This window comes from Lycium barbarum, chromosome 5, assembly GCF_019175385.1.
Source record: "Lycium barbarum isolate Lr01 chromosome 5, ASM1917538v2, whole genome shotgun sequence".
NCBI classification, from domain to species: Eukaryota; Viridiplantae; Streptophyta; class Magnoliopsida; order Solanales; family Solanaceae; genus Lycium; species Lycium barbarum.
In genome coordinates, this window is record NC_083341.1 from 52,782,846 (window position 1) to 52,854,934 (window position 72,089).

The window sequence follows — 72,089 nt, forward strand, 5'->3', positions numbered from 1 at the left end:
TTTACCCCTAGCCTTTCCTCAATATTTCCATGAACCACCTTGTGAATTTCCCTTTTTACCCCTAGCCTTCCTTAATATTTCCATACCAATAATATCCGGAAGTAACTTATGTGTTAAAAAAGATCAAAAATATAGTCTTACCCTTAGCTTATCGCGATTATCTGGAAATGTCCGATTGTACGAAATATGGGATATAACAGAAAATTTTGAAAATGAAAAAACAACAAGAGAGCAGCCGCCTTTTTATATTCACGCCACTTTGCGTTGATTGTGCGACCTCACATTATGTTGGCAGTCTAGCACACTCTTCGCAAGTGGCCTTACCTGACGTGGTCCCTTCTTGCAGATGCGGACAAGTATGTGGCCGCATACTAGAAGTGCGAGATCGAATAAGGTCTGCCAACTTGCCATTTTTGCCTTACTCATTGCCTCTTTTTGGGCTGGAGTGTGCGGCCGCCAACTCATGATACGGTCTCTCATATAGGCCGCAACTCCAGCCAACTTTGTTTTATCAATTTTCTTTCTTATGTTTCAACCACCTCTCCTTGCAACCTTGTTTCCTGCACACTTAGCACCCAAAGAAAAACAAAAGAGTTAAAAACTTAGGTTGCCTCCTAAGAAGTGTTTGATTTTACGTCGCGGCACGACAGTGTTATCCCCTTTAAGAGTCATTAAGGTAGGCGACCTCAAGTGTTTTTTCTTCATTAGGTAAACTAAGGTAGTGCTTCACCCTTTGCCCATTCACTTTGAAATGCTCTCCATCCGGGGCAATAAGCACAATAGCTCCATGTGGGAACACTTGTGCTACCTCAAAAGGCCCGGACCACTTAGAGTTCAATTTACCCAGAAACAATCGGAGCCTTGAATTAAACAACAACACCCAATCCCCGGGGCTAAACTATCTTTGCAAGATCTTTTTATCGTGAAAGTGCTTCATGCGGGCCTTATAGATGGAGGAGCTCACGTAGGCTCAAAATCGGAATTCATGTAACTCATTTACTCTATCCATCCTTGGTTGCGAAGTGTCACCCCATTAAAGGTTCAATCTTTTCAAAGCCCACAACTCTTTATGTTCAAGTTCCACCGGAAGGTGACAAGATTTACCAAACACCAATTGATAAGGAGACATGCCAATTGGTGTCTTGTATGTCGTCCGGTAAGCCCATAGAGCATCATCCATCCTCCTTCACTAATCGGTCCTATTGGCATTGACAGTTTTGGAAAGGATGCTCATAATCTCCCGATTCGACACTTCCACTTGACTACTCGTTTGGGGGTGATAAGGGGTGGCAACTCTATGTTTTACTCCATACTTCTCAAGAAGTGCCTTGAATAATCGATTGCAAAAATGACTACCACCATCACTAATGATAGCCCTTGGAGTCCCAAACCTTGTAAAGATGTGCTTCTTCAAGAACGCGGTGACACACTTTCCTTCATTGTTAGGAATCGCAACGGCCTCCACCCATTTAGACACATAATCCACCGCCACAAGGATATATTTGTTATTATAGGAACTCACAAAAGGACCCAAGAAATCGAACCCCCAAGCATCAAACAACTCTACCTCAAGAATCGGCGTTATTGGGAATTCATGCCTTCTTGAGATGCTACCATGGCGTTGACATTGTTAACAAGCTATCACAAAGTCATAAGCATTTTGGTGGATGGTAGGCCAGTAAAAACCTCTTTGAAGAACTTGGCCGCCTTTATTGAACTACTATGGTGTCCACCAACCGGAGATGAGTGTTACGCTTCAATGATGGGCATCATTTCTACTTCGGGTTATCGGCACAAACCCAGAATAGATATGGCTCATCCCAATAGAACTTCCGGACGTCACTCAAGAACTTCTTCTTTTGGTGAAAGTTCAAATCCTCGGGCATAATGTCACTAGCTTGATAGTTTACAAAGTCGGAATACCATGGAATCATATCATATGACCCCGTCATCACTTGTTCATGCGGGAACGATTCATTTATTTCAAGACCATCCAATGGACACCCACCCTCTTCAAGGCGAGACAAATGGTCCGCTACTTGATTTTCACAACTTTTTCGATCTTTGACTTCAAAGTCAAATTCTTGCAAAAGAAGGACCCAACGTATCAACCTCGGTTTAGCATCTTTCTTTGTCATGAGGTAACGTAAAGCCGGATGGTTGGTGTGAACAATCACATGGGTTCCCAACAAGTAAGCACGGAACTTCTTGAAAGCAAACACAATAGCAAGCAACTCTTTCTTGGTGACTGTGTAATTCATTTGGGCACCATTTAGAATCTTGCTTGCATAGTAAATCGGGTGGAAGATCTTTTCCCGCTTTTGACCAAGAACGGCCCCCATGGAAAATCCACTTGCATCGCACATCAACTCAAAGGGTTGAGACCAATCCGGTGCAATGATGATAGGAGCCGATGTGAGTCTTTCTTTTAAGCCCTCAAATGCCTTCACGCACGCATCATCAAATACAAACTTTAACTCCTTCTCCACCAACTTGCATAGAGGGTTGGCTATTTTTGAGAAGTCTTTGATGAACCTTCTATAAAAACTAGCATGCCCAAGGAAGCCACGAACACCTTTTACGGAGATTGAGGAAGGAAGCTTGACAATAGCCTTAATTTTACCTTGGTCAACCTCAAGCCCCTTCTCTGAAATTTTGCGCCCCAAGACAATCCCTTCTCTCACCATGAAGTGACACTTCTCCCAATTTAGAACCAAGTTTGTCTCTTCACATCTTTGCAATACTTGGGCAAGATTCTCCGAGCATTTATCAAATGAGTCCCCTACCACGGAATAGTCGTCCATGAAGATTTCAATGGACTCCACAACCATGTCGGAGAAAATAGACATCATGCAACGTTGAAATGTTACGGGTGCATTACATAGCCCAAAGGGAATTCTCTTAAAAGCAAAGGTCCCATAAGACAAGTGAAAGTGGTTTTCTCTTGCTTCTCGGGGGCAATGGTGATTTTGTTGTACCCGGAATAGCCATTAAGGAAGCAATAATAATCCCTTCCCGGAAGCCTATCAAGCATTTGATCCATGAATGGCAATGGAAGGTGGTCCTTTTTTGTCCACTTGTTCAACTTTCGATAATCCATGCAAACCCGCCATCCGGTGACCGTGCAAGTGAGAATCAATTCATTTTTATCATTTGAAACCACGGTGATTCCACCCTTTTTGGGCACGCATTGAACCAGACTAACCCAAGAGCTATCCAATATAGGGTACACAACACCGGCATCTAACCACTTGATCATTTCGATCTTCACAACCTCTTGCATAGGAGGGTTCAAGCTCCTTTGATATTCAATACTTGGCTCACATTCTTCATCAAGTTGAATTTTATGAGTACAAATACTGGACGGAATCCCTTGGATATTCGCAATACACCAACCAATAGCTTTTTTATATCTTCTCAAGATTACTAATGACCTTTTTTGTTGTTCATCCGTCAACCGGGTGGAAATAATCACGGGCAATGTGTTTTTAGGACCAAGTAATTCATACCGCAAATGTGAAGGAAGAGGTTTGAGTTCCAAGAAAAGGGGCTCAATAATGAAGGCTTTGCGGGAGGAGTTGCACGGTTTTCTAAACCAAGATCAAGCTTCTTTGGATTGTAATGGTATGACCCCAACCCAATCAATGCATTAACCGTCTCCTTGAACTCTTCATCGTCTTCCCCCTCATAGTTCATTATCACCGCCGCTAGCATATCACCCACATGCTCATGCTCAATGGTTTTATCCATGGCTTTATCAATTGTATCAATAACTAACACAACACTCATATCCACCAGTTGTTTCATTGACTTGCAAATATGGAAAGTGACTTCTTCATTATTCATTCTAAATTTTAGGTCACCCCTCTCCACATCTACAAGAGCACGCCCCGTGTCCAAGAAAGGTCTCCCCAAGATTATAGGCACCTCAAAATCAACTTCACAATCCAAGATCACAAAATCGGCCAGAAAAATGAATCGATCAACCCTCACAAGCACATCATATAGGATACCAACCGGTCTCTTCACGGTTCTATCAGCCATTAGTAATCTCATTGTTATGGATCGGGGAGTGCCCAACCCCAATTTGTTGAAAATAGCAAACGGCATCAAGTTAATGCTTGCTCCAATATACATAGTGCTTTGCCAAATTTATACATTCCAATTATGCAAGGGATTGTTAAAGCTCCCGGATCCTCTTTCTTTTGAACCAAGGCCTTTGTCACAATAGAGTTACAACGTTGTGTAACTCCCATCGTTTCAAAACTAGAATGCCTCCTTTTGGTTACAAGATCTTTAATGAATTTGGCATAACCTGGCATTTGCTCAAGTGCTTCCACTAAGGGAATGTTAATTGAAAGCCCTTTCAATCTCTCTATAAACTTGAGAAATTTTCCATCATCCGCTTTCTTTGCCAATCGTTGAGGAAATGTAGGAGAAGGCTTTGGAACGGGTGGTGAAGCATTTGGCACCTCCTCTACCGCTTCCTTCACTTTTGGAGCTTCATCAATTTCTGAACCGCCTTCCACAATAATGGGCTTTTCAAGACTAGCCCGCTTCTTCTTTGGAGTCACTTCTTCCTCAACAACGATGGGTTCTTCAATGATTTTCTCATCCTCAACCACCACATCATATTTCACCAATGCCTCATCCCCAAGTGTTTTTGCCACTCCTAGTAGTGATTGCATTGCATTTATGATCTCCATCAGTCCTTGGATTTGAAACTGTATCACTAGGGAGTGTGCCATTTTGCCGTTGGTTGAGGATAGCCGATATTTGGCCAAGTTGAGACTCCAATTGTTTAATGGAGGTGGAGTGATAACTTACAACTTGCCCCATTGATTTCACTTCATCTCTCATCTCTTTGCAAAAGGTATTGGTGGATTCCACTTTCTTCAACACTCTTGACAACATATCTTCTATTTTTGAACTAGGGGGGTCGCTAGTAGGTGGTCAACTAGAGTTTTGTTGATTTTCCTTTGGAGGGACATATGGATTTGAACTCCGATGATTGTTGTAGTTGTTTTTGTAACCCCCATGGTTGTTGTGGCGATTATCTCTCAAACTCGAGTTACCTTGATCCTTGTTCCAACCTTGATTCCCTTGACCTTGCCGCCAAGATCTTTGATTAGGACCTTGGTAGTTTAGCTGGGAACCCTCCCTTTGATTGTTGATATAACTTGCCTCCTCATCATACATTTGGAAGCATTGCTTATCTGGAGAACCCCCTTCACAAGATCCTAACGCATTCACCGCTTTGCTTCCACCACCCATGACATGTTTTGTAAGGAGATCCATTTGGGTGATAAGTTTTGCCATGGACTCATCTCTTTTTTCCTCCTTATTGATCATCTCACGAGTGAGCACATTTTTGGAGGAACTTCCTCCACTTACTTCCAACTCCCTAGTATGCCACGCTTCATTAGTCTCGGTCAATTTATCCAACAATTCACAAACTGTGGCATAAGAATTATCCATAATAGATCCTTCCGCAATGTTGTTCGCCACGAATTTGTTGACCGAGTCCAAAGAACTATAAAAAGTTTATAGAATCACACTATCGGGCAACCCATGCTTGGGACAGCTTTTAACTTTCTATTTAAAACGAATCCAAGTTTCATGGAGAGCCTCATTAAGAAGTTGACGAAAGTTGTTGATTTCGTCACGGAGTTGCAACATCCGGGATGCAGGGAAGAACTTCTTGAGGAATACTTCTGTTACACCTTGCAAATTTCATGTCGTCGCATAGTGAATGAACCAATGCGAGCTTGAGGGTAACAGGAATTTCTTAAGACTATGAGATGAATATTTGGTAGTCTTAGAATGCGTACGTTAAGATCTTGAAGCTATATGAATTGATGGAATAAGGATTGATAAGGATAAGTGGAGTATAAATGAAGTTTAGGAAAGGTTTCGTAAATTAATGCTTTAAGAATTGTTTGGCAAGGCCTTGAGGGCGAGTTATAGAGATGTTTAGATCATTAATGAAGTATTAAACAAGTGTTAAGAAGATTGTATAAGGATTGGAGATTAAACGAAACGACGAGAACAACTTCGGAAAAACTGTGAGTTACACGACCATGTTATACGGCCCGTGGAATGTTATACGGACCATATAATGGTCCGTATAACCCAACAGCAACTATGTGTTCCATGGTGGTGAACCACGAACACTTATACGGCCCGTGAAATGTTATACGGACCGTATAAGTGGTCCGTATAAGTCCCGACGGGCTGAGTTATTCCAAAGTATTTAAATGTGATCCCACTTCATTTTATTCATTCTCCTCACTTCACCACTTCTCTCCAAGCTTCTAGAGAGTTCCATACACACTTCATATACAAGAATTCAAAGGAAAGCTAAGATCAATATCAAGAATTCAAGTGAATCAAGTGCAAGAAGCTCACTAGGGTTCCCCCAAGTCCAAAATTCTCCTGGGAGTGAAGTTAGGGTTTTCTCCGAGTAAAGTATTGCCAACCAAAACCTATTCCAATGCATTCAAAGGTGAGTTTCATGATTTCTCCATGTTGTTTAAAGTATGGAAAGATTGAAACACTTGGATTTTGGAAGAAAATGGAAAATGGATTACAAAAGATAAGATTAGTGACAATTGTGAATAGTAGATTAATATGAATTATGAATCTTGATATGTTGAGATTGTAATCACGTTATGAATGATGTTAGGAGTATGAGAGAAACATTAGATGAGAATGAATTTAACGTTGTAGTATGATTATGACTATAGATGAACATGAGAGTAAATTGTGGGAATTGAATAATGATGATGATATTAGGAAGGTTATTATTGACGTTGGGAGTGGAAATATGATATGGGGAAAGTAGTAGAAACAAAGGAAATGCTGCCCAATTTTCTTTAGCTTTAGTAAGCACGTTTAAGTAATTGATTGGCTAATGTTCATGCGACTTCTCTTGAAGGTGGAAACGTGGGCATTGATGGAGACCAAGCAAGCGATAGATTAGTTAAACGTAAAAGGTATGTGAGGCTAGTCCTTTTTTTTAATGGCATGAATCCGATGACATGATTCTTCTTTCTTCCCCATGAATCTTCTACATTCCGGAAAAACTAATAGCCTATGTCCATGAATAGCCATATGAGATGAGAGATATATTATGAGTACCATAAAGTGAATGATGTCGTATATTGTATACACTCACCTTATATATTATTTACTTCAAGGTGAGGCAGAGTACCATAGAGTGAATGATGTCGTATATTGTATACACTCACCTTATATATTATTTCCTTCAAGGTGAGGCAGAATACCCTAAAGATAATGATGTCATTTATTGAATACACTCACTTTGTATATTATTTCCTTCAAGGTGAGGCAGAATACCATAAAGTTAGTGATGCCATTTATTGTATACACTCACCTTATATACTATTTCCTTCAAGGTGAGGCAGAATACTTATAAATGTTCCATAATGGAATCGGGGGTTCACGACCTTAGGTCACCTCGATAAAGTATAGCTATATTTGAGTTATTTTACATGCATTATGATGAGTATATGTGGATGATATTACACCGTGCCTATATGGACGGGCAGATACCCCACTGCAGTGGGCAGCTTATACCCCCGACGTGGGAGGCCTGGACGCAGGCTAATTATTATCACACCGTACCTATATGGATGGGCAGCTTGTGCACTTATACATTTCTGCATACATGACATGATGACGATTGTGAAGTAAGCCAGCATGCATTATTTCTTTATGATGGACAGTCAGTTACAGTTGCTCCTTACTTGATGTTTCATGTATATCGTTGACATGTTATTATTACTTATGCCTCTCATACTCAGTACAATGTTTGTACTGTCATCCATTTTCTTTGGACGCTGTGTTCATGCCCACAGGTAGACAGGGAGGTGATCTTGATCCAGACTCGTAGGAGCCAGTAGCTGATTTGAGAGCACTCCATTATTCCGAAGGTTCCTTTGATTATTGTTTTGTGTACATATGTATATCTTGGGCACGACGAGGTCCTGTTCCGTCCCTATGTTTAGCACTCTAGTAGAGGCTCGTAGATACGCAGTGTGGGTTATATGGTCTCACGAAGTTGCTATTGTACATATATATATATATAGGCTTATGTATATAAAAGTATTTATGTTTCCAAATGAAAAATGATTTTCTTATTATATGAGTATGATGAGTAGTAGAACGAGTGGTGCTCGGTGGTTAGCCACGGGTACCCGTCACGGCCCCTAGTCGGGTCGTGACAAAAGTGGTATCAGAGCAGTTCAGTCCTAGGAAGTGTCTACGAGCCGTGTGTAGTAAAGTTTTGTTTGTGGTGTGTTGCGCGTCACGCTAATAAACAGGAGGCTATAGGCCATTTAGGAAAAATCACCATCTTTCATCTCAAGAAATCGTGCGATAGAGCTGTGTTATAAGATTTTCCCCTCTTAATAGTGTGTTATGATTTCAGAAATGCCGCCAAAAGGGAAAGTTACAGCCATCCAAACGGGCAAGACTACAATGAAAAGGCGGGTGGAAAGAGAGCCGTCAATGAATGTAGAAGAGGGCGAGTCATATAACGAGGCCCCATCTAATGCTTCCTCCACCCCGCCCAATGTGGAAGAACAAGGAGGAGCTTCAGCTCCAATTCCTCCACCGGTTGCTTCGAGTCAACAAGTGACCGAGGCCATTCATCTACTGACACAGTTAGTTGCCACCCAGGCACAACGGCAGAATGTGAGTTCAAGTGATAGGGCAGCTAGTACCAGAGCCCGTGACTTTATGAGCTTAAATCCTCCGGAGTTTTTTGGGTCAAAGCCGGATGAAGACCCGGAAGGTTTTACTGATGAGATGCTAAGAACATTGAGAATTATCCATGCCTCCGAGACTGAATCGGTGGAGTTGGCATCTTATAAACTCCGAGATGTGGCGGTATTGTGGTACAATAATTGGCTAGCATCAAGAAAATAAGATGCACCTCCTCCTGTGTGGCAAGAATTTGTAAATGTTTTCATCCGCCATTATTTGCAGCCCGAGGTCCATCGAGCTAGAGCGGATAGGTTTTTAAATTTAAAGTAAGGAAATATAAGTGTCCAGGAATATAGCCTTCAATTTAATTCGTTGGCTAGATATGCCCCGACTATGGTGACCAATATGGGAGACAGGGTACATAGGTTTGTGAGTGGCTTGGGGCCATATTTGTTCAAGGATTGTTTGACGGCTTCATTGCAAGATGGGATGGATATTTCCCGAATACAAGCCCATGCCCAGAACTTAGAGGGACGACAACAACCACAAAGGGGTGATCGTGATATTGATAGGAGGCAAAGTAAGAGGGCCAGATCTATGGGGGCAGGCAGTGATTATAGAGGAGGATCAAGGCAGACACATTCTAGATACTCAGGCCAGTCAGTGACTAGTGCGCCTCCTTGAATTACGGGTAGGAGATTCAATCGCTCCTTTCGTTCAGGACAGGTTCAGAGTCCAAGGGCCTCAGATTCTCAGTTTAGGGGAGATTATAGTCAGAGAAGACCCCAGAACCGCGATGCAGCCAGTGTGGTAGATTGCATTCCGGACAGTGTCGTCAAGGTTCAGATGCTTGCTATGCCTGTGGCCAGGTTGGGCACATGATGCGAGATTGCCCGTCGATGAGTGGTAGAGTTGGGGTTCAGCCCATAGGATCAGTGGCTGGTTCATCTTCAGTGCGCCCGGTAAGGCAGACTCCCCAAATTCTGGCAGGTCGAGGTAGAGGCAGAGGGGGAGCATCTACTTCAGGTGCCACTCAGCCCCGTGTGTATGCTTTAGCCGGACGACAGGATCTTGAATCCTCCCAAGATGTGGTTACAGGTACATTATCTGTGTTTTCCCATGATGTGTATGCATTGATAGATCCGAGTTCTACCTTGTCTTATATTACACCGTATGTTGCTGGTCGTATTGGGGTGAAACCTGAGCCAATCAAACCTTTTGAGGTATCTACTCCGGTTGGTGATCCCGTGATAGCTAGATAGGTGTATAAAAATTGTGTACTTGTGATATGCAATCGCCAGACCAAAGTTGATTTAATTGAGCTAGAAATGTTAGATTTCGATGTGATTATGGGTGTGGATTGGTTGGCCTCATGTTATGCTAATGTTGATTGTCGGATGAAGATAGTTCGATTTCAATTTTCGGGAGAGCCCGTGCTTGAATGGAAGGGTAATGCAGCATCTCCGAAAGGTATGTTTATTTCCTACCTTAAGGCATGGAAGATGATAGCTAAGGGCTACATTTATCACTTAGTCCAAGTACATGACACCGAAGCAAAGTCGCCAACTTTCCAATCTGTTCCGATAGTGAATGAATTTCCGGATGTATTTCCAGATGAACTTCCAGGCCTTCCTCCAGAAAGAGAGATTGATTTCGCCATTGATGTGTTGCCGCACACCAAGCCTATTTCTATTCCTCCGTATCGAATGGCTCCGGCAGAATTGAGAGAGCTAAAGGCATAGTTGAAAGATTTGCTTGAGAAGGGGTTTATTAGGCCCAGTTCATCACCGTGGGGAGCACCAGTCTTGTTCGTGAGAAAGAAAGACGGTTCCCTACGAATGTGCATCGATTATAGGCAATTGAACAAGGTGACGATAAAGAACAAATATCCTCTCCCAAGGATTGATGATTTGTTTGATCAACTACAGGGTGCCAAGTGGTTTTCTAAAATAGACTTGAGGTCGGGCTATTATCAAGTGAGAGTTAGAGAAGAAGATATTCCCAAAACAGCCGTCAGAACGAGATATGGCCATTATGAATTCCGGGTGATGTCGTTTGGATTGACTAATGCTCCGGCAGTGTTCATGAATTTGATGAATAATGTATTCAGGCCACTCTTGAATTTATTAGTAATAGTATTCATTGAGAATATTCTGGTATACTCTCGCACAGAATCAGAACATGCAGATTATTTACGTATTGTTCTTGGAATTCTTCGAACCCGAGAATTATATGCAAAATTTTCAAAGTGCAAGTTTTGGCTGAATTCTGTGACATTTCTAGGCCATGTTATTTCAGATGATAGTATTCGAGTCGATACTCAGAAAATTGAAGTTGTGAAAACTTGGCCAAGGCCTATGACGCCTACGGAAGTCCGTAGTTTTCTGGGATTGGCAGGCTACTATAGAAGGTTCGTAGAGGAATTTTCCTCTATTTCAGCCCCATTGACGAAGCTAACCCAGAAGTCAGCTAAATTTCAATGGAATGATGCTTGTGAACGCAGCTTCCAAGAGTTGAAGGACTTATTAACCTCAACTCCAGTCTTAACACTTCCAGAAGGGTCAGATGGTTATGTGGTGTACTGTGATGCTTTCTGGCGTTAGGTTAGGATGTGTGTTAATGCAGCACGGTAGAGTCATTGCTCATGCTTCGAGACAGCTGCGGAAACATGAAAAGAACTAGCCAACTCATGACCTCGAATTAGCTGTAGTTATTCATGCATTAAAGATGTGGGGACATTACTTATATGGTGTGCATGTTGATATCTATACAGATCACAAGAGTCTTCAGTACATTTTCAAACAGAAGGAGTTGAATCTTCGGCAGAGGCGGTGGTTAGAGTTATTGAAAGATTACGATGTGAATATTTTGTACCACCCCGGAAAAACAAATGTAGTAGCCGATGCGCTTAGCCGCCGATCAATGGCCAGTCTATGCGAAGTTCCTCCGGAAAGGAAAGGATTAATTCATGAGCTCCACCAATTAGCTAACCTTGGAGTACGTGTAATTGATTCGGGTAATGCAGGAATTGATATAAATGATCCCACAGTTTCGTCCCTGAATGTAGAAGTGAAAGAGCGTCAGTATGAAGATCCTCACTTGTGCCATTACAGAGACATATCTCATGGAAAAGAGAAGTCCCCATTTGAAGTTTCCATGGATGGAATTCTTAGATACCGAGGCAGACTATGTGTTCCGAATGTCGCAGAATTGCGCCGTCGAATTCTAGAAGAAGCCCATTACTCTCGGTATTCTATTCACTCAGGTGCAACCAAGAAGTATCATGATCTCAAGTCGATATATTGGTGGGATGGCATGAAGAGGGACATAGCCGAATTTGTAGTCCAATGTCCGAATTGCCAACAAGTGAAAGTCGAACATCAGAAGCCAGGAAGATTATTGCAAGCAATGGAAATCCCTACTTGGAAGTGGGAAGTGATTAACATGAATTTTATTGTGGGGTTACCTCGTTCCCGAGGCAAGTATGATTCCATATGGGTGATCGTGGATAGACTCACGAAAGCAGCTCATTTTCTTCCAGTCAAAACCACATATTCAGCAGATGATTATGCAAGGTTGTATCTTAAAGAAATTGTGCGACTCTATGGTATACCAATATCCATTATCATAGATAGAGGAGCGCAATTTACAGCCAAGTTCTGGAAATCCTTCCAAGAAGGTCTAGGTACTCAAGTGAAGCTTAGCACGGCATTTCATCCGCAGAGTGATGGGCAAGCCGAACGTACTATTCAAACCTTGGAGGATATGCTACGAGCATGTATACTCGATTTTGGTGGTAGCTGGGATGACCACTTACCCCTTATTGAGTTTGCATACAACAATAGCTATAATTCCAGTATCCAAATGGTTCCGTATGAAGCTTTATATAGAAGGAAGTGTAGATCCCCTATTGGACGGTTTGAAATAGGAGAAGTACAGTTAATAGGCCCTGAATTGGTTCAGCAAGCGGTAGAAAAGGTCAAGGTGATCCGAGACCGATTGTTGACAGCCCAAAGTCGCCAAAAATCTTATGCAAACAACCGTCGGCGAGACTTGAAATTTCAGGTTAATGAGTGGGTATTTTTAAAGGTGTCGCCAATGAAAGGGGTGATGAGATTTGGCAAGAAAGGAAAGTTAAGTCCTCGATACATTGGACCTTATAAGATTATCCGCAAGGTGGGTCATGTAGCTTACGAGTTGGACTTACTTTCAGAGCTTGAATCAGTCCATCCAGTCTTTCATGTCTCGATGCTCCGCAAGTGTGTTGGAGATCCTACGAGAATTGTCCCAATAGATGATGCTCAGGTGACAAAAAAGCTAGCATATGAAGAAGAGCCCATTGCCATCTTAGACAGGCAAGTATGAAGACTTCGAAATAAGGAAGTAGCTTCAGTTAAAGTCTTGTGGAGAAATAACAACCAAGAAAAAATGACTTGGGAAGCGGAAGAGAAAATGAAATCCACATACCCACACTTATTTCAGCCTCCAGAAGGGATCCACGACAAAACACCAAGATCATGAGGTATGTACGCTTTCTTTTCATGCATATAGGTCGTGTGTGACCGATTTGTATTACTATTGTGTTGTGGCCCTGTGAGGCAATGCTATTATGGGTTGTTGTGACAGGATGGTAGTGCCATATTACAGGGGAAACTCTGGCAAAATTTTCGTAGAATTCCCGAGTGTTTAACATCCGAGGACGAATGTTCCAAAAGGGGGGGAGAATGTTACACCTTGCAAATTTCATGTCGTCGCATAGTGAATGAACCAATGCGAGCATGAGGGTAACAGGAAGTTCTTAAGAATATGAGACGAATATTTGGTGGTCTTAGAAAGCGTACGTTAAGATCTTGAAGCTATATGAATTGATGGAATAAGGATTGATAAGGATAAGTGGAGTATAAGTGAGGTTTAGGAAAAGTTTCGTAAATTAATGCGTTAAGAATTGTTTGGCAAGGCCTTGAGGGCGAGTTATGGGGATGTTTATATCATTAATGAAGTATTAAACAAGTGTTAAGAAGGTTGTATAAGGATTGGAGATCAAACGAAACGATGAGAACAACTTCGGAAAAACTGTGAGTTACACGACCATGTTATACGGCCTGTGGAATGTTATACAGACCGTCTAATGGTCCGTATAACCCAACAGCAACTATGTGTTCCATGGTGGTGAACCACGGACACTTATACGGCCCGTGAAATGTTATACGGACCGTATAAGTGGTCCATATAAGTCCCGACGGGCTGAGTTATTCCAAGTATTCAAATGTGATCCCACTTCATTTTATTCATTCTCCTCACTTCACCACTTCTCTCCAAGCTTCTAGAGGGTTCCATACACACTTCATATACAAGAATTCAAAGGAAAGCTAAGATCAATATCAAGAATTCAAGTGAATCAAGTGCAAGAAGCTCACTAGGGTTCCCCCAAGTCAAGAATTCTCCTGGGAGTGAAGTTAGGGTTTTCTCCAAGTAAAGTATTGCCAACCAAAACCCGTTCCTATGCATTCAAAGGTGAGTTTCATCATTTCTCCATGTTGTTTAAAGTATGGAAAGGTTGAAACACTTGGATTCTGGAAGAAAATGGAAAATGGATTACAAAAGATAAGATTAGTGACAATTGTGAATAGTAGATTAATATGAATCATGAATCTTGATATGTTGAGATTGTAATCACGTTATGAATGATGTTAGGAGTATGAGAGAAAAATTAGATGAGAATGAATGTAACGTTGTAGTATGATTATGACAATGGATGACCATGGGAGTAAATTGTGGGAATTGAATAATGATGATGATATTAGGAAGGTTATTATTGACGTTGGGAGTGGAAATATGATATGGGGAAAGCAGTAGAAACAAAGGAAATGCTGCCCAATTTTCTTTAGCTTTAGTAAGCACGTTTAAGTAATCGATTGGCTAATGTTCATGCGACTTCTCTTGAAGGTGTAAACGTGGGCATTGAAGGAGAACAAGCAAGCGATAGATTAGTTAAACGTAAAAGGTATGTGAGGCTAGTCCTTTCTTTCTATGGCATGAATCCGATGGCATGATTCTTCTTTCTTCCCCATGAATCTTCTACATTCCGGAAAAACTAATAGCCTATGTCCATGAATAGCCATATGAGATGAGAGATATATTATGAGTACCATAAAGTGAATGATGTCGTATATTGTATACACTCACCTTATATATTATTTCCTTCAAGGTGAGGCAGAGTACCATAGAGTGAATGATGTCGTATATTGTATACACTCACCTTATATATTATTTCCTTCAAGGTGAGGCAGAATACCCTAAAGATAATGATGTCATTTATTGAATACACTCACTTTGTATATTATTTCCTTCAAGGTGAGGCAGAATACCATAAAGTTAGTGATGCCATTTATTGTATACACTCACCTTATATACTATTTCCTTCAAGGTGAGGCAGAATACTTATAAATGTTCCATAATGGAATCGGGGGTTCACGACCTTAGGTTATCTCGATAAACTATAGCTATCTTTGGGTTATTTTACATGCATTATGATGAGTATATGTTGATGATATTACACCGTGCCTATATGGACGGGCAGACACACCACAGGAGTGGGCAGCTTATACCCCCGACGCGGGAGGCCTGGACACAGGTTAATTATTATCACACCGTACCTATATGGACAGGCAGCTTGTGCACTTATACATTTCTGCATACATGACATAACGACGATTATGAAGTAAGCCAGCATACATTATTTCTTTATGATGGACAGTCAGTTACAGTTGCTCCTTACTTAATGTTTCTTGTATATCATTGACATGTTATTATTACTTATGCCTCTCATACCCAGTACAATCTTTGTACTGACGTCCGTTTTCTTTGGACGCTGTGTTCATGCCCACAGGTAGACAGGGAGGTGATCTTGATCCAGACTCGTAGGAGCCAGTAGCTGATTTGAGAGCACTCCATTATTCCGGAGGTGCCTTTAATTATTCTTTTGTGTACATATGTATATCTTGGGCACGAAGAGGTCCTGTTCTGTCCCTATGTTTAACACTCTAGTAGAGGCTCGTAGATACGCAGTGTAGGTTATATGGTCTCACGAAGTTGCTATTGTGTATATATATATATTATCATTTTGATAGCCGAAAGGCTTATGTATATAAAAGTATTTATGTTTCCAAATGAAAAATTATTTTCTTATTATATGAGTATGATGAGTAGTAGAACGAGTGGTGCTTCGTGGTTAGCCACGGGTACCCGTCATGGCCCCTAGTCGGGTCGTGACAACTTCGATCAATTCCTCCCCAGTAGTGATGGACCCGGATGGAAGATCATTTAACCAACCCGTGGCTTCCCCCATTGGGGAGTACGGGAAGAGTCGTAGCTTGACTGCTTCAATTAAGATGCCCGGATGCACATTTGTAGAGCATACCCCAAGAAAGTTCTTAAGGTGCCTATTCGGGTCATCTTTAGGTAGACCGGCGAATAGGCCGTTAGTGTTGAGCAGGTGTAGCATGGTGTTGGTCACATGGAAACACGAGTTTCCAATTAGAGGCAGGGGTTGAATTGCGATTGCATCGCCTGCTCCCGCCGCCTCTACGACGACTGCAACTGGTGGATTTTGAATAGGATTACCATCCTTGGCCATATTGCCTGCACAACACAGAACAACAAAAGAAAATAAGAAGAGAAATAAAGACTAAAAGTAAAATTTAACACTAGTTAGTAAATTTCTAGACCGTATTCCCCGGCAACGACGCCAAAATTTGATACGCCCAAATTACACCTCTAAAATAGGAGTAAACGGTCGTTGTCAAATATAGAACCCAACAAGGTTGGGGTCGAATCCCACAGAGAATACAATGAAGAAATAAAATCGTACGCTTGACTAATAGCCAATATTTCGAGAGACGGGAATGTTTAAAGTGTTTGGTTTTAATATTTGTCATGATCATTTTTGAGAAATGTTTGGTTTTAAATTAACAATTACTAAAGGTACTAAGGTTGTGGTTCCAATGGAAAGTAATGCAACTGGGTATTAATCCAACTCCTTTATATGTGTAGATGTAATTAAATATGGGATACACAAGCTTATCAAAAGTTTCTCAACCAAATTGATAAAGATCATTACTAAGCTTTCTCAAGCCTTAGAATGTAGAAAATATGAACACCCATTTTATCTCAAGTAACTCTCTTATCTCTAACTCAAGTTATTAGATGAGGTTTATAAGCCTCAAATCCTTGCTATTTACTCTTTTCCTAACTTCCCCTTCTTTCTCAAGCAAAAGAGAAGTGACTAGGCACAAATAATGTTGTACACCATTAAATGGCATTAAAGAATGAAGAGTAAATAGAAAAACATCAATACACATAAATGGAAGTTGAATACAAAAACTCAATCACATAACTAATACACTTGGTCCCACAACCTTAGCTAAATGATTTAGCTACTCATAATCATTAAATAAAAAGTAGTAGCAAAGAGAATATTCGTGGAGCTTACAATAACGTTAATGGAGAAGATGACAAAAAGATGGAGAATCTTCTTTAAAAGCTTCCACAATAATAGTATTCAATGCTCCACTTTAGAGCTAAAAGACAATAGAAACTGAAAAGTAGGGAATATTCAATGTCCAACACAGCAACCAAGGACTAGTATTTATAGATGGGGGACAAAAAGTGAAAAACTGGCTTTTAATGCACTCGTGCAGGGCAAGTGTGTGGCCGCATACTGAGTGTGCGCCCGCATACTCTCTGTTGATCGCCGCATTTTTGTTGTCTCCCATGGGATTATGCGAGCGCCAAATTAGTTGGCGGAGCCGCATACTCTTTGCACTCTTGCTCAGTTCGCTCCACTCACTGGCTCGTGGAAGGATAAATATGCGACCGCACATCAAGTTTGTGGTCCTGCATATTCGTCGCATATTTGTGAAAACTGTGTTGCTCACTAGTTCTTCTGATGCCGAGTATGCGGACGCATGACAGACATGCGTCCGCATACTCATCGCATGTCAACATTTTTCTCTTTTTCTCATCATTTTGTCCTTTTTGCGTCCTTGACTCAAAAACCTGAAAACATGAAACAACCTAGTAGAAATACAGACAAACGCTTCAAAAGACTCCCAAAAAGAGATAAGTAGTGGTCATAAAAAGCCAAAAATACACAACTTATCAGGTCCTAAGGCATCCTTTTGGGTTTTGGGTCGTTGGTTGGAAGCTTGGTTTTGGGTTGGTTGGAGTTGACTTGGGTCAACACCCGATCAAGGCAACCTCTTTTTTGAAAATTCGAGTGCGTAAGGGAATTCGTAGCGTGATTTCTGATGAGTTAACATGTTTGATTTGTGTTCGTGGGGTTCCAAATGAGTTCTAGGTGTTGGACCGGACATAGTGAAAACAAAAAATTTCTAGTTTCTGGTGTGACAGCACCTGCGATATGCGACCGCACCTACGGGCCTGCCTTTACGGGTTTGGTCCGCAGATGCGAGATATGGTGGGCTTGGGGAGAGCCGCATATGCGTACGCTTTCTCACACCTGCGCGTTTGGGAGATTAAGTGGAGACCGCATGTCACAATCCAACCGGAGGGCCATGACGGGCACCCGGAGCTAACCTTCCGAGCACCACATACATACAACTCCTAGTCATAGCTGAGTGGGCCATAATGCTAACTCATATATACATAAGTTGTATGAGACACAAGCCCAAAACATAATATACATACATCATCAAACTAATCCCAAGTATACAAGCTGGACCAGACTGTCACATACATCTAACTGTATATATGGTCTACAAGCTTCTACTGGAGTACATGACATAACGTGGTCGGGACAGGGCCCCGTTATACCCATGCAAAGGCATATGCAATCATGCTGACTCACAAAGCAACTTTGCAGCAAGTGGACTGCCACGACACTGCCTACTGAGCTACTGAGAGATCTGTCAACCTGTATCTCAAGACCTGCGGGTATGAAAGGCAGCGCCCCTAATAAAAGGACGTCAGTACGAAAATGTACCGAGTATGTAAGACAAAAAATGTAACATAATAAACATATACTGCAAAGAAGAAGGATAAGAATCAACCTGGCATTTCTGACTTACCAATGCGAATCTAGCATGTATGTCTCTCTATTCTCTACTGTGCTTAACTACATCTATGTACAATACAGTGTCTCTGACCTACTTACCATCCTAGTCCTATCTGCCCAACTGATCAGTGATAACTGCCCGATCGACCATAGCACGGTGGTAACTACCCATCTGATTATCGCCTGATGGTAGAGCGCACTGCCCCATTGATCAGTGGTAACTGCCCAACCGGTCGTAGCTTGGTGGTAATAACTTCCTAACCAGTCGTAGCATGGTGGTAAATACATATCTACCCGACCAGTCGTAGTAGGTGGTAATAACTGCCCAACTGGCCATCGACCAGTGGTAAATATGAATGCATGTGTTGTGGAACGTGCAACCCAATCTAGATATGAAAGCATGTGTTGCAGAACGTTCAACCCGATCCGGATATAAAAGCATATGCACAATATCCCCTATGGGTACCCTTTATATACTTCTAGCGTTCGTTCTTTATCTACTAGTTTCTATGTAACCCTTAGTCTTATAAACGTACTTCTAAATTGTTAGAACACCTTCTGAATTGACCCAACCTTGACTACCTGACAAATACATCATGAGCTTTACTTTCTAATAGCATATGCCCTCTTACAGATCTTATAACTAACATAGTAACTCTTATACACCCGTGATGGTCACTACTTATCTGTTGATGCCTACATGATCACATAAGACTTATAAACACATTTTCGGGCCATTAAGACTTCTTCCTGATTAACTAATCCTTAATCAATTTCTAGATACATCATAATCCTTCCTTCTAACGTTAAGTACCTCATTAGAGAATCTTATAACTAGCATACTATTCATGTCTTACAACACACTCCTTGAGAACACATTTCTAAATTCATCGGAGTGACGTAAGGTCGTTGTACCTCCTATTATCAGTATGGAGCTATCATCATGAACATATCTCACCTTGAAGGAACAATAATCATAAGATGAGGTAAACATCAATGATATCATAAGAGAACATCAAGAATATAAGCTTCTAGCATTTCTATGAGAGGAATCATTTGTGAAAGTTCATAACAGTAGGATCATGTCTTAAGAAAGAAAGGGATAACCTTAACATACCTTGCTGCTTATTTAGCCACTCAAAGTCTACCTTCCGAGCCTGTAAATCTACATCCAAGATGATTCATGCAACAATCAGGCCATAAGAACATTTACATACTCAAACTTAGCTGGTTAATAAGTTAACGGAATTCAGACAGCATTTCCCCTATATTATCTACTCCGAACCAATTTCAAAACAGCTCCCCAAACATCAATAACAACATTAACAATAACATAATCAAGATACTACATGACAAACATATACAAATCCATCCAAGACTTCCTTCGAAAATTAGTCCATAAGCCAACAACATTAACATATCAACTACGACCTTTATACTATGTTTTCCTTCAGTTTAAACCATTAAAATCCTCCAAAAATAACTCAATATCAAATTCAAGATGAATAACATACGGTATACTTGAATAACTTTAGCCACACCAACTTTCTTCAAGACCAAACTCACCACAACATCAAGTAGAAGCAAGAACAATCACTTTTCATGAACTAGTTTAGTGTAATCTTGTTGAATTCTTGATCTAAGGGACTATAAATGTTTAAGAAATATTTATGGAGGTTTCTAGAACTCAAAGGAGTGTAGAATGATGATAAAATGAGGGGAATGGGGGTATTTATACCCCTTGAAGTCGATTCCACCACCTTCCAAATGGGTCCTGCGGAGAAGCCATCTGGCAGCCTATCTTGAAACGCCCATAACTTTCTACTCCGATGTCGTATCGATGAACGGTTTATTGAATTGGAAACTACACTCAATGAACATCAATTTATATTGTTTATGCATTCCATAACTCCTCAAATTCTCGGAGATATACCTCTCTCAATTTTGACCAGAATTCCTGTCCACAATTCTGCCAAGTTTTTTCAAAATTTCGACAAACTTAATTTTTTCGATTCGCTAGATCCCGAAACCTTTAGACACTTGCTTAGCACTTGTTAAAAGTATTCCTTAGCCTTATAATAGTTTTATGAACTCTCCGAGCTTACATTAGTTTGCTTATGACGCGAACGACGCAAAAATATTCGAGGTGTAACATCGCATCTGCAGCCTTTTCTCCGCAGGTGTGAACCTGCATCTGCTAGGAAAGGTCCGCAGAAGCGAAATTAACAGAGATCAGAAAATCGTTTTTATTTCCAAAAATGAACCTAGACTTCATAATTCATATTTTGGGTTGAGAGCTCTTGTGGAGGAGATTTCAAGTGTTTAGTCTTCAATTCTTCTTGGAGGTAAGTTTCTAAACTCGAAATTTCTATTTCCTACTAGTCTATCCTTTATTTAACCTTGTGATCATGTTGTGTTTGTGAAATTGGGGGGTTTAGCTCTAAATCCTAAGAGAGGGTTTTTCTTGAAATTGAGGATCAATTTTATGGATTTTTAATTGGGTCTTTTGGATTTAGACTTGTTACACCTCGGAAAATTTTCCGTTGATGCACAAGTGAATAGACTAGTGAAGAGTACGAGTATACGGTATTTTAATAAGTAAGAAATGACATTCGACGACCCTAGTTGAGATTTCAAAGATGTTTGAGAAAGGGGGAGAAAGTTGGCCAAGAGAAGGCAAGGCATACGATAGGTATCGGGAAGGAATTACGAGTAACGACATAACGAGGATCTAATGATGTCTTGGAGAAGAGTGATAACGTCCCTTAGATTGGCATTGAGGTGTTAAGCAAGTGCTAAGAAGGTTCCATAAGGATGGGAGATCAACGAGTCGACGAAAACGAGCTTCGGAATCACTGGGGATTATACGGCCAAACATACTGGCCGTATAAATTATACGGTCCGTATGTTGGGACAGTATAATCAGCCCAGAATGTCATACTTCTCTAGACCAAACATACGGCCCGTATGAAATGTACGGACCGTATGTTGGTCCGTATATCTGGTCGGGGACAGTTTTGTTCATTAAATAAGGGATTCAAGATTTATTTCATTTCATTCCTATATCACACCCCTTCTCTCTAAAACATCTCTCTACATTTATTCCACAAGAATTCAAGAGGTATTAGTGATCAACAACATAAACTAAGTGAATCAAGTGTAAGAAAACCCATTAAAGATCATTCAAGACAAGAAATCTCATTGGAGACGAACTAGGGTTTTTGCTCAAGTGAAGTATTACCAACCAAGGATTGTTCCTACAACATCTAAGGTAAGATTTATGGTATTTCTATGTTGTTTAAGGTATTTGAGAGTTGAAATACTTGGATTGTAGAAGAGTATAGAAAAATGGGTCATGAATGTGGAATAGTGACATTTTGAGTAATAGTTTGAATTGAGTCATGATTCTTGATGTGTTGTGATATAAATATGTTACAAATGATGTTGAGGACATGGGATAGGCAATGTATGTGAATGTACGTAGTCGTGTGCTATGACCATGGATATGGGTGAATGGAAGCGAAGTGAGAAATATAGATAATGTGGATGAATAGAAACTATTGTTATGATATTGTGAGTGTATTATTGACGATTGGGAGTTGATATATGATATGGAGGAATGTCGTATAAATAAAGGAGATGTTGTCCGATTTTCTCTAGTTTTAGTCGTGTATGCTAGCTATCGATTCTAATGATAGTATGACTTTAATGAAGGTAGAAACGTGAGCTTCGGAGGAGAACGTGCAAGTGGTAAATAGTTGAACGGGAAGGTATGTAAGGCTAACCCTTCTTACATAAGGCATGGTTCTTTGGCCAACCATCTAAATCTTCTATAAGACTATGATATCCTTCAAATGATTCTATCTTTCGAGCTATTGAGCTCACAATCCTCGATACGTATTACGATTGTACTAAGTTCCTCCGATGACGAGTAAGCCTATAAAGATAGATGTAATAAATGACGATAATAGTGATAATGATATTGATGACGACTATAATGGTAGTAGCGATGACGATAACGATGACGATGATGATAGTGATGATAATAGTAAAGATGCTTATGAGCTATTATGTATATGTATCTATGCATGGCTATTATGGAACCCCGAGCTTATAAGGCCGGGTAGAATGTGTATGTATGTTTATGTAACGCGCGCACACCACTGCAGTTGGGTACGGACAATACTGAGCCTTGGTAGGGTCAGGTATGTGTAACACTGAGCCTTGGTAGGGCCAGGTATGTGTAACACTGAGCCTTGGTTGGCCAGGTATGTATGACCACCGAGCCTAGCTATGGTCGGGTACGTGAAACACCGAACCTTCGTGGTCGGGTATGCTATGTAAATAATATGTGTATGAGTATGAATACGAATATGATACGATTACGAATAAGAATATGTTCATGATATGAATGTGAACAGGGGTATGTAAATGAGTATGGATATGAATATGGATATGGAAACGGATGTATGTACACAATCACGCACTCGAAATGGAAAGTTCCTATGTAAGGCAAGTAAGTGCTTATGACGATAATTCCACTATCTCCCATCTTATGCTAATTCTCATGTTGCTTATTATGCTTCTATATTGATATTGATCATGCTTTACATACTCAGTACATTCTTCGTACTGACGTCCTTTTGTTTGTGGACGCTGCGTCATACCCGCAGGTGCCCAGGGAGACGGACTTGATCCTTAGCTACATTCTCAGAGACTACGTAGCAGAGCTCCACCTCATTCGGAGTTATAGCTTTTGGGTACTTATTCTTTTGTGTACATAATTATAGGCATAACGGGGTCCTGTCCCGCCTATATGATATGACACATTCTCCTTAGAGGCTCGTAGACATGTGTATGTGGTTAGATGTGTTTGGCCTTGTCGGCCTATATTTTGGATTTCCTTTTGTTAGCCTTGTCGGCTTATGTACATTGATATGGGCATAGATGTCAATGATGATATAAAGGTACTGTTGTCCAATGAGACTAGTATGATTGATGAATAGAAATGTATGTTTAAATATGTGGCTCACCTAGATGTAAGTGTAAAGGTACGCTAAGGGGTGCCCGGGTGGGCTAGCACCGGGTGCCCGTCGCGGCCCCTAGTCGGGTCGTGACAAGACTAATAAGGCTTTGGGTGAACTAATTTGCTAATAAAATTCTAGTTTTGCCCTTATAGGCCTGGGGTCACTTTTTAAGGTCCTTTTTTTTGTATAAATTAGAAGTATCGCAATATGGGTATCCTTAGATTCGTATTCTAACGTAGAGTACTTATTTGATAGACTTCGATCGTTCAGAGGCTCTCCGCAAAAGGAAGGCGTTGGCTTGATTGTTCGTGACAATGGGGAAAACGTGATAGGCCTTTGGGCATGGTTGTGGTGATAACTTCACTGGCTTGGTATGGATGTTGTTATGTGGGCTTGTCACCATGTTTGCTACGAAGTTGTGATTATTGGTTGATTTATCTTGTCACTTCATATCTCACTTATCTCATGAAAAGGGAAGGATTATGTATTAATGACTTGAGTTGTGCTCACCATTCATGAGATGCGTCTATTGGTTCCATGATTTGTGATGTTGTATTATTTGATTCCATGCATTGACATACCATCCATTTACATACATGATTGGTTACGATGGTGAGAAAGTTATGATAACCTGTGTGGCAATTGAAAAGAATGATAGCCTGTGTGGCAAATGGAAAGAATGATAGCAAGTGGGGCAAAGGGTAACAATGATAGCATGTGCGGAAAATGGTAACAATGATAGCATGTGCGGCAAATGGTAACACAATGATAGCCTGTGTAGCAAATGATAACAATGATAGGCTGTGTGGTAAATGGTAACAATGATAGCCTGTGTGGCATTTGGTACATGGGCTTCGTGGGTCCCCCATGGGTGATGACTTTGAGGCATAGCCCTTAGCATGTGTGTACGAGAGTGGAGAGTTGGCATGTGTGGCCTTGTGTGGCACTGCATTACATTCATTCATTTACTCATGACTGCTTATTTGACGTTTGATATACTCATTCTGGACTTATACTTGAAGTAGGCTTTAGTGACTATACTTGATTGCCTTATCTGCGTACTTGTTGATTTCTTCATCTTATATGCGTTATCTAATCGTTGTAGGCCTATGATGCCTATGAGTACTAGTATTGTACTCATACTATCTTACTTGACTTTTTGTTGAGTGCAGAGTTTGATCCAGGACCTTGCTTGCGACCTCAAGAGTGATTCTGAGGCTTTCCATCAGCGAATCTTAGGGTGAGCCACTTGCCGGATCTGCAACCCTGGATCCCTTCCTATGATTATCTGTCTATTTTGTATTCCACAGACAGTTTCTATTTATGTATTTTGAGACTTGCATCCAGTATTTAAGATGTTGTATTAAATACTAGAAGCTCTTGTGTGCGTTCAGACTAAGTTTTGGGGTTGTAGTTATTTTAGTACTTCCGCATTTACTTATATATATGGTATGACTTGGTATATTTTTTGTCTTTATGTCTGTATGTCTTTCTTTTAAATGATGTGATTAAGGGAAAGGTTTACCCACCAGGGAGGAAAGTGTGGGTGCTCTAATGACTCGCAAATGGGTCGTAATAGAGGGTTGCCTACGTATCTTAGCGAAACGAGAATTAGGTGTGCATAGTTTGTTCAGATTTTTTTTTTTTTTAAGAAAAGGGTTGGTTTTGAAAGACTCATTCTTGTGTTGAACTCCCTTTTTTTAGCAAGACAGGCGTAAAAATCATAGAAACTCTTCTCTCTCTTTTGTTTCATTGGTTAGCCTAATACCGGTCAACAATCAGGAAAGTCTTCCAAATAATATTCCAAATAGCACATACAATGCACATGTTGGTTTGATAAAAGGGGTACCTGTCCTAGACGAACCTGGCCCCTGTGCTGAGTGTCACCAGGTCAAACACACATGATGCAAATAAAGCATAGCCTACTAGGGATAATATTGCTTGTGGTTTGTTCTGCTAGGTTTGACATCCTGAAGGAGAAAGTGTATAGACTGGCTTATCCGAGTGGACAACTCGAGCCGGGAAAGGTTCAGATTGCCGGTAGTAGAGCTTTTTCAGCTTCACTAATGGTCCAACCCCGCCTAACATATGTGACTAATAAACCTGAACCACGAGCATAATCGCACACAGGCTCATCTAGGACAGAATATTTTGTGGAGCGTAACCGCACACATAGTGCACAGTGGTGAATGTGTTCAGAGACTCAGAAGGGTGCGTGAGAGAAGACAGTTTACATATACAACCACATAATATCAAAGCGGTAAATAAGCGGAAAAGAACACATTAGGCCAACAAATAGAGAATATATCTGAGAAATAAAGCAAGCCATATACAAGTCAATCTATAAAGCTCGAATTCTGGCTATCATCAGCTGAGCTGCCAGAGATATCACACCCCACTTCATCCCGAAGGACAAACGAGTTTTATCATTAAAGGGTTTTTCCAATTAAAGTGACGTTTTGAGAAAAGATTATTTAATTTACAGAGTCATCACTTGAAATTGAGTTTTGGTGTTCCAAATCACCTTATGAATCCCTAATCAAAAGGAAATGACTTTATTTAATATTGGTCCGGTAAAATAAAAGATCGGGTAAGAAATTCTGTTGACCGGGGAAAAGTTATTAGGCATTCCCCAAGTCCCGTGGTTCTAGCACGGTCGCTTTTATTGACTATACTTGTCTAAAATTAATCTTGGATAAAGTGTGTTTGCCTTACTCGCTTAATTACCTAAAATTAGCTTAGAAATGTGACTTATATTATCGGCTTAGGAGCGTAACCGCACAAAACTTCTTTTAAATCAACTTCTTTTAAATCATTAAGAGTTAACTAAGGAGCGTATCCACACACATGGCTAAACTCAAATTGATTACACTTTTCTAACAATTTTGAGTTAAAAATGGAGTCGAGGAGGGTAACCCCACACGAGACTCTTTGGGATTTGTTGATTTGCGCTAGCCAAGCACCGTAACCACACACATGGCCAACCCATTTTATTAGAAAGTCAAGGAGCGTAACCGCACACATGACCCTTTACAGTGTTAATTAATGTTTAACCAAGGACCATAACCGAACACATGGTAAACATTTTAAGTGCACCTAAATGCGTCTACCGTTAAAAGGATTATTTGTCTCTTAAATCCGAGACGTTTATTTTTTATTATTTTCACTCTTTTTTTTTTCTTTTCGCAACAAGCCTTGAATTAGTCCGCAGCTCCTCTCGCTCCCTCGCATATTTAACTAATTAAAAATGGGTCTTAAAGTTCGGTCTAGGGTCAAAGCAATCATTTATTTTATCCCGAAGCCTGTAACTCGTTACAACATCCTATCCCTTTTTAAAATTTCTCATTCGATTAATTGTTGAAATAAAGTGCTCGTAAACATCAAAAGCCCTATAAAAATTCCCAGTGAATAAATGCAATTAAACAAATACCACACATCATTATTTAAAGGAACATTGACTAAAATATGACACTAGCTGATGAAATTGCTAGCAAATAGCAGTAAAGGAAAAAGAAACTTAAAATCCAGTTAAACGATGAGAAGATCCTAATGTCAACTCAAATTTCTCTGTTTCTCAGGATTAACATTCATGATGAATAGCTACAAAACTATTTAAACATCCAGTACTTAAAAGTAATTATTAACTCAACAGATTTAACACATCATAAGAAAGTTTAACGAAGCATACTCATTCAGATAAGAAAAGAAATACAGGTAAATAAATGAATGTTTAAGCCTCTTGCAACTTATTAAAGAGAAAACAGAATCAACAGAGAAGACCTTTGGTAAATCATTCTTCACAAGAAACAAACAGAACCAACAACTTTGATAAATCGTATTCATAGGCTTTATTAAATAGTCCTCATTTTAAAACAAATCCGAATGAAACATTGGACTCCAATCTCACAAAGCATCATTAAACAGAACATTTAGCTATGCTATGCTATGTTATGCATACCTGGAAACTAACAGAAATTCATAGTACATGACATTATTGCTCAAAAGTTGCTTATCAATTTCATTTAAGACATAAAATACGCATAATTAAATGAGAAGGAAATTTTTGCAGCAAAAAAAATATTCCCTCTGTTTGAATTTATGTGAACTTATTTATTTTTTAGTCCGTTCCAAAATGAATGGTCTTTTTCCTAATTTGGAAATAAATTTACTTTATGAAATGATTTACAGTCACACAAATATTCAAGACTTATTTTGAACCACAAGTTTTAAAAGTTATCACTCTTTCTTAAATGTCGTGCCCGGTTAAATGAGTTCACATAAATTGAAACGGAGGGAGTATAAAAGATGAACCTTTTGTCGCTCAAAATTTTCTTCCGAACTTTGATTTAAGAAAGAGTCCAGATACAGCTCCGAAGGAGACTGCTAGCCGAAAAAACCTCAATCGACGACCTCGATTCTATCTGAAAATGGTGGTTTCATGGTATTTTAGTGCTGGAATGCGGCTAATTCAGGTGGGTTTAGTGACCGGTGAGTATCTTTTATTTTTGACCTCCAAATCGTGCATGGGATGTGTGTCTATGCCATCCTTAATTTTGACCCTTTGTATGTAATCATTTTTGTCTCTTATGGGGAGGATGATTAGAGAAGATGAAGTCACACTAATCAGTAGGTGTGTGACTACTGATTAGTGTTCTACGTCTAGGCTGCTTCCAGAAGAAGGGTTCTTGCAGCTGTAGGTTCTTAGGAAAAATCTAATGGCTCTTGCGGGTCAAGTTTTGTGTGTAGGTTATTGTGTTTATATAATGTTTCTATTTTTGATCACTTTTTCTAAAATGTCTTTTGTATCATTAGGATATTCTTATCTACAAAATGAAACATGTCATGAATATGGATAGGATTGAATTTTTGACATGTGGCAACATGTCATTGGTTTCTCCTTTTTTTTTTCATTAAAGCGATAAATAAAATACTACGATAGATATATTAATCAACTATTTTTAAACTAAAAATGAGAAAACCTAAGTAATTATACTAAGGAAAAACTCAAAAGTAATTAACTAAATACTAGAAAAAAGAGAAACCTATTTTTGTAACTTTTCTTTCTTTTTTGCAAATGAAAACAAAACTTATATTCTAAAAATGACACTCTTTTTGTAGTTTTCAAATTCTCTGATAAAAACCTACTAAAAATGAAATAAGAAGGTCTAAAGTCAAGATTAAATCTAGAAAATATTTAGATGCTAAAAATGGCGAAAAAACTTTTGGTATGATAAAAAATTAGGTGTTTACAGACGAAAATTCCTACTTTTTCAGTGTTACCTTTATTTTAGAAGTATCGTACTTGGTACAAATACAGAAGAGTTGCTCAAACAAAAAAGGATTTAAAATATTATATTTAGTTGATTTTGAAGTCTTAAATATTAAGAAAATAATTAAATGATTTTTTCTAAATATTATGGATATAGTTAAATGACTATTGTCTCATGTGAAATCTATTTAAAAAAAAAAAAAAAACGACATTTTACTAAAGGACTACATATATACACATACACACACACACAAAAAAAAACATATACACACAAAAAAAAAAAAATGAGCACGGGCGCCGCCTTATTTCTATTATAGTCAGATCTCTCTACAATAACGTCCTTATATAACAACGTCTTACTATAACAACCAACTTTGTCTCGGAACAGATTTTTATGTTATATTTTACCTTTCTATAAGTAAAACTTTACCTATAACGGTAACAACTAACTTTATAACAGTACACTCTTTATAAAATTACCTTTTATAATAATTATCTTCTTTTTTGGTAATATAGTAATTAACCATCTTTATATAAATAAAATCATTAAGATTACCAATAATAAGTCTAGAAATTTGACTAAATATCTTGATATTTCAATACACTATTTATGATAAAAAAAAATTATAATCAAGGGCGGCTCAATCATGTTGGTGACCTAAAGCCAAAATATATTAAAAAGGCCTTAAACATATTTCGTAAACACACAAAAGAACCACCGCTAGATTTTTGGTCTAGTGGGTGCAGGAAGCGAGACTGAGATGGTTTGGGCATGTGAAGAGGAGAGACACAGATGCCCCAGTGCGGAGGTGTGAGAGGTTTGCCGTGGATGGTTTCAGAAGAGGTAGGGGTAGGCTAAAGAAGTATTGGGGAGAGTTGATTAGACATGACATGACGCAGTTACAGCTTACCGAGGACATGACCTTAGATAGGAGGGTATGAAGGACTCAGATTAAGGTAGAAGGCTAGTAGATAGTATCGTTTATCCTTTCATATTAGTAGTCGCATTATCGCGATATAATTTCTTGTGCTTTGATTTCTGCTACTATTTGTTATTTCTTGTACTTCGATTATCTTATTTTATCTGTGATAGCTACTGCCCCTTTGCAAATTGCTTCATCATGGCTTAGTCGCTTTCGTTATTTTCATTTCCATATCGCTTTGAATTTCTTAGCCTTTATGTGACCTCTTTTTATGCTTTCTGTTGAGCCGAGGGACTTTCGGAAACAGCCGTCCTACATTGATAGGAGTAAGGTCTGCGTACACTCTACCCTCTTCAGACCCCACGTTGTGGGATTTCACTGGGTTGTTGTTGTTGTTGGGTAAGAGCACACATATCACAGTTTTGAACTCTGTGGTAGGCAAAAGCATAATCAATTAGTGTAGAAAGGTAGAAAACGGGCCTATTATCCGACAAAATTCCTAATTTTGTATCACTTGCATTCAGTATTTCTCGGTTTAAAAAGATGACCCATAAATGTACTTATTTTCTTATGCATGAATCAAGCATGACAAAATTAAGTAGTTAATTTTTTTTTAAAAAAAAAACGAGTTGAAATTCGAAAGTAAAATCACTAAAAACATGAAAGAGAAATTATTGTAAATAGAGAAGGAAAAATTAGAATTAACGAGGAATATAAGTATACTACATTTAATTTAATGAAAAAAATTACCGTTAAGCCGACCTTGTTATAATTGTCAAATATTATTTAAATGTCAAATTAATATTATTATAAGTATATAACAATTAGTCGCTATAGCAGCTAAAAGGTTTTGGACCCAAAATTTTTTTACGGAGGTTTGAGTGCATATTTCTAGTATTAATAATAAGTGAAGGCTTAGGTACACGAAGGTATTACGATCATTTAATATGTGAATCCGACTTTCTTATTCCACTTATTTCAGTTCCTCCCCGTTTCTTCTGGAACGAACTTAATTCTTCGTCTCTTTCACGTCTCTGCTCCGAGCTCTCCCTATCAAACAACGATGGAGACTAAATTTGAGCCCTAGCTTTACTGTTTTCTTTCTTTCCCTCTCTATGTAGACCTCACTATACTATTTTCCATCAATTTGATACCAAAAGCAGCGACACTCTTTTTCTTTTTCTCCTCAAGGTTCCACCCTCATAACAAAAACAAAAAAATTATCTTTCACCTTCCGCTCCCAAGACTCTTGCTAACATTGTGAATTCTGTAAGTTTTGCTCTTTGCTTGATTTGGGAATAAATACTCATTTTATAGTACTTTTTTTTTTTGGGTAATAGTATATTAGCTCTCAGATGGTTGTTTTTTTGGTAAATTTCTCTTTGCTTTTTTGGATTTTCGCTGTTGGTTGAGCTGGGTGAATGATTGCTAATATTTGTCCTCACAAGTTTTTTCTTTGCATGTTTTGGGTTACAGTAAATTTTCTTTCAGTTGGGCTTGTTGTGAAAAGCTTTTTCTTCTTCAATTATGTTTGATTTTATTTATTTATTTATTTATTTATTTATTAAGTGTACCTTTCTTGCCTCGAGTGAATCTGTATGCTTAATTTCGTATTTCTAAATCTTTTTTTTTGAGGTAGAGTATATCGGCCATTCAGCTGGGCGCATTACATATGTACATGCATGTGCTGTTAGAGACTAGATTTAAAAAGAAATTGACTTATTTTTGTAAGCATAAAACAATTATCGCACAACTCTGTGGTATTTTGATAGTCACTCTTTCAAATGCAGATTTCAAAGTCTTCTTCGTAAAAGGCTTCTTACCTGTGCTTGTGTTTCTTAGTTGAAAAGTGAAAATACTGATTTTTGCATTAACATTGATATTGAATGAAGGAAATTAATGACCTTTTCTTTACCTATTTGAAGTAAAACACAAACCTTCGATGTGCTATATACAAGGTACTAATTCAACCCTGTTACTTGTCTGTGCTGCTTGTGTAAGGTTGAGAAGTGAATAAGCAACTGAAAGGAAGAAGATAATTCTTGGGTACATTTTGCATGACGGCTATATTATCTTTCCTCATAGTTCAAATGGTACTTTTCTCTGATTCACATATTTTTGTCTAGGCTATCGACATCGAATCGCTTTGGTGCTAACACTTACCCCTATAAACCGCAAAATGCAGTTCAAAGTGAGCTTATTGTCCTTTTTATATGCTGTAGCATTTTCTGAACGAGATGAATCTCGATTTAATAAACAAGTCTATCATTTCGCCACTATTCCCATCCACTTAAGATAGGAGTAATTCATATCAATTTCATTGAATGAGATGTCGTACTAAGGTTGATTTTGATTATGATACTTTTGTTCAAGTCGAGTAGAGTTCCGCTCTACAATTATGGTATTGAATGTTCATAAATTTAGGTATTGAATGTTCATGCCTCTTTTTACTTTGATTCACATGTCATCTCCTTTATTCTGCAACTTCATATTTTATGCCAGGTTGTGAGGGCTGAACTTGAAACTTTTGAGAAGGTGACCATGGAATTGGGATAACTTGAAGTTCCTTTTTCCAAACAAGTAAGTCGTGTTACAAGCCATCAATGTACATTTTTTGTACTCTTGCTTTATTTGATATTTAAATTCAACCGGGATATGTGGTTAGTTATTTTTAAAAGGTACTTTCTTACATATATGGGTGCTCTATTTCATCGCAGGTTGTAGAACTAAATGATCTGCTTGTGTGATTGCACAGAGGATAATCTATATAATTACCTTTTAACACATCATCTGGTCTATTGTTTTGGGTATTAAGAATCAGCTTGAAATCTTTTTAGCTGGCCATGATAGTTCTAGAACAATTGAAGAATCGGCCTGAAGTAATAAAAAAGCTGGAGATTTCATCTTTATGTAAGAACTAGAAGGCAAGGAGGTACATTTTGGGTGAACTCAACAACATTTCCAGGAAACTTCCAATATGTATATTGCCAATTTTAATTTTTCCATTATATGTTATTATCCGATTTGCAAAATACTTGCATAGCTTCAGGATTTTTAAATGTGACGCACAGTGCATATGGAGTCAAATCCCTTTGAGATTGCAGGAGATTTAGTTATGCCAGCACTCAAACTAAAAAAAAAATGTCACAACTGCTTGACCATTATAAGGTACTTTATGCTGAATGCATCTTCTCTTTTGTAACAATGGTTGTTATATTTACTGACTCACCACTCAATAAGAATTTTGTGTACTCGATAGGTAAGAATTCTTTTGAAGCATATATTTTTATTACATTTCTTTCTATTATAATTTTGTAGAGTGGCTCTAAACTTGGTAATTTTTGGAACCATCTCTTTCCTTTCGGAGAAAGATTAAGTAGCTTGGCGTTTGTAATGTTACTTTTTTCTTTTAATAAAATGAGAAATTTATTGATATGACTAATTTACATAAGAGGGGAGATAAATTAAACTTTACCTCCCTAAGATACATATGTAAATCAAAAGAGTGCACTTTAAGTGGTACAAGGTTAATCCTTCGATCCCCATAAGCTTTAAAACTGATTTTGGAGTGGCTTCTGCAATAGAAGATGTTGCAGTTAATTATCTTCATGAAAAATCCTCCTCCTGTTGCTTATTGAAATTTATATTATATGCACTTACTGTCTGCTCCACCAAGTTGATTCACTGTTTCTACAAACATCTGATGAAGGTCTGGTGTCCATTTCAAATTTTGATTAGAGGAAGTGCCAACTGAATATGTAATTATTGACTTCTTAAAAGGTGATCAGATGAGTATGGCTTGTGGTTACTATTGTTAGAAACGCCATATTAGTGCTTGTATGTTTAATTTCGATAATTTAAAACAGACGCCAAATTAGATTGTTATTGGTGTTGCAGTTACGTCTATGCTTTGTGATGAGATGAGTTTCAGATAGCTGGTTGCTACAGTTCTACTGAGTGCCAGGAAAAGTACATATGGAGGGTGGTTTAGATTCTAAACAGCCAATTGACACTTTATATTTCCTCCTTTCACTCAGTAATCAAGTAGTCTCAGCTGTTAAACTGAGCAACCATTTTGCTGATATTAGGTTCATCCGGCTACCAGCTACAAGGTATGTTAAGACTACAGATTTTACTTTGAGGTAGTGCTTTATATTTTAATCTTCGAGCTTTGAATTGGTGAACAAAGGAATATTACCTTTCCAGAATGCCTCTGTTATGTTATATTAGTTTCTCTGTATGAAAATAACTGAAGGTTACGTTCCATTACTCTTTAAATCTGTTTTTACTTTCTAGAGGGAGTCTAGGCAATGCTTTTGAAGCTGAAAAGTCCTATTATTCGCCTTCAATAGTTTTTGGCTATGTTCCATCGGAAGGTTAATGATTTGATTTCATTCCTCTCTTAGCTATTGGCCCCTTCTATTTGACTTGATTATTGGCTTGATTTGATCATTTTTTTCAATGGTTTACTGTTTCAGTCATGAGTTCTATGATTCTTTTTTGTTAGTACAGATAGGGGAAAAGAAGATGCTAACTACTTTTGTTGCTTTGTGTTGCCTGTATTATAATTATTTGTATGGCTGCTTGATGTTCTGTTATGTTTGAGTACCTGTAGAAAAGCATCAAAATTATTTAAAAAATGGCAATGTCAGGAACAAAACAAAAAGGATGCTTGCTGAAACACTAATCTACGAGCTCAAAGTATGTATTTTTAAGGAATCTATAACTAGATGTGGCTGATGGCACAATGCTTACACTAAGCATTATGCTTTGAAGTTTTAAGGTTCTCTCGTTATAGTTCTTTCATATGAATTTTCTTTATTTAAATTTTGATTTTGAGTGTATCAACTTACGGGATCCTAAGTTTGCCCACTACCTAAACGAGTCAGTTAAGCATTATGTTTACCTCAAGGTGAGATATCTGATAATGTGCATCAGTATAAGACTCTAGAGGTCCAAAGCTTGTCACAACAGTTACTTGGTGACAAGGGAGTGAAAATGCTTCTCAGAAAGTAATGGCAGAGTCATGAACCTGACAAGATATGTTCGAGTTAATTGCTCTTGGTTTGGTTGATATTATTTCTTTTGCGTCAATGAAGTGTTGCATATGGTAATTTATTTTACTTTTGTAGTTTTAGAAGGATTTTGAGGTTTTCCCTTTGAAATTGGGTTTTTCAAAATTTAATTAAAGTCTTCTTTCAGAGATGTACAGGCAAATTGAAAGATTGAATCTAACATGAATATTGACGATTAATCAGAATCTTCTGCACTGACAGAGATTAGATTCAGATGTTACGGTGAGTAAGTATAATATCCTACTATTGGATATAGTTTTATTTTTTATGCATATTGGTTGTTTCTTTTTTCGTTTGATATTTGGGTTCTTCATCGTCCTTTAGAAAATGGCATCACAGGTGACAGGTGCTCTTGATTAGAGAAAGATCAGGGGGTGCTAATGATGCACATAAAATATCTGATAAAATGTCCTGCAAGAAAATAGTGCCTACTGCATCAGGAGATGGCTCTACAATAGTTGTTGATACCTTGAAATAATACATAGAGATGATATAGATATGCTAGGTATGTTCTCTTACTTTCTTATACTACTTGGACCTTAGGGAGCTGCTCTATTATTAGCTAAAGAAATAGATAAGGAGAAGCTTATTTTTCTGTTGTTGCATGTCCATGTCTTAGTTATTTGCTTTGCAACTTGAACTATTTTGATGCGTGATTTCCGTAGGAATGTGCAACCGTGGTAGTATCAATTATCCTCAAGTCCAACAGAAATTTCACCTTAACTTCTATTTGCATACAAGCCAATTGTTTGTGGATCTCTTTTTCTTCTGAGATTAATTATGATTTGTGGGTCAATACTCAGGACATGTTTATGTCAAATAATAAAATGTATAATGGTAATTATTCTTGGTATAAAGGATGAAAATAAAGAACTGAAAAAGAATAAGAAAGACAATATTTAGACTACATGGGAGTAAGAACCTTTCATATTTACATGCTTGGACCATTTCGCATATTAGAATTGCATTGAGAGTTGATAAAAGTGCACATAAATCCTATGCTGAGAATTTTAAAAATTAATTGAAGAGTGCCCGTGTCATAGTTCTTTCATGTTTTAAAAGGTAAAATAGGGGTGTGCTGCAATTTTGAAAAGCTGAAAGACAAAAAGTGGAAGAACAATGCTCCACAAGAATGCTCAAAGAATTCTTCCTCCAATAGTCTTCACATAAGCAATAAACAAGACACATCCTTATGACCGATTAGGCTCTTACTGGTACAATTTTGCAGGTGGTGGTTCCTTTTAGGTATCAGATATTCTCAATAATTTGACTTTTTCTTTTTGGAATTTCGGAAGATTCAAGTGACCAAATTAATGATGCTATTGAAAGGGTCCCAAGAGTTAAGTTTGTTGATGGAGCTTTTGAGTACCCTCCGAGTTATAAGTCATTGTTGGATATTGTTTGTTGTGAAGTATGTTTATATTGTCTCTTGTCATCTGTAACTTTATTTCCTTTCCTCTATCTTATTTTGTTGAATTCTTTAACTGAATTTGAGAATTCAATAAAGAACTAGATCGAGGAACTCCAAATTGCTTAAAATGAAACTGAAAATCCTCTCAAGGAAGAGCAAACTGAATATAGAGGTTTACATCTTCTTTTAGATTAGACTTTTGGTTGCTCTTAGTTTCATGAGAAACATTAGGAATTCATTATCTGTTGCAAGATAAAAGTCAATTACAGTTACATGCTCTTTTCTTTGCAGTTAGTTAGAGCTGCATGTTCTTTTTATGCTTTGTACCTGCGATTAGATTTAGACATGGATTTGAATAATGTCCTCTAGCTCTATTGCAGAACACATTGATATGATTTTTTACTTCTAATAGTTTTCAAGCATCTATTACCTTCTGGTATGTTGCATGCTTAGATTAAATTTACTTGGACTGTGAAAGATTACTGTTTCCATTTGTTGTATCATAATTAAAACAAATTTTATAAGGATGCTTAATAACTAAGATTGGTAGATACGTTTTAGACTTTTAGTTGATTTGGACTGTGAAGGAACCAAACTTATGTTCAAACTTAAGTTGAGACAGTACCTTATATTGGGTATCTAACAATAAATAGTTTTATATACTTGAGATATAGACGACTCAAACTACGATGTGAAGTGTTTCATAATAACCGATTAGAGAGGAAGAGTTGATTGGAAACTCTCTCTTCGATTTACCATCTAACACTTCATATCTGCTGCTAATCGAGTTCATTTTGTGGGAACACGATCAAGGGATGGGTTTTTCTATCCACAATTGATTTACTTCCTGAAAAATCTTCTAATGAGCTAAGGTGGCAGAAAGCACAACTTACGCAGGCAAAGAAGAATCTGAGATGCGTTTTTGAAGTCATGATGATGATGAGAATGGTAGTGGGCAGGTAATAGTAGTACTGTAAATTTCTATTACTTGCCAGGAAAAATGATCATTTTGATGTTTTTTACTCATTTGTGCACATTTACACCATAGTCAATATTAATACTATAAGAAGTATCAATGAACCAATAAATTTGTGCAACGTAAACATAGCCATTTAGTACTTCTGCAGCATTTTGAGTGAGGTATATTACTCATGAAAGATGGGATATTTGATCACATTATTAATCTTGATTTTATCTACTACAAAAAAATTTATGTTTCTACATTTGTGGGGTGTTATAGTAGTTGCTTTGCAGTCCAAATAGAGTTGAGACAGTTAGATATTGCCAATATCATGTAAATGATATGTGAAAAATGGTTAGACCTGCTATTATTTGGGCATGTATTGGCTGTTCTGTATGCGTCCTTGGTATTTGTATCTGCCTGATGAGAAAGAATGATCATTGAGGTTGTAAAGTGATCGCAGTACTGACACTTGCAAAAGTGAAGTTTCCTTGTTAGTGGATCGTCGGCAATTAAGAAAACAACCTCGCATAATGATAGGAGCTTCTTTTAAGAATGCCAAAAGTTTCTCATTTTATTTTTCTCCTGGTTTTTGCTGTGTTTTACCCTCCTTTTAGTACTTACGATGTCACCTGACCATACGTTTTTCATTCTTATCTTTCTGCCCTTGGTGCCTCACTTAATTCATTCTTTAAGAATGTAGATGGCCTGGGAGATTCATTCTGCTGATTTCTATTGTGTTTTTGCTTGAAGTCTTTTAAACCAATTTTATTTTTTTATTCTGCAGGTTGTCTATCAGTACTAGAAAAGACACGTTAAAGGCACTTGATGCGGTGGAAAATATTGTAGCAGATTTTGCTGTAAGCCTTTTTCACTTATATTCTCGTCATATGTATTCTAAGGATATCAATTGAATCAAAAGAGCCTTCAAATATTGTGAAATTTTTTGTAACTAAATCATTCCCTTTATGGACTAATCCTCTTCAATATTTCTTTTCAGGTCATGAAAGAGTTTCATCCGGCAACAACTTACTTTTGTTATCAACCACAACTACTGAATTTGTTATCAGTTACAACTACCAAAATTCAAATTCCATGCCACTGTAACATATCTCATACATATGTTGGTCCACCTATAATTCTCTATTTCTGTCTTTCTAGCAAGCTCACTGTATAACTTTGTTCCCCAAACGAATATAATATACTACGAAGCATAATATGTTAATATTTAGTTTAATCATGTTTTCTTTATTTCCATCTCATTAGTGTAACGCAAAATGCCCGTGCCTTGCTATCTAGTAGAAATGATATTTGAAAGAACAAACACTACTACAAGGGGCTGTACAAGAAGTAAAGAAAGTTGTAATCTCAAGATCGTGAATTCTTAGGAGGGTTAAATTGGTAACTTGATCTTAATCCAAACACGTGTACTCACTTAACTTGTAATTCTCTTTTGCAGAGTTCCTCAAATTTCTTCCACTCCTCAGTGTTCCCTCATTCAAAGTGTGAGCACTTTGTTGGTGAGTTTTTCATTGTAATTTTTATTTGGTTGTTTATAACGTTTCCTATTATTTTGGTGGATATTTGTTTCCTTTTAGTTTTTTTGGTGGTTTAGTGTTGGATTTTCTACATTCATATCATGAGTAATTTAGTCTAGTTTTTTTCATGCATGTTTGATATTTGATGTTTAGTTCATCAGAGATTGAAGATTGTTTTTCCTAATTACATTTTGCATTTCTTCACTTTTATTTTATGCAGGTGATTCAACACTCATAGGTGAGTGATTTGGAGGAGCTTCATTGTATCATTTAGTTGAGATCTTTTTATATACTCAATTTTGTGCTTCAAAGACCATTGATTGAATGAGAAGGCAAAAATTATCACTTCCACTGTTCCAATTTATTTGCGTTACTTTCCTTTTTAGTCCATTTAAAAGAGTCTCTCTTTCCATCTAATTCCAACTTTTCACATGACACGTTTAAGACCACAAATTAAATGACATTTTACATATATTTAGTTTAAGACTACAAGATTCAAAAGTCTTTACTTTCTTAAACTCCGTGACAAATCAAAACCAACCAAATCAATTGAAATGGAGGAAGTAATATTTCTCAAACAATCCAAAAAATCTCCCTCCGTCTCAATTTAAGTATCTTAGTTTGACTGCCCACAGAGTTTAAGAAACAAAGGGACACTTTTGATTGTGTGTCGTCCTTTAAATTTTATGTTCTTGAACTTGTCAAGTAGAATGTTGGAATTGAAAAACTTACTAATTGAAAGAGGCAGGGGCAGATCTATTAAGGCCCGTGGGGATGCCACGCCACTCACAAGGTTCGGTGAAAACGCTATGTATATATGTAGAGAAAAGGACAAAAATGGTCCCTTAACTATGATAGTAGGTTCAAAATAGTCCCTTAACTATGCACTTAACGGTTTTAGTCCTTTAAGTTTGTTACAAGTTAACAAAAATGATCCCTTAACTATGAGAGTAGGTTCAAAATAGTCCCTTAACCATGCACTTAACGGTTTTGGTCCTTTAAGTTTGCCATAAGTTGACAAAATGGTCCCTTAACTATGAGGGTTGGTTAAAAATAGTCCCTTAAGTATGTACTTAACGGTTTGATAATGTCAAAAAATGGTGTCTCAAAACACAAAGACCGACAGACTCTATCGATTAAAACTGAGGGAATCCATCGACTAAATAAAATACACTAGACTTTAGAAATAAATTAGAAATAGCAGAAACTAAAAAAGTTGTCACTACCAAAAACAAGCGAAAAAAACGATGGACGGAAACAGATGGATAAAATCGAGGGACACTATTTTTTTTTTTTTTTATTGTTTTTTACGAAAACCAACGGAAGTCCATCGGTTATTTTTGAGGAAAAATGCGCGGAAACTATTTAAAAAAAAAAAAGAATCACTACACTGGAAGTATTTAGTTTTCTCTAATTTTCAGTAAAAACGAATCTAGTGTATTTTACTTAGCGAATGGACTCCCTCGATGTTAATCGATAGAATCCGCCGGTCTTTGTGCTCTGAGACACTATTTTTTGACATTATCAAGTCTGTAGGTTTTTCCTCAATTTTTTCCTATAACCGACTAACGTCCGTCGGTTTTGTCCCGAGTTATTTGACCGATCTAGAGTTCTCACTAAGTTTTCCCTTTTTTTCATAGTTCTCGTCAAATCTAACAAATAGAGTTCGGTGAATATTTCGTCGAGACTAAAACTGTCAACTTATGGCAAACTTAAAGGACCAAAACCGTTAAATGCATAGTTAAGGGACTATTTTGAACCTACTCTCATAGTTAAGGGACCGTTTTTGTTAACTTGTAACAAACTTAAAGGACTAAAACCGTTAAGTGCATAGTTAAGGGACTATTTTGAACCTACTATCATAGTTAAGGGACCATTTTTGTCCTTTTCTCTATATATGTATACATACATATGAAATCCGTATAAATTGCTGGATTACCATCGAGAGTAACAAATGGCCTAATAGTGCCGGTGGGAAGGGGCAATAGTTTCCTCCTTGGTGACTAGGGTTCAAGCCTCACTTACAACATTTAATTGTCTTTTTGGCTTGCTGCAGTAAATACACAGCACAGCAGCACACGTACACAATAAATTCCACAAAATTTTGAACCCTTTTATATCAGTTGCCTCTTTCCTTTTTTTTTTTTTTTTTCATTTCCTTTATTCCTCTTGACTTTTCTTTTTTCATTTCCTTAATTCCTCTTGACTTGCTTTTAAGGTAATAATACATATCACTATTGCTTTTATATTAAACAAATAGGAAAGATCTAATCTGTGCGCCAAGTTGTTGTAATTATTATGTATTTTCATTCTACCGTTTTATCTAATATAAATGAAACTGCCTAATAACCCGACCTGAAGCCCAATGTAATTGACCAAAAATTTACTCTATTTGGATTTTTTTTTTTTAAAAAGGGGCACCCGGAGCCTTCAAATCCTGGATCCGCCTCTTGAAAGAGGCACTCTTTTTTGGGACAGACCAAAAAAAGAAAGTAAGACACTTAAAATTGGGACGGAGGGTGTATTTATTTTGTCCAAAATACAGCATTATAGTGTACAAAACGAGACATGACATTGGCTTCAGTTTCTGGGGTACAAGTTCACATAATAATGTTCTGCTTTGAGATATCTTCCCTGGAATTACCATTCCTTTCCCTCCATCTTTATGTTCCTAATAAATCGATGTCTTATCTAATGACAAAGTGTAGCTCACTGCAGTGGTACATTAAATTGGTTAAATTAATTTTCTAGGTTTTCAGGCATTCAGGATGAGATAATGTGTATACGGTAAAAATCGGACACGAGCTAATCCGGTGAGACCCGGAACCGGAGGAACGCTTGGACCGGAGCCAAGGAAGGGCATCATTTGATCAGGTTTCCTCATGGCCGAGTTGGTCGTGGCCGTGGTCCGTTTGGTCGTGGCCGTTAGTCCGTTTATTCGTGGCCGTTGGTCCGGGGGATCCGTTGTGCGATTGTCACGCGTCGATAATGTCCTGCCATGCTCAACTGTCAATCGTACGGGTGTCAGACCGTACGTCCAACCTAACCCAACCTAATCCAAGTCAGAGTTTTTCTTTATTTTTAGTTTTCTCTTATTGTAAGGAGCCCATGAGGCAACACTATAAATAAGGGTCATTGCCCACTTTTAAGAGGTTGGCTCCTTAACATCAAGAACATTCTTTTGTACTAAAAATATATACAAATCTCTCTCATTATCGTGTTGCAATCCGAATTCATTGCGTTCATCTCTATTACATTTCTTCAATCAAGTAACACACATATATTAGTAAATATACAAGTATATAACAAACCACCGATTATTAGTTGCTTCTTCATAGTATATTCATATATTTATTTTCTCTATCAAAGGGATTCAAGGCACAACCACATATCCTATACCTCACCCACAAATTTAATTGATTATCCAAATTCGGGATAAACAGTTTGGCGCCCACCGTGGGGCTAGGATAATAGTAGTCTTTTACCTTGATCTCTACCTTACCCATCAAAATCGAAAACATCTTATGTTCGTCACTGAAAAAACGGACTAAAAGTGGGCAATCTGGTCACGTCAACAACAACGAGATCGTGGCCGAAAACGAAGGCAGCGGTCCACGAGGATTGCCAAACACCGCTGATCCTAACCCCGTTAATTCGAGGGAGGGCCTCAACCATCAAAACACCGTGGACCAGGAGAATGCCGCCCAGCCGGCTACCGACCCTTTAAATACACACAATTCGATTACTTTGTCCCGGATTCAGGGCCGGAAAGAACCGGAAGCCCCAAATGATAATATTGACTTACGTTTAATTTTTGAAATGTTGCAGGAACAGAGAGCGGCGATTGCCGAACAAGGAATCGCGATAGCCCGGTTGCAAAACGGAAAAGATAAAACGACCTCGGAGGAGGCGAAGGGTGCTGCCGAACTCGGGAAAGATGAGGCATGGATGGTCGAGAGCAATGGGTCCGGAGGTGGTTCCTCCACCAAGGTTTTGAAAATGCTCGAGACTTTGGCAAAGCGGGTAGACTCGACCGAAAAAAGGGTGGAAACGAACAACTCTCGGGTGGACCAAATCCCGGGGGCTCCGCCTTTATTGAAAGGGCCGGATTCGAAGAGGTACATCCAAAGGACTTTTCCTCCGAGTGCAGCTCCGAAACTAATCCCGAAGAGGTTCAAAATGCCGGATATCCAGAAATATGACGGCACAACGGACCCGCACGAGCACGTAACCTCATACACCTGCGCTATAAAAGGCAATGATATGGAGGAAGATGAAATTGAATCGGTATTGCTGAAGAAGTCCGAGGAAACTTTGTCAAAAGGGGCATTGACATGGTACGACCATCTGCCCGAGCATTCGATCACTTCATTCGAAATGCTCGCCGATGCCTTCATAAAAGCTCACGCCGGTGCCAAGAAGGTGCAGGCCCATAAGGCAGATATTTTCCGTATAACCCAGAGAGATAATGAATTACTGCGTGAATTTGTTAACCGATTCCAAAGGGAACGAATGGAGCTCCCCCCGGTTCCAGAAGAATGGGCTGCACAAGCTTTCACAAAGGGGCTCAATGTTCAGAGCTCAATGGCTTCGTTCAAATTAAAGGAAAGCTTGCTGGAGTACGAGGCTGTGACATGGGCTGATGTACATAACCGATACGAGTCGAAGATTCGGGTGGAGGATGATCAATTCGAACTTCCCCCGGGGCCAATAAATGTGAACAAAACTTTTGAGAGACTAAGGAAAGGTTACGAAACGAAGGCCGAGCCTTCGAGGGAGAGGTATCGGCCATATTACCATTTAGAGAAGCCAAGCTTTAGCTCGGAGAAATCAAGGGTTAGCCTAAGCCATTTCTCCGGTCGGGGTAACAAACGGGTCGAGCGCCCGTCGAACAGTCGGGGTCTCTCGTTCAGGAGTGATGTCGGAAGCTCCGCCGGCAATAAGGATTTGCCAAAGATATCGGAGTACAACTTCAACGTCAGTACCTCGGGCCTCGTGTCGGCTATTGGCCGTGTCCCGGATGTAAGATGGCCGAGAAATCTAAGGTCGGATCTGGGCCAACGGGACCCGAGCATGGTGTGTGAATACCATGGAACCCATGGTCACAGAATCGAGGATTGTCGCCAGCTAAGAGATGAGGTAGCCCGGTTACTGAAGAACGGTCATCTCCGAGAATTGCTGAGTGAACGAGCCAAAAGTCACTACAAGGAAAGGGAGACTCATAAAAGGGACGAGCCAGTAGAATTTCAGCATATAATCAACATGATAGTTGGGGGTACCGATACCCCTCGAGGGCCGGTGATGAAATGGGCCAAGGTTTCTGTTGTTCGCGAAAAATGCAGCCGGGATTATTTACCCGAGGGTTCTATCTCTTTCAGCAACGAGGATGCAGAAGGCATCATTCAATCGCACAATGATGCATTAGTAATTTCTATTCTTTTCTTTAAAACTCAGATTAAAAGTATTTTGATTTACCCAAGTAGCTCGGCCAACATCATCTGGTGGAGAGTGGTCGAACAGCTAGGGTTGCTCGATCAGGTCGTATCGGTAGCCCGGGTACTCAGCGGGTTCAACATGGCGAGCGAAACCACAAAGGGGGAGATCTCATTGTCGGTTAACATCGATGGCACTATCCAGCAAACAGTGTTCTATGTAATCCAGGGGGACATGAAGTACAATGCATTGCTGGGTAGACCTTGGATACATAGCATGAGGGTCGTGCCCTCAACATTACATCAACTGCTGAAATTTCCGACCCCGGAGGGAATAAAAACCATCCGAGGAGAACAACCCGCTGCAAGGGAGATGTTCGCGGTCGAGGAGGCGACGCCTCAGTCCGAAAAATCGGATCACAAGGGAGGAGATCCAACCGGGGAACCGAACACCAAATAGCAATCAAAGCACTCGGGACTGGATCCGGAGTACGAAGAGGATGATTTCGACGTACCCAGATCATTCGTCATGCCAGATGACTCGGATGCAACCAAGTCGACAGTAGAGGAGCTGGAGCAGATCATCTTGTTCGAGTATCTACCGGACAGAAAGGTATACCTGGGCACGGGGTTAACCCCGGAGCTCAGGAACAAGTTAATTGAATTTCTTCAAGCTAACGCAGATTGCTTCGCATGGTCCCATATAGATATGACAGTATATCACCGGAGGTAGCAACTCACAATCTCAGCTTAGAGGGGAAGTTTCCCCCGGTGAAGCAGAAGAGAAGGCCCATGGCGGAAGCAAAACACGCCTTCGTAAAAGACGAGGTAACAAAGCTTTTAAAAATAGGTTCTATCCGAGAGGTAAAGTACCCGGACTGGCTAGCTAACGTGGTAGTGGTGCCCAAGAAAGGTAATAAATTTCGAATGTGTGTTGATTACAAGGATTTAAATAAAGCATGCCCGAAGGATTCATTCCCGTTGCCCCACATCGATAGAATGATCGATGCGACGGCCGGGCATGAGATGTTAAGTTTTCTCGATGCCTACTCCGGGTATAACCAGATTTGGATGCACCCAGAGGATTAAGAGAAAACATCCTTCATTACCATATATGGGACTTACTGTTATAATGTCATGCCTTTTGGATTAAAAAATGCCGGTGCAGCTTACCAATGCCTAGTTAATGAGATGTTCGGAGAACAAATAGGGAAAACAATAGAAGTTTATATTGACGACATGGTGGTCAAGTCCCTAGAAACAGAGGACCATTTAAAACATTTGCAGGAAACCTTCGACGTGCTCCGCAAGTATAACATGAAGCTCAACCCGAAAAAATGTGCCTTCGGGGTAAGGTCCGGCAAATTTTTGGGTTTCATGGTGTCAAACCGGGGGATCGAAATCAACCCGGACAAGATCAAGGCCATCAAGGATATCGAGGTGGTAAATAACGTCAAAGGAGTACAGAGGCTCACCGGAAGGATAGCGGCGTTGAGTCGCTTCATATCGAGGTCCTCGGACAAGAGTCATCGTTTCTTCTCCTTACTAAGGAAGAAGAACGACTTCGTTTGGACACCGGAGTGCCAAAGAGATTTACAAGAATTAAAGAGATATTTTTCTATCCCCCCGCTGTTGCACACACCAAAGGCGGACGAGCCGTTTTTTCTCTACCTTGCTGTCTCCGAGGTAGCGGTAAGCAGCATTTTGGTTCGAGAAGAATCAGGTACGCAATTCCCTATCTATTATGTAAGTAGAACTTTGGGGGATGCGGAGACCCGTTATCCCCACTTGGAAAAATTGGCACTGGCACTAGTAAGTGCTTCTAGAAAGCTCAAGCCCTACTTTCAATGCCATCCAATATGTGTAGTAACTACTTACCCCCTGAAAAACATCATGCATAAACCGGAATTATCGGGTAGACTAACTAAATAGGCCATCGAAATTAGCGGATATGATATCGAGTACAAACCTCGAATGACCATCAAGTCCCAGATCTTGGCCGATTTTGTGGCAGATTTCACCCCGGCCATGGTCCCCGAGGTTGAGAAGGAGCTTCTTCTAACCTCAGGGGAAGCCTCGGGTATTTGGTCGCTACATACGGAAGGAGCCTCGAACCTCAAAGGTTCCGGGCTAGGGATCGTCCTTAGAACCCCGGCCGGGGATGCTGTCCGACAGTCCATTAGAACTGCTAAATTGACTAACAATGAAGCCGAGTATGAGGCTATGATTGCAGGTTTGGAATTGGCCTGAAGTATGGGGGCCAAAATAATCGAGGCAAAGTGCGATTCGCTCTTGGTCGTAAACTAGGTGAACGGTGTTTTCGAGGTCAAGGACGAACGGATGCAGAGGTATCTTGAAAAAATCCAAGTGATACTACATCGGTTTAAAGAATGGACCATGCAGCATATACCGAGGGAGCAGAACAGCGAAGCCGATGCATTGGCAAATCTGGGATCCTCGGTTGAAGGGGAAGAAATCAACCCAGGGACTACGGTGCACTTGTTGAACACGGCGATAGAAAACGGACATGCCGAGATAAACACAATGGGTTTAACTTGGGATTGGCGCAACAAGTACATCGACTACTTTCGGATGGAAAGCTCCCGAATGACCCAAAAGAATCATGGTCATTAAAGACCAAAGCTGCGCGTTTCTGCTTAGTGGACGGCCAATTGTATCGACGATCTTTCTTCGGCCCCCTGACTAAGTGTTTGGGTCCCGGAGAGATGGAGTATGTGATGAGAGAGGTGCACGAAAGAACCTGTGGCAACCACTCTGGTGCTGAAGCTCTTGTCCGAAAGATCATCAGGGCCGGTTACTACTAAAACTGGATGGACGAAGACTCGAAAAATTTTGTCCGGAAATGTGACGGGAGTTAGAGACATGCTCCGATGATTCACCAGCCCGGGGAGTTGCTGCATTCGGTGGTGTCACCTTGGCCTTTCATAAAGTGGGGAATGGACATTGTCGGTCCATTACCATGGGCACTAGGTAAAGCCCGTTTCATTCTGTTTATGACTGATTATTTCTCTAAGTGGGTTGAAGCGCAGGCCTTTGAAAAAATCAGAGAGAAGGAAGTCATTGACTTCATATGGGACCACATCATCTGTCGCTTCGGCATCCCTGCTGAGATAACCTGTGATAACGGCCCCCAGTTCGTGGGTGGCAGAGTCAATGATTTTCTCGAGGGATTGAAGATCAAGAAAATTGTATCAACCTCGTATCACCCGTGTGCAAACGGACAGGTGGAATCCACGAACAAGACAATAATCCAAAATGTGAGGAAAAAACTTGAAGCGTCAAAGCATCACTGGAGGGAAATATTACCGGAGGTGTTGTGGGCATACAGAACCACGTCAAAATCAAGTACGGGAGAAACTCCTTTCTCGTTGGTCTACGGGGCTGAAGTCTTTATTCCCGTAGAAGTTGGTGAACCCACTCTCCGGTTCAGCTATACTACCGGGGAGTCAAACGAGAAGGCCATGGCCGTAAAACTCGACCTCACGGATGAGCTTCGTGAAAACGCGTTAGTCCGTATTGCAGCCCAGAAGCAGAGAATGGAAAGGTACTACAACCGAAGAGCCAATTTTTAGCATTTCCATGTTGGGGACTTGGTACTTCGAAAAGTTACCTTGAACACCAAGAATCCCAACGAAGGAAAACTGGGTCCGAACTAGGAAGGTCCGTATAAGATAACCGGGATAACGGGCAAAGGATCGTATCAGTTGGAGTCCATGAACGGGAAACGGTTGCGCAACAATTGGAACGTGGCTCATATGAAAAGATACTACTGCTAATGTATGAACTCCCCATGATTTCTATTTAACCTTTCTCTTTTTGCAGAAAAATCGAGAGCCGGATAAAGTTAGAATTTAGGCCTGAAAACACGTGTTGCACTCTTTTCCTTAGTGCGGTTTTGTCCCAAAATGGATATTTTGACAAGGTTTTTAATGACGCAACAAGTACAATGTGTTACTCAACGAAGACGAAGACAGACGCCCGGAAACTCGGGGTCACACCCAATGAGTGGGGACTTAGTAACACTCACCCGATCTTGCAGCTCGGATAAGAGCTAGGGGACTATCACACCCACTCCGAAGTTTACCCTGGTTAGCTGAAACCGGAGGCCGCCCTCAACAAAATAAAACCGGATCTTCTGCATTAGGTTCCGATGTAAGGACCAAACGATCAAAACGAATCGTGTCCACATAACATTTGCTACGGCAAAACCAAGAACCAGATCTTCTGCATTAGGTTCCGATGTAAGGACCAAACGATCAGAATGAATCTTGTCCATTTAGTATTTGCTATGGCAAAAGCGGAAGGGAAAAAGTGATTCTCATGTACACAAACACTTGCAATGCAAAAATTATCGAAAGTTTGGATAAACGATATCTCGGATGTCTTCCTGTTAAAATAGTTCACCCCGGTGATAACCGCCGTATTTTGGCACTATTTCATTCATACACCCTATACCGGGCACTACGGTCGAAATTCGACAAAGGCAATAAGGTCATAGCGAACCGAGCCAAAATCGTTAACTCCACAAACGGGGACTTTTACATCAAAATCTGGCTAAGGCTGAGAATTAGGTGTCCGAAATATACCGGCCCTAAAAATAACCGAAAATACCGGCCCTAACAACGCCCGTCGTGATTCGGAGACGTCCAAATTCACAAAAGCGTAACATAAGTCCCATGGGCAAACCCTCCATAAAATTCCCGGACGACATATACCGGAGGAGGAGAAAAGCCGATAAATAGGCACAGTCAGAAATAGTGACTCCTTAAAAACGAACCGACAATTCGGGCGAAAATCATAACAAACATTCATTCGAAGAAAAGAATCAAGGAAAATACATGTTCTATTTATACAAAGGATTTTACATCGGAGCCCACTACGAAGGCAAAAAATAAAAAGGCTAAGTACAGGCCCTAGCTTATCCGGAATGGCTAGAGCCGGAGTGTTCAGACACTGCCTCTCAGAGTCGTCGGAGTCATCCCCGAGGGCACCCTTAGCCTCTTCCTCGACTCTTTTAGCCTCGAGAATAAGGTCCAGAAGATCCATAAAGCCATGCTCCCCTTGCTAGAGAGTGATCCTCCGAGACTTCCATTTTTCGTACTCGGCAGCGATAGTGGCATGAGCCTCGGCGGCCTCCACGCTCTTCAGAGCCTCCTCCAAATCAGCCTCAGCCTGGGCTAACTTTGCCGCCAGAACATCCCGAGCCTCTCCGAGGACATCTTGCATATGGATGGCCGACTCGAGCTCGGCCTTGAGGACGTCATTAGCATCGGCCGTCTCCTCAAGCTCGATTTTTAGATCATCGCATATCTGGGCCCTCTTCTCCTCCTTCTCCTCGAACACCCTCATGCGCTCTTTGTACCGGACACTCTCAGATTCGAGCAGCCGGTTCCTCTCGGCTGAGTTCGCAGCATCAGACTTCACCGAATCCAGCTCCCCCCGGAGTTGAGAAAGGGTGGTTTCGAGCTCATCAAGCCTCGAGGAAAATTGAGCGTTATCTCAGCTATGGCCGATCTTGTCCGCTTCAAGACTCCGATTGTATTCAACCATCTCGGCCAACTCACCCTTCAATCGACGGTTTTCAGCCTTTGTTGCGTCGAGCTCGGGTCGGAGGTTGGAAAGAGCAACTGCTCGGTTCAGCTTCTCATCCTTCTCCCGAAGAAGGTGCAGATATTTCTCCGTTTCCCGGCCTTGGGCATCCAGTTGGCCCTTGAGATCGTCCACCTTTTGTTGGGCACGGACGAAGGCTTCGTTAACAAGCACCACACTCTGCAAAAAGAAGCAAGTCAAACACTTTTCATAAAACGAGACAAAAATTCTCAAGAAAAGCATGCAGGGACAGTTGACAAAACTTACCCGATTGCATGCATGCATATCCTCATTGATGAGGCACTGCCAAGAGACCCCGTTCATCTTTCGTTTATCTGAATCCGAGATAAGGGGCCTCAGGTAGCTCGCCACGCCCACCGGGCGAGAAAGAAAGCTGCAATCCTCGGGAACGGTGATCACAGCCGACCTCGTCCTCCTCGGCTCCACACTTGGGGCCGAAAAGGTTCGAACCAAGCTATCCCTAGCACCGGACTCGGTGGCCCGACCAACCGCCCTCGTGGCTCGAGGGATCTGGAGATGTCCGAAGCCCGCGGCTTCCCCGGTTGTAGGAGGAGTGCTCGAGAACATGTCCTCAAACTCATCCGGCCTCGAAGCCGGAGTTGGAGAACCTGGAGCAGCCTCAGCAGCTTCAGCAAAAACAGGGGGCTCCATAGTTGCAGCAGTTTCATAGTTGGGCAACGGGCCAGTGACCGTTGGAGCTTCGCTCTCGGGGGCAGGCTCGGTTCTTTGATTAGCTTCGGCAGCTGCCGCCCCCCAGATCTACTTTCCCTTTGCAGGGGGGTTTCTTCGGAAGAAGCTTCACCTGAAATGTCGACGAAATCAATCGACCTTAGAGGAGTCGGGTAAAGAATTTCTTCCGCACCTGTGGGTAACGCCGGGACCGAAGGCCTTTCTAAGGCTGAAGGAAGGGGTGAAGCGGTGCCACCCTCTTTCGGAATAGGAGCCATGGAAGGGGCCGCACTGATACTCCGGACGAGGAGCTCGGGCTCTGCTTCATCCCGTAAAGTCCTAACGACGCTCCTCGCCCTTTTCTTTGTTTTCTGCCCTTTGTCCGAGGGCCTTTTTCTCTTGGCGGCGGCAGCAAGGATGCGAGATGCAGCCGCCGAATCAAACTCGGGTGCCGACGTTGCGGGTCCGGCTGCAGACTCCGATCTGGGATCCACCGAGCCCTTGGGCAAACCTAAAAATCAAAGACGCAATGAATACGGGAAGTAGAAGATGTAGTGAACACGGGTAGCAGCAGAGTATTATCGTGGTTCTGGGCGACCCATCGGCCGCGTGACAGGTGGCCCCACGTCCGGTCATCGTCGACATGCTGGCTAAGGAGTGCAGTAACCCATTCGTTCAGATTCCGGACGACCGGGGGAATCCATCTATTGGCTAATATAAATAAGAAAATCAGTGAAAAAGTGGAACCAAAGTTCGATAAAACATACAAAAGCAGATACTTAGAGTTCAGGCTTACGCTTGTTGTTCCACGTTTTCGGAAAAGACATGTAATTGTCCGGAATGATGTCCGAGGTCCTCACCCGGACATATCGCTCCAACCAGCCCCTGTCTCTATCTTCATTCATTTTCGAGAAAAATGGATTCCGGCTACGCTTTGCGAGTTTTATTACGCCACCCCGGAATAACCTCGGGGAATATAAGCGTATCAAGTGGGCCAGTGTGAGCTCCTTCCCGGCATTGTTGGCCAACAACCGGAGGCATGCCACTGTTATATCCCATATTTCGTACAATCGGACATTTCAAGATAATCGCGATAAGTTAAGGGTAAGACTATATTTTTGATCTTGTTTAACACATAAGTTACTTAGGGATATTATTGGTATGGAAATATTAAGGAAGGCTAGAGGTAAAAAGGGAAATTCACAAGGTGGTTCATGGAAATATTGAGGAAAGGCTAGGGGTAAAAAGGGAAAAATAAAAGGAAGAAATTGGTCATGAAAATCACATATGGCCGTGTGGCTTGTGTGGACCCCACTCATAGCTTGGCCAATTGCTTCAAGCCATGAGTAGGGCATGTGTATGCCTTGTATTTGTGGTAACTATATATATATATATATATATATATATATATATATATATATATATATATATATATATATATATATATATATATATATATGTATGTATAAGTGACAACAAGCAAGACATATTCATCCCTTAAATTTAGAAGCTTGGAGAAGAAAAAAAAAAAAAGGGGGGGGGGGGGGGGGGAGAGCCATATTCGGCCATAGCTAGCCGAACAAGAACCTAGAAAAAAATTGATCAAAAAATAATTTTCTCCTAGCAATTCAACCAATTGGAAGGTCTTTATTAACGTGGAGTAGTTGTTGGAGCAAACAAACCACTCATCTTTTTGCAACTTGCGACCCTAGCCAAGCTAAGAAGTTAAGTGGGAATGTAAGGTTTAATTTTCTTTTACATGTGTTATGGGTGATTTGTACATGTTGTAGTGTGTAAAAATGAATGAAATTCATGAAATTGTGTGTGTTGTGTTGTAGCCGTGTAGGTGTTGGTGTTGTGTAGAAGGGATGAATTAATTTTACTTAGTATTTTAGTTGTTGTTGTTGTGGATTCTATGATGCAAATGAAGGTTTAATGGTTCAAGTTGGCATTATAATTGTTGTGGGTTGTTGTACGAGTTAATGTAATTTTAAGATGGTTTCTTGTAATTATGAGAATGAAGTTGCTAATGTGTAGATTGTTGGTGTAGTTCATGAATTTGGAAGAAAGGAAAGAGTTGTTGTTGTTCTTATTGAGTTTGGAGGACTTCGGATTGTGTTGTTGTGGTTAATTTGAACATAAATGAAATTCCATCGAATTGTGTAGAAATGGTTACCGACGTTAGAATGCATTCTGAATTAATCGTTGAAGTTGTCAATGTGGTTGTTGGTATTGTTGTTGATGATTTGGCCGAGTTAAATTCTCGGGGTTGGTTGTAATTACAGGGGAAATGATGCCGAAATTTCTGTAAATGAAGTGTTAATTTAGGATTGGACTCTTAAGTGTCTATAGCTAATGTTTGGTATCTATTATATTGTTGTAGATCTTGCGAAAGCCGGGACTTAAGTTCGGATTAGCTTAAGAAGCGGGCAAGGTATGTAAGGCTTACCCTTTTCTTTCTTTTGGCACGTCCTAGAGCTAAGTAATGTATGATACGCACCTTGGGGTAACTCTACTCTTTAATTGCGAGCTTGTTTACGATTCTTATTCACTTCTTGACATAAGCGTACTTGGTATAGTCGAGCTTACTGTATGATTGGATAACGAATAAAGCATAAAGAGTTCCTGTTTCTAAAAGAGTTCTACAAGTATTAATGTCCCTAACTTTCGTAGATGGTCTCGGATTGTTTTGAAACGTTCGTAGAGGTTTCTGTAGTAAATAAGATCCATAACTTTCTTATACTAACTTGGATTGACTCGAAACGTGTTTATGATCCTTCAAATGTCGATTAGTGTACTTCCCTGTCGAGTCTTAAAAATTGATTTATATGCATATGGTTTCTCACTACTCTGCTCGTGCATGCCTCAATATGCTTTTCACCGAGTCTCGGGCCGGGTATGTTATCGTGCACAATTTCACTGCATAATTCACCGAGTCCCTCACTAGAGGGCCGGGTACGGTATATATGTATATGTATATGATGACATGATGAGATGATGATATGTTATGGCGGCCAGGAGGGCGTATGATGACTTTATTCACCGAGTCCCTCACTAGAGGGCCGGGTACGGTATATATATATACATACTCATGATGATATAATAGTATGCTGACATGATGACATGATTCTATCCACCGAGTCCCATAATGGGCCGGGTACGATATAAGATAATGGAATGCATGATTTTGTTTCGTAATGCACAGGTACAGCGAATTCTTTATTATCATACTTGTCTCCTGGAATCTCTATTTCAGTTATGATCTTCCTAATTGCATTTCATGCCTTACATGCTCAGTACATATTCCGTACTGACCCCCTTTTCTTCGGGGGCTGCGTTTCATGCCCGCAGGTACAGACGCTCATGTGGGTGACCCGCCAGCTTAGGACATCTATCCTGCTACTTGGAGTGCTCCCTTGTTCCGGAGCCCATACTTTTGGTACAGATACTTCTATTGCACATATACATATGACTATTTCAGGGTACGGCGGGGCCTTGTCCCGCCATATGATGTTGTTGTTACTCTTAGAGGCCTGTAGACATGTATGTGGGTCATGGGTCGTTATTGTCCAGTTATATTAGTATGGTTTACGTTTGGCATTTCCCTACACTACGATAACCTGACCGGTTTGTGTGCAGTATTATAAGTAACGATTTAAATGATATATTGTCTCGTATGTATGAAAGTCCTTGATATGCTAAACGCAAGTTGATTTTGGCTAGTAAATATGTACGAGTGTCCATCTCGGGCACTAGTCACGGCCTACGGGGTTGGGTCGTGACAGCCACGACCCTCCAAACGATTGGATCAATCTGTGCCAAGGTCACGCCATAGGTCCGGCACATGTCCAAGATGACCGGATCGACCGGAGGGTCGAGCTTGAGAGTGAAAGGGTAAGTATACACATATAAAAACCCTTCCCGGTGGTTAGTGACTGATTCACTTGGCCCGGGGGCAAAAACTTGAACCGAACGGGTGTCCCACCCGCAATCAGCCCGGACTAAGTCGAGTTTTTCCTCAATAACGGATGAGGGATATCGCCTCACATCAAACCCCCTATCGGATACCGAAGAAGGTTTTTCGACCTCAAAATCTTTGTTGAATTTAGGCTTGGCCGGTATAATGTCCGAGGCAGTGGGCTCAAAGGTGCTCTTTGCTTTAGTTGGAGATGCAGGTTCGGTTCCTTGAGATGAAACCGAGCGAATATCATGGGAAGTGGTTTCAGACATTTGAAAATATGAAAAGAAGAAGTTGAGTAGATTCAGAAAGGAAGTTAAAAAAGAGTAAGGGAACAGACGGTTCAAGAAATTACAAGAGTAAGAAGTAGCAACACTCAAACAATAGCAGCTAGTAAAAATGGTGGCAAAGTTGCTTCCTTTCACGTGGTATAAGCAATGAATCAACAACAAACTTGATATAGAGGACAATTAGATATGGCGAAGATGAAGAAATGCAGTGAAGAGTGAAGATGAAGAGAAATGAATCGTAAAAATGTTTGAATAAAGAGGTGAAGAGCCTTATATAGGCATGGGAATGGAACGGTTATCGATGCCAACCAACCAGGGGGAGCCACGTGTCCCATAATTAATAAGGAATGACCTGAAGCGACGTGCGTTACGGCGGTTGTTAGAGTTGACCATCCGGAATAAGACACGTGGCCAAAGAAAAGGGGACGTGACGCAACTGTTCCCGCCAAAATGAGGAGATAACAACGGACAAACGGAGTCGCCAATTTCTTGATGCATCCACTTCCCGTTACTACGATAAATCTACGATCCGGGAAGTGTGAAGACTAGCTGTATACGGTAAAAATTGGACACGCGCTAATCCGGTGAGACCCGGAACCGGAGGAACGCTTGGACTGGAGCCAAGGAAGGGCATCATTTAATCTGGTTTCCTCATGGCCGAGTTGGTCGTGGCCGTGGTCCATTTGGTCGTGGCCGTTAGTCCGTTTATTCGTGGCCGTTAGTCCGGGAGATCCGTTGTGCGATTGTCACGCGTCGATAACGTCCTGCCATGCTCAACTGCCAATCGTACGGGTGTCAGACCGTACGGCCAACCTAACCCAACCTAATCCAAGTCAGAGTTTTTCTTTATTTTTAGTTTTCTCTTATTGTATGGAGCTCATGAGGCAACACTATAAATAAGGGTCATTGCCCACTTTTAAGGGGTTGGCTCCTTAACATCAAGAATATTCTTTTGTACTAAAATATATACAAATCTCTCTCATTATCGTGTTGCAATCCGAATTCATTGCGTTCATCTCTATTACATTTCTTCAATCAAGTAACACACATATATTAGTAAATATACAAGTATATAACAAACCATCGATTATTAGTTGCTTCTTCATAGTATATTCATATATTTATTTTCTCTATCAAAGGGATTCAAGGCACAACCACATATCCTATACCTTACCCACAAATTTAATTGGTTATCCAAATTCGGGGTAAACATAATGAACAATTCATTTTGATTTGATGCATCTCTTTATAACATTTTTAGTAGAGCTCTCAGACTCAGTATAGATAATGAGTAGATCTGGCTGAAACTGAAATTTTAACAAGTGAATTGGTAAAGTCGTCTCAAAGGACCCGAGGCCTTCACGCGTTAATTGAGTTCTCTCAATTACCATTCTTACTAATTCAAAGTTTTCAAGATAGCAGATGCACCAGTGAGGAGGTGTTAGAGGTTGGATAGGGTGGGTATGAGTAGAGGTAGGGGTAGACTGAAATAGTATTGGGAGATGTTATTAGACATAACATGGCGCAACTTCAGCTTACCAAGGACATGACCTTAGATTGAAAGGTATGGAGATTGCGGATTAGGGTAGAAGGTTAGTAGGTAGTTGAGCGTTGTCTTGCTTTTAGGCGGGATATGCATGGTGGTAATTTAGCACACCATGTCTGTCATAGTATTAGCCCTATTCAAGTAATTTGTTGACATTTGACATATGTTTGTACCTGCTAACGCATTATTTATTTCGTTGTGTTATTGTTCTTTGTAAAGCTTTCCTTATTAGTTGCTATGTTTTCTTCACTGCCATATTTGCTTTTTCATAATTGTTTTGATTTGCTGCACTTGAGTTAAGGGTCTTCCGGGAACAACCTTTCTACCTAACGAGGTGGGGGTAAGGTCTGCAACCCTCCCTAAACCCCACTTGTGGGATTACACTGGGTATGCTATTATTGTGGTAAAAGTTGTCAAGATAAATGGAAAATTTTCGGAGAGAAACTTTTGAACGATTGCAAAAGAGTTTACTTAAGTGGATAAATGAACTAAAGTCATACATGGACCACAATACTCAGGATTTCTTTCACCTCCTCATGGAGCGTGAATGCTATATATCCAAATGACGGCAAACGTCTAAAGACAAATCATAATCAGTATTAGCCATTCATTGTTCATCAGGCTTAGTGTTTACCCCAAATTTAGGTAATCAATTAAATTTATGAGTGAGGTATAGGATATGTGGTTGAGCTTTAATCTATTTGGTTGAAAAACGATATATATGGATATGCTATGAAGAAGTGAATAATAATCGATGGTTTGCACTAAATATATGTATTTAATAATATATGAATATTGTTTAATTAAATAAAGCTAAAGAATAACACACTGAATCCGGACCAAAATCAAAGAATGAGAGAGGGAGCTTTTATATATTTTGCTATTACAATGTTCTAGAACTGAAGAATCCAACCCTTGAAAATAAAGTAATGCCTCCTATTTATAGTTTTGACTTATGGGCCTCATACAACATAAAGCCCTTTTGAATAAAGAAAAACCCTAAAAAGGATAAGGTTGGGTCGTACGGTCTGACACCCGTACGATTGGCAGTACAATATGGCAGAACGGTATTGACGCGTGGAAATTGTATAACGGATCACCCGGACCAACGGCCACGATCAACTCGGCTATGGAGAAACTGGACCAAACGATGTCCTTCGCTTTCTTCGGATCAAGCACTCCTCCGGTCCCGAAAGAAAGTCTTCATGCTCGTGCTTGTTTCTTTCTTCCCTTGGTCTCCGGTCTCACCGGTCTAGCATATATCTGATTTTTACCGTATACAGCTAGTCCCCACACTTTTCGGACCGTAGTCTTATCAGAGTAAAAGGAAGTGGATGAATCAAGAAACCAGTGGTTCCATATGCTCGTTATTTTCTTTTCATTTTGGCGGGAACAGTTGTGTCACGTCCCTTTGTCATCGGCCACGTTGTCTCATCCCGGATGGTCAGCACTGACAACTGCCGTAACGCACGTCGTTTCAAGTCACTTCTTATTAATTATGGGACATGTGGCATTGCCTGGTTGGCTGGGATCTGTAACCGCCTCGATCCCATATCTATATAATGCCTTCCACCACTTCATTTTTCCATTTCACGACTTCATTTCATTTTCCTCCATTTTATTTCTTCACTTCACTTTATTCTCTCTTCATTTCGTCACCTCTAATAATCCTCCATCTCAAGTTTGTTGCTGATTCAACCGTTTATCCCCTTTGATTCATCGCTTATATTACGTGAAAGGAAACAACTCTGCCAACTTCTTCACTAGCTGTTTTGGTTTAGAGTATGTTGCTGCTGCTTCTTCTTACTCTTTACCATTTGGAATTCTTTCTTAGACTGTTACCTCACGCCTATTTTTTAACTTCCCTTTCGAATTTGCCAAATCTCTTTTTTCATAGCCTCCAAATGTCTGCTAACACCGAAACCACCTCCCATGATGTTCCCTCGGTTTATTCTCAAGGAACCGAGCCAACTTCTCAACCTAAGGGGAAGATCGCCTTCGAACCCAATGCTTTGGACATTGTACCGTCCAAACCTAACTATAACAAAGATTTTGAGGTTGAGAAACCTTCTCTGGTTTCCGATAGAGGGTTTGATGTAAGGCGGTATCCCTCATCCATTACTGAGGACAAACTCGATTTAGTCCAAGCTGATTGCGGATGGGATAATCGTCCGGTTCAAGTTTTTGCCCCCGGACCAGATGAATCAGTCACCGACCATCGGGAGGGCTTCTTGTACATTTACACTTACCCTTTCACCCTCAAGCTCGACCCCCCGATCGATCCGGTCATTTTAGATATGTGCCGGACATACAATATAACCCTGGCCCAGATTGGTCCGATTGTCTGGAGGACTGTGGCCTGTCTCCGGCTGTTGGCTAATAATTCGAAAAAGGAGTTTACGCTGGCTCACTTCATACGGTTATACTCCCCGAGGTTGTTCCGGGGTAGTGTAATAAAACTCGCTAAGCGAAGCCAGAATCCAATTTTTTCAAAAATGGACGAAGATAGAGACCGGGGCTGGTTGGAGCGTTATGTCTGGGTGAGGACCACGGATATTATTCCGGCCAACTACATGCCCTGCCCGTATAATGGACCGTAGAAGTGTCACAGAATGAAGTTGCTGAAGCGTTAATTTCACGGTCACTTATACGGACCGTATAAAATTCTACGGCCCGTATAATGTGTCGTCAAATTGACACAGAGTGGAATGGTCACTGGAGCAGTTTTACGGTCAATTATACGGACCGTATAAATTTATACGGACCGTATAATTGTTCGTATAATGATGTCGAGACAGATTTCAAGTTTTAAATAAGAGACCCAATCACATTTATTTCAATTCATTTTTCTCCTCCACAACTCAAAAACTCTCTAGAATATTCTCCACTCTTCATCCACAAGAAACCAAAGGAAATTGATGATCAACTTCATCAAACCAACAAAAATCAAGAGTGTGAAGCACATTAAAGTCATCTAAGCCAAGAAATTTCAAGAAAAGTGAACTAGGGCTTTGGTGTAAGAAGGGTAATACCACTCAAGGCTCGTTCCCACAATATCTAAGGTAAGTTTTATGATATTTTCATGATGTTCGAGACATTGTGAAGTTGAAACACTTGGATTGTTGAAGAATATAGAAAATGGGTCATAAATGTGGGAATAGTGCTATTGTTGAGTAGTAGTTTGGGATGGATCATGAATATGGATATGTTGTGATTGTAAATAGATTATGGATGACATTTAGAACATGAAATGAGCGTTAAACGTAAAAGAACGTAATAGTGAGTTATGATCATGATTATGGGTGAATTGAAGTGAAATTGTGAAATGTGGATAATGTAGATAATTGATGATGGTTATTTATGATATCATGAATGATGTTACGGATGTTTGGGAGTTGATATAGAATATGGGAAAATTTGTATAAACAAAGGAAATGCTACCCAATTTTCTCTAGCTTTAGTAAGTACTTTCTTATAATCGCTTAGCTAATGTAATGCGAATTCTTTCGAAGGTAAAGACGTGAGTATTAAAGGAGAACGAGCAAGAAATAGAGTAGTAAATGACAAAGGTATGTGAGGCTAGTCCTTTCTTTCTGTGGCATTAATCCGTTGGTATGATTCTCCTTTCTCTCCATGAATTCTCTATATATCCCAGAAAGTCAAGAGTCTATGATCATGAATAGCTATATGAGATAAGAGATATGTTATGAGTCCAATGATGATGATGATAAGCTTGAGTCTAAAGACTCTAGAGTTCATGTTATGACGTTCCTATAACGCTAATGATGTCGTATGTTGTATATACTCACCTCATATATTATTCCCTTCGAGGTGAGGCAGAATACCATTAAGTTAAGTATGGCATGTATTGTATACACTCACCTTATATACTATTTCCTTCAAGGTGAGGCAGAATGCTTGTGAATGCTTCATAATGAAATCGGGGGATCATGACCTTACGTCACCCCGATGAAGATAGTTGTCCTGGAGTCTTCATGGATGTATTATGATGAGCATACTATGATGAGCATATTATAATGAGCATATGATGATGATATTACACTGTACCTATATGGTCGGGCAGATATACACACCACTATAGTGGGCATCTTATACCCCGGACGCGGGAGGCCTGGACGCAGGTTACTTATTATTACACCGTACCTACAGGGACGGGCAGCTTATACTTATACATTTATGCATATATGATATGATGATGAGTATGAGTAAGACAGCATGATTTATTTCTTTTATGATTCACAGTCAGTTACAGATTGCTCCTCATTCGATGCCTCCTCATTTCATTGATGTTTCATTGTTGTTTCATTATTGTTTATGCCTCTCATACTTAGTACAATGTTCGTACTGACGTCCGTTTTCTTTGGATGCTGTGTTCATGCCCACAGGTAGACAGGGAGGTGATCCTGATCTAGACTCATAGGAGCTAGCAGCTGATTTGAGAGCACTCCATTGTCCGGAGGTGCTTATGATTATTCTTTGTGTACATGTATATTTTGGGCATGACGGGGTCTTGTCCCGTCCTTATTTCTAGCACTCCAGTAGAGGCTCGTAGATACATAGTGTGGGTTATATGGTCTCACGAGATTGCTACTATGTATATATTATTTTGATGGCCGAAAGGCTTATGTATATAAAAACATTTATGTTTTCAAATGAAATATGCCCTTCTCATGATTTGAGTATAAATTTGATAGAAGAGCATTAAATGAGTAAGATGAGTAATAGAACGAGCGGTGCTCGGTGGTTAGCCCTGGGTACCTGTCGCGGCCCCTAGTCGGGTCGTGACAAAAAACTGGTATCAGAGCAGTTCAGTCCTAGGAAGTGTCTACGAGTCGTGTCTAGTAGAGTCTTGTTTATAGTGTGTTGCACGCCACACTAATAAACAAGAGGCTACAGGGCATTTAGGAAAAATGACCATCTTTCTTCTTATGAGATCGTGCGATAGAGCCGTGTATAAGATTTTATTCTCCCTAATAGTGTGTTGTGATTTCAGAAATGCCGCCAAAGGGAAAGGCTAAAGCCGCCCAGAAGGGCAATACTACGATGAAAAGGCGGGCAGAAAGAGAGCCTCCAATGAATGTAGATGAGGGTGAATCACATAATGAGGCTCCATCTAATGCTTCTTCTACTCCACCTATTACCGAAGAACAAGAAGGGGCTTCAACTCCAGCTCCTATGCCTCCCGTTCCTCCACCGGCTACTTCGGGTCAACAAATGACTGAAGCTATTCACTTATTGACACAGTTGGTTGCCGCCCAGGCACAGCGGCAGAATGCGGGCCCAAGCGATCGGTTAGCTAGTACCAGAGCCCGTGATTTTATGAGTCTGAATCCTCCGGAGTTTTTCGGGTCAAAGCCGGATGAAGACCCGCAAGGTTTCGTTGATGAGATGTTGAGGAAATTGAAGATTATTCATGCCTCCGAGACTGAATCTATAGAGTTGGCATCTTATAGACTCCGAGATGTGGCGGTATGTGGTATAATAATTGGATAGCATCGAGAAGAAAAAATGCGCCTCCTCCCGTTTGGCAAGAATTTGTGGATGCTTTCACCCGCCATTATTTACCACCCGAGGTCCGCCGAGCTAGAGCGGATAGATTTCTAAATTTGAAGCAAGGATATGAGTGCTCGGGAGTATAGCCTGCAATTTAATTCATTGGCTAGATATGCCCCGATTATGGTGGCCGATGTGGGAGATAGAGTGCATCGATTTGTGAGTGGCTTGGGGCCACATCTATTCAAGGATTTTTTGACGGCTTCGTTGCAAGATGGGATGGATATTTCCCGAATACAAGCCCATGCTCAGAACTTAGAAGGACAACGACATTCGCAAAGGGGTGATCGTGATATTGATAGAGGGCAAAGCAAGAGGGCCAGATCTATGGGCGCAAGTAGTGATTACAGAGGGGGATCAAGGCAACCACATTCTAGACACTCAGGACAGTCGGTGACTAGTGCACCTCCCATATTTACAGGTAGGAGATTTGATCACTCCTTTCGTTCAGGACAGGGTCAGAGTTCGAGGGCCCCAGATTCTCAGTTTGGGGGAGATTATAGCCAGAGGAGACCCCCAGTACCGCAGTATAGTCAGTGCGACAGATTACATTCCGGACGGTGTCGCCAGGGTTCGGATGCTTGCTACGCCTATGGCCAGGTTGGGCACATAATGAGAGATTGCCCGTCGATGAGGGGTAGAGTTGGGATTCAACCCACAAGATTAGCGGCCGGTTCTTCTTCAGTGCGCCCGGTAGGGCAGACTTCTCAGATCCCAGCAGGCCGAGGTAGAGGCCGAGGGGGAGCATCTACTTCAGGTGCCACTCAGCCTCGTGTGTATGCTTTAGCCGGACGACAGGATCTTGAATCCTCCCCAGATGTGGTTACAGGTACATTGTCCGTGTTTTCTCATGATGTGTATGCATTGATAGATCCGGGTTTTACATTCTCTTATATTACTCCCTATGTGGCTAGTCGTATTGGGGTGAAACCTGAGCCAATCAAACCTTTTGAGGTATTTACTCAGTTTGGTGATCCCGTGGTAGCAAGACAAGTGTACAAAGATTGTGTAATTGTGATATGTGACCGCCAAACCAAAGTTGACTTAATTGAGCTGAAAATGTTAGATTTTGATGTGATTATGGGTATAGATTGGTTGGACTCGTGCTATGCTAATGTTGATTGCCGATTGAAAGTAGTTCGATTTCAATTTCCGGGAGAGCCCGTGCTTGAATGGAAGGGTAATACAGCATCTCCAAAAGGTAGGTTTATTTCCTACCTTAAGGCAACAAAGATGATAGCTAAAGGCTATATTTATCATCTCGTCCGAGTTCATGACACCGAAGCAACGTCGCCAACTTTCCAATCCGTTTCGGTAGTGAATGAATTTCCAGATGTATTTCTAGATGAGCTTCTAGGCCTTCCTCCAGAAAGAGAAATTGATTTCGCCATAGATGTGTTGCCGGACACCAAGCCTATTTTTATTCCTCCGTACCGAATGGCTCCGGCAGAATTGAAAGAGTTAAAGGCATATTTGAAAGATTTGCTTGATGAAAGGTTTATTAGACCCAGTTCATCACCGTAGGGAGCACCAGTCTTGTTTGTGAAAAAGAAAGATGGTTCTCTACGAATGTGCATTGATTATAGGCAGTTGAACAAGGTGACGATAAAGAACAAATATCCTCTCCCAAGGATTGATGATTTATTTGATCAAATACAGGGTGCCAAGTGGTTTTCTAAAATATACTTGAGGTCGGGTTACCATCAAGTGAGAGTTAGAGAAAAATATATTCCTAAAACAGCCTTCAGAACGAGATATGACCACTATGAGTTCCGGGTGATGTCGTTTGGGTTGACTAATGCTCTGGCAGTGTTCATGAATTTGATGAATAATGTATTCAGGCCACTATTGGATTTATTCATGATAGTATTCATTGATGATATTCTGGTATACTCTCGCACAGAATCAGAGCATGCAGATCATTTACGTATCGTTCTTGGAATTCTTCGAGCCCGAGAATTATATGCAAAATTTTCAAGGTGTGAGTTTTGGCTAAATTCTGTAACATTTCCGGGCCATGTTATTTCAGACAATGGCATTCAAGTCGACACTCAGAAAATTGAAGCTGTGAAGACTTGGCCAAGGCCTACGACGCCTACAAAAGTCCGTAGTTTTCTGGGATTGGCAGGTTACTATAGAAGATTCGTAGAGGGATTTTCCTCCATTTCAGCCCTATTGACGAAGCTAACCTAGAAGTCAGTTAAATTTCAGTAGAATGATGCTTGTGAACGCAGCTTCCAAGAGTTGAAGGACAGATTAACCTCAGCTCCAGTCTTAACACTTCCCGATGGGCCAGATGGTTATGTAGTATACTGTGATGCTTCCGGTGTTGGGTTAGGATGTGTGTTAATGCAACACGGTAAAGTTATTACGTATGCTTCGAGATAGCTGCAGAAGCATGAAAAGAATTACCCAACTCATGATCTTGAATTAGTTGTAGTTATTCATGCATTAAAGATATGGAGACATTACTAGTATGGTGTGCATGTTGATATCTATACAGATCACAAGAGTCTTCAGTATATTTTCAAGTAGAAGGAGTTAAATCTGCGGCAGAGGCGGTGGTTAGAATTATTGAAAGACTATGATGTGAGTATTTTATACCACCCCGGAAAAGCAAATGTAGTAGCCGATGCGCTTAGCCGCCAATCAATGGGCAGCTTATGTGAAGTCCCTCCGAAAAAGAAAGAATTAGTTCATGAGCTCCACCAACAAGCTAATCTCGGAGTACGTGTAATTGATTCGGGTAATGCAGGGATTGGCATTAATGATCCCACAGTTTCATCCTTGGATATGGAAGTGAAAGAGCGGCAATATGAAGATCCTCAGTTGAGCCATTACAGAGAAATATCTCATGGAAAAGAGAAGTCCCCATTTGATGTTTCCACAGATGGAATTCTTAGATATCGAGGCAGGCTATGTGTGTTGAATGTGGCAGAATTGCGTCGACTAATTCTAGAAGAAGCACATTATTCTCGGTATTCTATTCACCCAGGTGCAACAAAGATGTATCATGATCTTAAATTAATATATTGGTGGGATGGCATGACGAGAGACATAGCCGAATTTGTAGCCCAATGTCCAAATTGCCAACAAGTAAAGGTCGAACATCAAAAGCTAGGAGGATTATTGCAAGAAATGGAAATCCCTACTTGGAAATGGGAAGTTATAAATATGGATTTTATTGTGGGGTTACCTCGTTCTCGAGGTAGGTACGATTCCATATAGGTGATTGTGGACAGACTCACGAAAGCAGCTCATTTCTTCCAGTCAGAACCACATACTCGGCAGAAGATTATGCGAGGTTATATCTCAAAGAAATTGTGCGAATTCGTGGAATTCCACTATCCATTATCACAGATAGAGGAGCCCAGTTTACAACCAGGTTCTGGAAGTCTTTTCAAGAGGGTCTACGTACTCAAGTGAAGCTTAGCACAGCATTTCATCCGTAGACAGATGGGCAAGCCGAATGTACTATTCAGACTTTGGAAGATATTCTACGGGCTTGTGTACTGGACTTTGGTGGTAGTTGGGATGACCACTAACCCCTGATTGAGTTCGCATACAACAATAGTTATCATTCCAGTATTCAAATGGATCCGTATGAAGCTTTATATGGAAGGAAATGCAGGTCCCCAATCGGATAGTTTGAAATAGGAGAAGTACAGTTAATAGGCCCTGAATTGATTCAGCAAGCGGTAGAAAAAGTCAAGGTGATCCGAGATCGATTGCTGACAGCCCAAAGTCTCCAAAAATCTTATACGGACAATCGCCAGCGAGACTTGGAATTTCAAATTAATGACTGGGTATTTTTGAAGGTGTCGCCAATGAAAGGGGTGATGAGATTTGGCAAGAAAAGAAAGTTAAGTCCTCGATACATTGGAACCTATAAAATTATTCCCAAGGTGGGTCACGTAGCCTACGAATTGGACTTACCTTCAGAGCTTGAAGCAGTTCACCCAGTCTTTCATGTCTCGATGCTCCGCAAGTGTGTTGGAGATCCTATGAGGATTATTCCGATTGATGATGTTCAGGTTACAGAAAGACTAGCATATGAAGAAGTGCCCATTTCCATTTTAGACAGGCAAGTACAAAAACTTTGAAATAAGGAAGTAGCTTCAGTCAAAGTTTTGTGGCGAAACAACAACCGAGAAGAAATAACTTGGGAAGCAGAAGAGAGTATGAAATTCAAGTACCCGCACTTATTCCAACCCCCAGGAGAGATTCAAGATGAAACACTAACATTATAAGGTATGTATGCTTTCTTTTCATGCTTTTGGTCGTGTATGGCCGATTTATGTCGCTCTTATGTTGTGGCCCTGTGAGGCAATGATACTATGGGTTGTTGTGACAGGATGGTAGTGCCATATTACAGGGGAAACTCTGGCGAAATTTTCGTAGAATTCCCGAGTGTTTAACATTCGAGGACAAATATTCCAAAAAGGGGGGAAGAATGTTACACCTTGGAAAATCCCTCATTTACGCACAGTGAATAGACTAACGAAGAATACGAGCATACGATATTTTCATAAGGAAGGAATGACGTTTGATGACCCTAGTTAAGATTTTAAAGGCATCTGAGATAAGAGAAGCAAGTTTGCCGAGAGAAGGCAAGGCATACGATGTGTATCAAAAAGGAATTACGAGAAACGAGTTAATGATAACTAAATGGTGCTTTGGAGAAGAGTTATAAAGTCCCTTAGATTGTTAATGAGGTGATAAACAAGTGCTAAGAAGGTTCCTATGGATTGGAGATCAAACGAAGTGACAAGAAAAAGATCAGTGAAACGATGGGTTATACGGTCGATTATACGGACCGTATTATGTTATACGGCCCGTATAATGGACCATAGAAGTGTCACAGAATGAAGTTGCTGAAGGGTTAATTTCACGGTCACTTATACGGACCGTATAAAATTCTACGACCCGTATAATGTGCCGTCAAATTGACACAGAGTGGGATGGTCACTGGAGCAGTTTTACAGTCAATTATACGGACCGTATAATTGTCTGTATAATGATGTCAGGACAGATTTCAAGTTTTAAATAAGAGACCCAATCACATTTATTTCATTTCATTTTTCTCCTCCACAACTCAAGAACTCTCTAGAATATTCTCCACGCTTCATCCATAAGAAACCAAAGGAAATTGATGATCAACTTTATCAAACCAACAAAAATAAAGAGTGTGAAGCACATTAAAGTCATCTAAGCCAAGAAATTTCAAGAAAAGTGAACTAGGGTTTTGGTGTAAGAAGGGTAATACCACTCAAGGCTTGTTCCCACAATATCTAAGGTAAGTTTTATGATATTTTCATGATGTTTGAGATATTGTGAAGTTGAAACACTTGGATTGTTGAAGAATATAGAAAATGGGTCATAAGTGTCGGAATAGTGCTATTGTTGAGTAGTAGTTTGGGATGGATCATGAATATGGATATGTTGTGATTGTAAATAGATTATGGATGACATTTAGAACATGAAATGAGCATTAAACGTAAAAGAACGTAATAGTGAGTTATGATCATGATTATGGGGGAATTGAAGTGAAATTGTGAAATGTGGATAATGTAGAGAAATGATGATGGTTATTTATGTTATCATGAATGATGTTACGGATGTTTGGGATTTGATATAGAATATGGAAAAAGTTGTATAAACAAAGGAAATGCTCCCCAATTTTCTCTAGCTTTAGTAAGTACTTTCTTATAATCGCTTAGCTAATGTAATGCGAATTCTTTCGAAGGTAAAGACGTGAGCATTAAAGGAGAACGAGCAAGCAATAGAGTAGTAAACGACAAAGGTATGTGAGGCTAGTCCTTTCTTTCTATGGCATGAATCCGATGGTATGATTCTCCTTTCTCTCCATGAATTCTCGATATATCCCAGAAAGTAAAGAGTCTATGATCATGAATAGCTATATGAGATAAGAGATATGTTATGAGTCCAATGATGATGATGATAAGCTTGAGTCTAAAGACTCTAGAGTTCATGTTACGACGTTCCTATAACGCTAATGATGTCGTATGTTTTATACACTCACCTCATATATTATTCCCTTCGAGGTAAGCCAGAATACCATTAAGTTAAGTATGTCATGTATTGTATACACTAACCTTATATACTATTTCCTTCAAGGTGTGGCAGAATGCTTGTGACTGCTTCGTAATGAAATCGGGGGATCACGACCTTACGTCACCCCGATGAAGATAGTTGTCCTGGAGTCTTCATGCATGTATTATGATGAGCATATTTTGATGAGAATACTATGATGAGCATACTATGATGAGCATATTATAATGAGGATATGATGATGATATTACACCATACCTATATGGTCGGGCAGGTATACACACCATTATAGTGGGCAGCTTATACCCCGGACGCAGGTTACTTATTATTACGCCGTACCTACAGGGACGGGCAACTTATACTTATACATTTATGCATATATGATATGATGATGAGTATGAGTAAGACAACATGATTTATTTCTTTTATGATTCACAGTCAGTTACAGATTGCTCCTCATTCGATGACTCTTCATTTCATTGATATTTCATTATTGTTTATGCCTCTCATACTCAGTACAATGTTCATACTGACGTCCGTTTTCTTTGGACGCTGTGGTCATGCCCACAGGTAGACAGGGAGGTGATCCTGATCCAGACTGATAGGAGCTAGCAGCTGATTTGAGAGCACTCCATTGTCCGGAGGTGCTTATGATTATTCTTTTGTGTATATGTATATTTTGGGCATGATGGGGTCTTGTCCCGTCCTTATGTCTAGCACTCCAGTAGAGGCTCGTAGATACGCAGTGTGCGTTATATAGTCTCACGAGATTGCTACTATGTATATATTATTTTGATGTTCGAAAGACTTATGTATATAAAAGCATTTATGTTTTCAAATGAAATATGACCTTCTCATGATTTGAGTATAAATTTGATAGAAGAGCATTAAATGAGTAAGATGAGTAACAGAAAGAGCGGTGCTCGGTGGTTAGCCCGGGGTACCCGTCGCGGCCCCTAGTCGGTCCGTGACAGGATGATTTTGATGACATGTTCTCGGATACTCCTCCTGCTACCGGGGAAGCTACCGGTTTTGGACATCTCCCTATTCCTCGGGTCACGAGGGCGGCTAGCCGGTCCACCGAGACCGGTGCTAGGGATAGATTGGTGCGCATCTTTCCGGCCCCGAGTGTGGAACCTAGGAGGACAAATTCAGTTGTGATCACTGTTCCCGAGGACTGCAGCTTTTTGTCTCGTCTGGTGGATGTGGCAGCTACCTGAGGCCCCTTGTCTCGGACTCGGACAAACGGAAGATGAACGAAGTCCCTTGGTAGTGTCTCATTAACGAGGGTATGCATGCGGGAAATCGAGTAAGTTTATCAGCCATCCTTGCATAATTCATTGAGAATTTTAGTTTCTCGTTTATCCGAATTTTAACTTGCTTCTTTTACAGAGTGTGGTGCTTGTTAATGAAGCCTTCGTCCGTGCTCAGCAAGAGGTTGACGATCTCAAGGGCCTGCTGGATGCCCAAGGTCGGGAAACGGAGAAGTTCCAGCACCTTTTGCGGGTGAAGGAGGATGAATTGAACCGAGCAGTTACTCTTTCCAACCTTCAACCCGAGCTCGATGCGACGAAGGCCAAAAACCTTTGATTAAAGGATGATTTGACCGAGATGGTCGAAAAGAACCGGCTTCTAGAAGCGGACAAAGTCGGCCTTAGCCAGGACAACGTTCGTTTTTCCTCAAGGCTTGGTGATCTCGAAACCACCATTTCTCGACTCCGGGGGGAGATGGACTCGGTCAAGTCCGATGCCATGAGCATGGCCGAAAGGCATCGGCTACTCGAATCTGAGAGTGCCAAGTACAAAGAGCGGATGAGAGTGTTTGAGCAGAAAGCAGAGGACAGGGCCCGGATATGTGATGAGCTGAAAACCGAACTCGAGGAGACGGCCGATGCTATTGACCTTCTCAAGGCTGAGCTCGAGTCGGCCACTCAAGTACAAAGGGTCTTTGAGGAAGAGCGGGATGAACTGGTGGCAAAACTAGCCTAGGCTGAGGCCGATTTGGCAGAAGCCCTTAGGAGTGTAGAGGTTGTCGAGGCTCATACTATGATTGTTGTGGAGTATGAACGGTTGAAGTCTCGGAGGATCACCCTTGAGCAAGCCGGGCATGGCTTTGCGGATCTTTCGGCCCTGATACTCGAAGCTAAAAAGGTCGAGGAAGAAGCTAAGAGAGCCCTCGATACTGACTCCGGCGACTCCGAGCGGACAGTGTCCGAACACTCGGGATTCATCCATACCGGATAGACAAGGGCCTGTACTTAGCCTTTTGTTTTTTGCCTTTGTAGGGGTTTCCGGTGTAAAAAGCTTTGCATAAATGGAACATGCATTTTTCTTGATTTTCTTTATTCTTTTGTTTGAATGTTTGTTATGACTTTTGCCTGAATTGTCAGTCCATTTTAAGGACAAGAAGACTCGGAGTCATTATTCCGGGCTGTGTCTGAATATCGGCTTTTCTCTTCGTTCGGGAATTCGATCGAGTTTTTTGCTCGTGGGACTTATTTAATGCTTTGTGAATTCAGACGTCTCCGAATCACGATAGGCATTTTTTAGGGCCGGTATTTTTTGGACACCTGAATCTTAGCCTTAGCAAAATTTGATGTAGCAGTCCCCATTCGAGGGAGTTTAAAGATTTTGGCTCGATTCACTGTGACCTTGTTTCCTTTGTCGAATTTCGACCGTAGTGTCCGGAATAGGGTATATGAACGAAGCAATGCCGAAATACGGCGATAATCACCGGGGTAGGGTGTTTTAACAAGAAGACATCCGAAATATCGTAATCTGAACTTTCGATAATTTTTGTATTGGAAGTATTTGTACATACATAATATGATAATTTTATTTCCTTCTGCTTTTGCCGCAGCAAATACTAAATGGACACGATTCATTCTGATCGTTTGGTCTTTACATCGAAACCTAATGCAGAAGGTCCGATCCTTGGTTTTGTCGTAGCAAATACTGAGTGGACACGATTCATTCTGATCGTTTGGTCCTTACATCGAAACTTAATATAGAAGGTCCGGTTTTGATTTGTTGAGCTCCTCTATTTTCCACTAAACGGGGTAAACCTCGATGTGGGTATAATAGTCCCCTAGTGCTTATCCGAACTGCAAGATCGGGTAAGCGTTATTAAGCCCCCACTCATAGGGCGAGACCCCAGGTTTCCGGGCATTTGTCCTTGTCTTTGTCAAGTAACACGTTGTACTTATTGCCTCATTAAAAACCTTGTTGGAAAACCCATTTTGGGACAAAACCGTACTAAGGAAAAGAGTGCAACACGCGTTTTCAGACCTAGATCCTAACTTTATCCGGTACTTGACTTTCTGCAAAAAAGAAAAAGGTTAGTAGATAAACATGAGGTGTCCATACCTTAGCAGTAGTATCTCTTCAAATGAGCCACATTCCAGTTATTGCGCAACCGTTGTCCGTCCATGGATTCCAACTGATACGATCCTTTACCCGTTACCTCGGTTATCTTGTACGATCCTTCCCAGTTCGGACCCAGTTTTCCTTCGTTGGGATTCTTGGTGTCGAGAATTGACTCTCCGATTGTAGTACCTTTCCATTCTCTGCTTCTGGGCTGCAATACGGACCAACGCGTTCTCGCGAAGTTCATTCGTGAGATCGAGTTTTACGGCCATGGCCTCATCGTTTGACTCCTCAGTGGTATACCTGAACCGGAGACTCGGTTCACCAACTTCTACGGGAATGAGGGCTTCGGCCCCGTAGACCAACGAGAAAGGTGGTTCTCTCGTGCTTGATTTCGATGTGGTTCTATAAGCCCACAATACCTCCGGTAGTACTTCCCTCCAGTGATGCTTTGACGCTTCAAGTCTTTTCCTCAGATTTTGAATTATTGTTTTATTCGTGGATTCCGCCTGTCTGTTCGCACATGGGTGATATGGAGTTGA

The 72,089-nt window shown here is 40.4% G+C and overlaps 1 protein-coding gene and 1 long non-coding RNA gene across 38 annotated transcripts; one reads left to right on the forward strand and one right to left on the reverse strand.

The window, feature by feature from the left end:
- Window positions 1–17,241: 17,241 nt before the first annotated feature.
- LOC132640840 (uncharacterized) lies at window positions 17,242–28,604 on the reverse strand. The gene is made up of 2 exons (XR_009582424.1): window positions 28,144–28,604; window positions 17,242–19,970 (listed from the first exon to the last, which is right to left on the reverse strand). It is a non-coding gene; the product is annotated as an uncharacterized LOC132640840 (long non-coding RNA).
- A 2,340-nt stretch (window positions 28,605–30,944) lies between these two features.
- Window positions 30,945–39,358, forward strand: LOC132640841 (uncharacterized). Of its 37 annotated transcripts, none has more exons than XR_009582448.1 (10): window positions 30,947–31,293; window positions 32,026–32,117; window positions 32,527–32,604; window positions 32,742–33,003; window positions 33,096–33,192; window positions 33,734–33,804; window positions 33,922–35,321; window positions 35,439–37,469; window positions 38,259–38,331; window positions 38,472–38,722. XR_009582448.1 is itself a non-coding variant. In XM_060357619.1 (7 exons), exons 3-7 carry the CDS (start codon window positions 37,441–37,443, stop codon window positions 39,253–39,255), a joined length of 312 nt encoding a protein of 103 aa, XP_060213602.1. In that variant the 5' UTR covers window positions 33,734–33,804; window positions 33,922–35,321; window positions 35,439–37,440; the 3' UTR covers window positions 39,256–39,358. The 37 variants fall into 37 exon arrangements, 2 of the variants coding, with proteins under 2 accessions (XP_060213602.1, XP_060213601.1); XR_009582450.1 differs by having other exon boundaries at window positions 32,742–32,956; window positions 33,068–33,192; XR_009582451.1 differs by having other exon boundaries at window positions 32,742–32,956.
- Window positions 39,359–72,089: the final 32,731 nt, after the last annotated feature.

Excerpts from the sequence above, each read along its gene's own strand:
- LOC132640841 (XM_060357618.1), top strand. The coding sequence starts at position 37,441 with ATGATGATGATGAGAATGGTAGTGGGCAG. Across the intron at positions 38,332-38,471 it reads ATATTGTAGCAGATTTTGCT|GTCATGAAAGAGTTTCATCC; the intron begins GTAAGCCTTTTT and ends ATTTCTTTTCAG. Across the intron at positions 38,595-38,930 it reads GTAACATATCTCATACATAT|AGTTCCTCAAATTTCTTCCA; the intron begins GTTGGTCCACCT and ends TCTCTTTTGCAG.